Source organism: Capricornis sumatraensis, chromosome 13 (assembly GCF_032405125.1).
Source record: "Capricornis sumatraensis isolate serow.1 chromosome 13, serow.2, whole genome shotgun sequence".
Taxonomy (NCBI): domain Eukaryota; kingdom Metazoa; phylum Chordata; class Mammalia; order Artiodactyla; family Bovidae; genus Capricornis; species Capricornis sumatraensis.
The window spans coordinates 65,827,124-65,899,212 of record NC_091081.1 but is presented as its reverse complement, the minus strand read 5'-3'; positions in this window follow the sequence as shown (position 1 = coordinate 65,899,212).

Sequence of the window (72,089 nt, the reverse complement as noted above, 5' to 3'; positions counted from 1 at the left end):
TTCACACAAATTCTTTTAAGAAATAAACAAGAAGAAACACTTTTCAACTCATTATATAGGACAAGAAGACTATTGAAAATAATATTAGTTAAGACAGTAAAAGAAAATTATTGGCCAAATAATTTATGAGTATAGATGCAATATCATAAAAATTAATGAAGTAATTCATCAATGCTTTGAAAATTAGTGCATTATAATAGTCAAGTTAGAGTCATACAAGGAATTTCAGATTGAGTTAACATTAATAAATAATCAGTAGGTGAAATTACTCTATTAAAAAATAAAGGAAAAAATAATATTACCTCAAAATATGCATGAAATGAATTTGGCAAAATGTATTACGATTTAAAAAGGAAAACTTCTCTTAGATAACTAATTAAATTCTACTATGAGAGTGCATTTACCTAGTTCTTTCACATTTCCATGTATTTTACTTTATAAATTTTAGTGGAATGTAAATAGGTCTGTAATATTTTAAATCTGAAGGCTTGAGTGGTTGATACTTTTTAAATGTCTCATATACTGACTGAACATTTCAGCTTTATTTTGGATAACATTTTTGTCCATTTCTTTTCATTTTTTTTACCTTTCTGTGTCGAGTTGGGTTTTGACTTTCTTTTATTCCAGTATGGTGATATTTGTGTTTTAATTAAAGTTTCGGAATACACTAAACTTTATTTTATTTTTTTATAGCGGAAAGAGAATGTTATTCTAATTTTTTTACTTCAATTTTACTTTCACTGTAATATTTGTATCTGAGTTTATAACTCACATTCTCTCAATTTTTTTCTCTCTGATCTGTTTTTCTACTTGATCAGCTTTTTCTGTAATAACCAAGTATTATTATTTATTTTGTTTTTATTATTACTGTCATCGTCATCATTGTCATCATTTAGTGTTTCTTCTGCAATATTGTCTTATTTATACCTTTAGTTATACTATTGTTTCAGGGTTTATCTTCTGTAATATAATATGCCTCTACTTATTAAATTATCATATAAAGTAGGACTCTCTTCCTGGAAAATGCCAGCATTGGAGAATCACTTAAATGCATTAATCCTCCTTCCACCTTTTGCGCTATCATTGCCATGTATTTTATTGCATCACATATTAGAACCTTCACAAGACAATGGAATGCAGTCAGTATGCAATATATTTACCCTTCTCATTGTTTCTCCTTCCGTTCTTGGTTCCTGTGCTTCCTTATGGGACCATTTATATCTGCCTGAGGAAATCCTTTAGTATTTGTCAGGCTGCAGTTAGGAAACAGAAAGCATACTAGTAACTGAAGCAGGGAGAATTTAATATAAATATTTGTTAATTACTAAAAGAGGTTAAAAAAAAGAATGTTAAGTAATTCTGAACTAGAAAACACAGAAAACAGCTATTACCTCTTGGGCTGAGGGGGAGATTGAACAAAAAAATAATTAAAAACCCAAATGAAGCCTTCGTTGCTAACACAGAGATTCAAGCATTTTTGGCAAGGAAATGGTTACCATAAAAACATGCAGATTGATAGTGGTAAAGAAGGTTGCTGGAGGTCATAAGCAAATCCACATGGTAGTGAAAAATCTTTCAAAAGGGCATGGCCACAGTTGTTCTGCAGGAGTGACTTGCTTGGTGACAAAAAAGAAGTGTCTTAGATACTTAGACCACTGCTTTTCTTGTGGACAGCTGAAGTGAGCACTACCAGGCTTCCCAGATGCCACTGTCTTGGCGCTCAGGTTGAAAAACAGCACTGTACATACAGGAAGGAAGTGCCTTTCCACCTCTCTGGTTTACAGGGTCTTTCAAGAACCATTTCTTAAAAGACCCTGACAAAGGTGAAATATCCATGAGGTCTAGTTCTAGTATCATATAGAAGAATGATGAATTATGAGATGAAAAGCATTTTTGTTAATGAGCATGGTCAGCCCTTTTGGCTCTCCAGTTTCCAAATGCAGCCATCATACAGTGGAAATTTCCATAAAGCAAATAAGCAGCTCTGTGATTGCATCTAATAAAAAAGTGTTATCCATTATACGGTGTGAAATCCTGTCCCTCTCACTAAAATAATGACCCACACAGTTCAGTTCCAATATTCATTAACGGATATATTAATTACTAATCAAATTCAGTTACAATTCCACAAATTTTCTGTTATCTGAAGACTAAATTTTAAAATAACCACTAATATATTATCTATAGAAATATAAGAAATGAAAGGGAAAGTATAAGTAATATACACTAACAAGTATACACATAATCTGCAAAAGCAAACTGTACAAAATAACCATAGTCCATATTTCAGTAAGTGATGCTAGAGGTAAAGATACCACCTGCCAATGCAGGAGACATAAAATACTCAGGTTTGATCCCTGGTTCAAGAAAATCCCCTGGAGGAGGGTATGGCAACCCACTCCAGTACTCTTGCCTGGAAAATCTCATGTACAGAGGAGCCTGGCAGGCTACAATCCATACGGTCACGAAAAGTTGAACACGACTGAAAGTGACTTAACACATGTATTTCAGTAAATGGCCATGTCCATTGTTAATATTTTTGACTCTTTTTTTCTATAAACTTTCTCTATGCCACAAAGCTCTGGAAAAAGAAAATCAGCTTGTATAGATTTTAGTAGATAGTGTGACTAAACTGTCATTCTGGAGGAAGTGAGTCCTCAAAAGGCCTACCTTTTTTATTTTTATTTTTGCTTATCCTATCATTAATCTTTACTACTTAGTAGAAAGTACTAAAAGGTACTGCAGATTCCTCCATGTGTCCCATACTTATTTCTCTTTGCCCCCGTAAGTAAAATGAAAATCTATTTCATAATCACTATCAAGCAGCCAAAACAGAAGAGTAAACCCCTTTTTTGCTGTGCTGGGTTGGTTCCTTAAGTAAAACAAAATGACAAGGTGGATATCTTATCTTTCAGTTCAATAAAACCACTCTTGTCTAGCAAGGGGGTAGCCTTTCTCCACTAGGAAAAAAGAATTCCACACTAGCATAACTCACATAATACAGTCTCCTCACCCCATTTTACATGACTGCATGACAAGATGAAAGGTCTTGTAGGGGCAGGAATTTTTTCTTCAAGTTTGTGTGGAAGTCCTATGCATGCACTTAGTGCAAATGTGAATGTTTCCAGATCACTGGATCACTATTGTCCTACTGATCCTTTCTCTATGCAGGTTACCCACAAAACACTTTAAAATTGTACTGTATGAAGTCTTTAAATTTCCCTCTCAGAGGATACTATTCAATATCTCCACCTCCAGAAAGATGTATTGTGGTGATAACAGATAAGATGCAGGCAGCAGGTTAAATATATGAAACATAGGTTAGTGGAGATAAATAACATTGTTACATGCTTGGCTGTAAATTCTGAGAAAAGAAGCGTAATGGATTAAAGAAATTTGTTTCTCTGTGGGTATTGGCGGCAGGGGGAGGGGGAATGTTTATGTGGTTAATTTTAGACAAACTTGAGAGCACTTATTTTCTAGAGAAATGATTAGTGTAGGAAAGATTACAAATGGGGAAGGGGATAGTAATCTATAACAAACAAGTTCTTGCAAACTTAGAAAGATGGAAAATCTAAATTACAGGGGAAGGAATATGTTTACACATGTGGAAAGAAGACTTTTTACTGAGGTTACACATGCATAAGCCAAAATGGTTGTTGTTCAGTCACTCTGTCATGCCCTGTTCTTTGCAAACCCATGAACTGCAGCATGCCAGGCTTCCCTGTCCTTCACTATCTCCTGGAGTTTACTCAAACTCATGTCCATTGAGTTGATGATGCCATCCAAGCATCTCCTCCTCTGTTGCACCCTTTCTGGGTTTGTTTTTCTACAAATGAATTATTAGTAGCAAATTAGTATTACTAAACACTCATACCAATTATTCTATTATTGGTCAATATATATATTTATTTATTCTTTACATATTTAGTGAATCATTTATCATTCATTAGTCCATTTATTTAACAAACATTTCTTACTTACTGTATGTACAACACATTAGCAAATGGAGACTTAAAAACCTTGATGGCTACGATCTCCAAATTTATGGAGAAATCAAACTTGCTGTAAAGAAACAGAGTAAAATCTGAAATATAATGAGAGAGGATGGATCAAATGAATTGGGAAGCTGGTGAGGGGCAAAAGTGGAAAACAATGCTTCTTTTCTTGGTGAATAAGCTAGGAATCCAATTACCAAGCTTGACAACAGAGTCTGATTTTCCAACAGTGTTTTGTGCAACCGTGGGTTAATTTTGGGCGTTTAGAAGCTGCTACAGAGAAAAGTAAATTATTTAGCAGGATACAACATTTCCATTCATCCAAAGCAAGTAGACTTTGATCTTTTTTATAAATGGAGTCTTGTATAAGATTTGATATAATAGGTATTTCTGCCATTTAAATAAAAAAAATTAATATATTTTCCTTAAGAATTTTTTAAGAAGAAAAATGGGATGCCAAGGCATTAGTACACTTTTCAGATAATTTTTAAACAGATTAGATTATTTCTGGTTTCAAATAATCCATATGGTTACTTCATATGGCAGAGTTAATCAAAAATTGCATTTCTTAACATACAAGGCTTCCTAGGTGGCACTAGTAATAAAGAACCCACCTGCCAATTCAGGAGATACTGGCGACTCAGATTCGATCCCTGGGTTGGGAATATCCCATGGAGAAGGAAATGGCAACCCACTCCAGTATTCTTGCCTGGAGAATTCCATGGACAGAGGAGGCTGGCAGGCTACAGTTCATGGAGTCACATAGTTTCAGACATGACTGATCAACTAACACTAACATACAAGGTACAAACTTGAGAAAAACAGACTGGAAAGAAAAAATAAGCCCTTTAATATGTTTACTTGCTTTGATTTTGTTGCCCATTTAAAGTAAATTGTAAATGCAAATGAATAAAGGTAAAGAAATATAATTCTCTAATTTACACAATTTAAATTCTTTAATTTTTAAAATATGAAATGTCAGAGTTTTAACATTATTTCTGAAAGCAATTTTTTGAGTGAAGAATGTAAAATGCAGCTGGAAAATTATTACAATAAAATGTTTGAATATCTTTGAGAGACAAAAATAAAGTAAATGTGCTAATGAGGAAATAGTGCTAGCTACAATTCCAAGAACAAGGAATGTGATATTCAGAAACGCGTGATAATTAGGAATGTGAGTCATTTTAATGTTAAAATTGAAAATTGAATCATATTACAGTTATTAAAGTGAAAAGTTACGGTTCCTTAGTAACACTTTCCAATTCACATTGCCCATATGTACTATTTCCTCTTCCTGTTTGGCTTATTTTGGCTCCTATTTGGTTTATTTTGGCTGTGGTCTTCAGCCTTTAAGGCAATATGAATCAACATTGTATTGTTCTGGTTTTCAAAGATTGCTTTTTGTTTATTCATTAAAAATGAAATTATAAAAATGTTTGTCAGACAGTTTATCTTTGTTTCATAAATACATGTGTTCTGGAAATACTGTGCAGATGAACTTCATTCTGAAAGCAATTTTTTTTCAATAGGTACTTCAATTTTTTATTTGTATTTAGAAAGTGCAAAATTCCAGGAATCATGGGCAAGAGATAAAAGTGGCTGAACTAAAATGGGCTTGATCATCTTTTCTACATGGGGAAAGATACCGAAATTGCTTCATTTGGGCATTTTAACTGACAAAAAAATAGTAAACAAAAAAAGAAAAAAAAACCACCAACATTTTTTCATTGTTCTCCCTGGGCAAATTCCAATCTTAGTACAATACTTTACCCTCTTCTTTAATGTTTTCTGAGGAGGAGAATAATTTTAATCTAAACAGCTCAATGGCTCCCCAGGTGGCATAGTGGTAAAGAACCTGCCTGCCAACACAGGAGACCCAAGAGACAAGGGTTCGACCCTTGGGTTACACTGAGCCTCTGGAGTAGGAAATGGCCACCCTCTCCAATATTCTTGCCTAAAGAATTCCATGGACAGAAGAGCCTGGTGGGCTACAGTTCGTTGGGTCGCAGAGTCAAATAAGACTGAGCACACGTGGACACACACACACACACACACACACACACACACACACAAATATCTCAGTAAATCTCAATATTTCAAAAGTTTACTTCCTCAGATACTGGAATCTTATGAAGATGAACAGGGATTTTTTTTCAATGTTCGTAAATGAAATATATCTGGTTCTACTTAAGTGTAGCTGAGTTACTTTATGAATAATAAAACAGTCGCCCTTATACACAATCCTCCACTATACTGCAAATACTGTTTCAAATGTGAAACAGCATCAATTCTTAAAAAAAAGTACACATCTTAATTAAAATTATCTTATTTCTAAAAAATGCTAACCATCATCTAACAAGGCAGAATTGTCAAAAACCTTCAATTTGTAAAATATGCTATATCTGTGAAGTTCAATAAAGCAAAGCACAATAAATTCAGGTTTGCCTGTAAATGTATCAAGGTTTTTTAAAAAATGAAAATATGAATTGTATCTTTCTACTCTTCTAGTCAGGAATGTTTCCTGAAAGTGGTTTCTGAAAACACCTACTATGTTTTAAGCATTTATAATATTAGATAGAAAATTCCTGACTCAGGCTGTAAACAATCTGCCTCTAATGTGGGAGACCTGGGTTCTATCCCTGGCTTGGGAAGATCCTCTGGAGAAGGGAACATTATCTAACATTAGATAATGATCATACTACTTATCTTTGTATGTAGTGGCAATGCATGCAAGGTTTAGATTTAAAGCTATGGGAAGAAAGATTCAGATAAAGGGAATGAGAATTAGATACTATACTAGTTATGAAACTGGAATTGGCCAATGTAGTTTTCAGTTTAGAGCTTTGTTGTTAACCCATTAGGATCATCGATCCCTTTGGGTTCATAAATAAAAAGCTATACCTGGCTTAAATTAGCTTTCTCTTTTATTTGAGAATAACAAGTAGAAGAATGCAGTGCTCAAATAAAATTGACCCCATGCAACTCTCAAAAGGTTTCCTCAGGAAACATTTTTAGCCACTTTCAACAGGATTCAACTGCCCCTCTTAAGGGCCTTTTATATAATGATCAATATATGCATAGAGAATTGATACCAATTCACTTATTTCAAGCCAGCCAGAAAAACAGATCAATAAATCATGAACTTTTCTTTGCTTCTTCTCTCAACTTTAACAAAACAATTATTCCAGCAAGTAAGTCAGCAGCAGTATTGACTGTGATAAAGCTGTTTCTGAGGTCAGAATGTTCTGAAGTTGAAAGAAACCCCAGAGTACATGTATTTATGTTCAAGTACTAAGGGAGAAAAATATTAAAACTGATATTTTTGTACTCTCTTCTAACACTGAGCATCAGGAGATGATGCATTTTTCCATCAAGAAATATTATGGTAATTAGCAGGGGAGAATAAGATATTTGTATTACTCACTTCCTCTTTAGAAAAGACTGTGATAGCAGTACAATTCTTATTAAGCTCTGCTGCTTATAATCTAGGTGAGTTAATATAATTTAATAAGTAATCATAATTTTATATAAATCTGATATAAAATTATGGCAATTTCCCCCTGAAATAGGGTAATACAAATAAAGTGATACAGTGTGCTTTTAACAAATATTTAGTCATGTATAGAGAGCCATATCATTGCCTGAGATAAACTTAAAAGGTGATGATGTTTGATCAAAACTTCTAGATTAAATGAGTTGATATTTGTTCTGGTTTTTGGAGGAAGATTTGCAAAGAATAAGTATAAAATTGGCAAGAGAGAAAAAACTTTGACAGATGATTAACCTAAAACACATTAGAAACAAGATTCTATGTGAACTGTATCAAAATCATACTTGAAAAATTCCATGAATTATCAACGGTGTATTTCTAAGTATGGAAAAGAAAGATCAAGATCACAGAAACTAATTTGAAGACTGGCTAGAGATTTTAGTAGACAAGTTCAATACTCATTAATAGTGTGGTGAGTTTAAAAAGAGCAAGTACTGGCTTAAGGTGAACTTGCGAATGTAATATCTGGGATAATGTAAACAATAGAGCCTTTATTCTCCTTACTTAATAGGCGATTTCTAAAAAATGTTTATCTTAGAATGTCAGATGTACAAGGGAAATTAAAAGAGCTGGAGCGGTGGATGGTAAATGTTACACAAAATGTAGAAATTGTGATGGACTTTAGCTTAACACCAAGCCAGACTTCCTTGTGAAATAGTTGATAACAAGAGTCAAGATGAAATATTATAACAATGTAGGAGTCAAGATGAAATGTTATAACAATGTTAGCAAGCAGTGATGAAAAAAATGTTAAGTAAAAAAAAATTATGGACTAGAAGACCCATGAAATTCTTCCAAATCTGATTCTATGCAAGTTGGGTCTGAAGATGAATGCTTATAAAATCTAAGATAATAGAAATAAAATTGCCCTTCCTATGACTATTGTGTGGTGCAAAACATTCTTTTTTTTATTTTGTATCCAGGACACTTGGGGATATGGACTGAAATAAAACACAACACACTGAACCCCTGCTAATAAGTGGCCTCGTTTTTCGAGTCCTCTCTAACATGTTTTCGTGGAACACATTTAGCTGAAGTGGGAGTAGCTATACTTGTCCGACTTGTTTTTCAAGAATATTATTCTTTTGCTGATCCAGTGTAGTTAAGTGATGTCATTAGAGAAGAAAAAAAAGGAAGGTTCTAATATTCTCCAGGTCTAGATATCATCCCAGGATTTTCCTTGACTCAAAGTAATTTAATGACAACAAGCACCTAGTGGGCGGTATTGAGAAGATTTTACTTATATACTTATAGAAAACTTACTGGGTGGTTTTTCCATTTTAGGATTGGAATTCTAGAGGATATTTATTTCCCTCTGCTTCTACTTGAATATTTCCCTTGTGATAAAAATATGCCAACTTATTTGCTTATGTTCCCAATTGTGAGGAAAAGTTTATGTATATGAATATGTGACCTATTTATAGCTGGAAGTAGTCTCTTATGGTTTAGTCTCTCCTGCAATCACTTTCAAAAATAATCTATCAAATAACAGCCCTGATTTTCTTTATATGGCGATCATGTTGATAAACATGTATTTTAGTCAAAACATGCAAGTCAGTTTTTGTGTGCCTATGTGCATTTATTTTCTGTTGATGTTTTACATATGAAAATGGACCTGGCATTTTTTACTTCTCTGATTTTAGTTTTCTTGCTAACTTCACATTAGGCAAATAGATTAGTTAAGTGCAAAGTAATATTATTAGAGGAGCTGTTCTAAGAATGTCTGTGAAATTACATTTCAATACCCATTAGACATGGTTCTTTTCGCTATAAACCTCTCACTGTCACTGAAAATGCAATTCTGTAGTGTTAAACAAAAGGCATATTCAAAATAAAGCTTGGCTTTTCAATCACTGAGTTACAGCTACCTCAAATGAACATCAGAACCAATTAAAAAGAATTGAATTCTTCAGCTTGACCCACTGCTGGGTTCAGTTCTTTTCTTCGTATTTCAAAAGTTTCATTAGGGAACACAGACTTAAATTTGATTTGGAAAATCTGGATGGAAGTGGCTGACAAGAAAATGTGAAGGAGATGAGGAGGAATGGTCTCTGGGAGTTAGAAAGGGTGGTCAGAATGGCTTCTAGGGAAATCCTTTCCTAATGTCCACACTTGAGGAACATAAGTAAAAATGGGGAAGTCTATGAAAGGTAGTCTGGTACAGTCATAGCCCTAGCAGCCGAGTACAGAGGTATCTTCTCTCTGGACCTTGGCAGGGGCCGAGATTCTAGAGGATCTACTAGTAACAAAAAGAACTCTGATGCTGATAAGGAAGTATAATTTTTCAGGAAGCAGGTGGCTCTAAAGAAGGTCCAGGAAGGTAGTGCCTTTTAACAGTTTTGTTTGCTTGTGTATACTCAGAAGCAGGTGGTGCGACCCCTCTGGGGTCCAGACCCCAGAAGAGATGAGCTGTTATGTCCAGAAAGTAATAAGTTTTCATTATCTACTATGGTTGTCTATGCAGGCTGTGCATATATGCAGTCAGAGCAGAGAAGAAAATGCCTATATTCTATAAATTGCAAACATTCATGTTTATTAGTATGGTCTTCCCATGGTTCAGTTCTCTCTACTCCAAAGAAGGACCCTTTCTATGATGGCTAATTTGCCAGGTGAATTGAGTGAAATAAAGTCAGATAAAATTTAACAAAAATATATTCCTAGTGGCATTGAGGTTTTGGAGGGGAGATGTATTCCATACAGCACCTAAGAGTTGAGACTTACCCAATTTTATATGATTTGTTAACAACTAGATAAGCTGTAATTTCTTCAGAAAATGTTCTTTGGCTTTAAAGATGGAGTTAGCATCTACTTACAGAAGCCAGTTGAAAAATAAATAAATGACTAAAATTTAAAAAAAAAAAAGAAAGAAAAACTTTAAGGCTGAAGAGGTCTTTCTCATACTTGCAGGGACACCTATGACAGATTTGGTTGGGTCGTTAAAGTGTTTTATCCATTTGCCCAGATCTCTACATGAAATACCCAAAAGTAACAATAAATTCTTCCAGAGAGACAATTGTATAATTTCTAAATCTCATGCTACACGTGATGTAGTATCAAATCTTACAAATATTTTCAGAAGTTTAGACACCTGTATAAGGACTTTAACATGGGATTGAACAAAAGTATAGGATTCTTTTAAGAATGGTCTAACACCACAAGAAAGCTTCAGGAGAACATTATGAAAACACTGCTTGTAAGGTTATGAAAGGCTTGTATCAGTGTCTCAGTGGACAGCAAATGGGCAAACATTTGGTAAGATAGATCTGCACATTAAATTACTGAGTGTCCACCAGAAACCTGGAGAAATATTCAAGATGTGTCTGTTGCTGTCAGACATGTTACTGAGTCCAAGCCCGTGCTTGCAACAAGACAGGCCAATAAATTGAAAGACAAGTTGTTGGGACAAGTGATAACAACTTTTTAGAAAGCTAGAGACTAAGAAGATGGTGGAATAGTGTCCCAAAGAACCGTATTCTCTGAGTTATAATTCAGACTTCTTTTATACTAAAAGGGGAGAGGGGAAAGTCCTGGCTTCAGTCAGACTCTGAAGGGATATGTTAATTTCTTCCTTCTGCTGTTCACAGGTGTGTTTGGTCATGATGTTTCCTGTGAGATGAGGAAAGGTATTTTGCATGTTAGTGCTCATTACTTGGGAGGCAGGGTTCCCAGAGGTGGGCTGTTATCCACAGTTTAAGCGTATGGGCAACATCCCTTTAGTTCTGCATGCCTTTAGGTGTGTAAATGTGCATAAATGTAGATTCACACATGTTTAGTCTGTTAGTCAGTCTTTTAACCAAAATCTCATCTGATAGCCATCAAGCCAACTCAAATAGATATTGTTGCTGTACAGTCACTCAGTAGTGTCTGACTCTTTACAACTGAGTGGACTGCAGCATGAAAGATTTCCCTGTCCTTCACCATTTCCCAGAACTTGCTCAAAATCATGTCCTTTGAGTCAGTGATGCCATTCAACTGTCTTGTCCTCTGTTCATCCCCTACTCCTCCTATCTTCAATCTTTCCCAGAATCAGGGTTTTTTATAATGAATCAACTCTTTCCATCAGGTGGCCAAAGTATGGGAGCTTCAGCTTCAGCATCAGTCCTTCTAATGAGTATTCAGGATTGGTTTCCTTTAGGATTGGCTTGTTTAATCTCCCTGCAGTCCAAGGGCCTCACAAAAGTCTTCGCCAATACCACAGTTCAAAAGCATCCATTTTTTGGTGGTCAGCCTTCTTTATGGTCCAAATTGGAAATCCTGACGGCCACAGGAGCCTGGCGGGCTACAGTCTATGAAGTCATATGGGTCGGACACCACTTAACAACTAAATCCTTCTTTATGGTACAAATCTCACAACCATCATGACTACCAGAAAAACCATAGTTTGACTACATGGACCTTTGTCACCAAAGTGGTATCTCGGCTTTTTAATATACTTTCTAGGTTGGTCATAGCTTTTCTTCAAAGGAGCGAGTGTCTTTTAATTTCACAGCTGCAGTCACCATCTGTAGTGACTTTGGAGCCCAAGAAAACAAAGTCTCACACTGCTTTCATTTCTCCCCATCTATTTGCCAGGAAGTGATGGAACCAGATGCCATGATTGTGAATTTTTTTAATATTGAGGTTTAAGCCAGCGTTTTCACTCTCCTCTTTCATTTTCATCAAGAGGCTCTTTAGTTCTTCACTTTCTGCCATAAGGGTGGCATCATCTACATATCTGAGGTTATTGATACTTCTCCTGGCAATCTTGATTCTAGCTTCTGCTTCTTCCAGCCTGGCATTTCGCATGATATACTCTGCATAGAAGTTAAATAAGCAGGGTGACAATATACAGCCTTGACATATTTCTTTCCCAACTTGAAACCAGTCTGTTGTTCCATGTCTGGTTCTAACTGTTGTTTTTTGACCTGCATACAGGTTTCTCAGGAGGCAGGTAAGGTGGTATATTATTCCCACCCCTTGAAGAATCTTCCACAGTTTGTTGTGATCCACACAGTCAAAGGCCTTAACATATCCAATGAAGCAAAAGTAGATGTTCTGGAATCTCTTCTTTTTTCAACATACAAAAGATGTTGGCAATTTGATCTCTGTTTCTTCTGCCTTTTCTAAATCCAGTTTAAACATCTGGAAGTTCTCTGTTCATGTCCTGTTACAGCCTTAGAGAATGTTGAGCATCACTTTGCTAGCATGTGAAATAAATGCAACTGTGCAGTAATTTGAACATTTTTTGCCAGTGTCCTTCTTTGGGACTGGAATGAAAACTGACCTTTTCCAGTCCTGTGGCCACTGCTGAGTTTTCCAAATTTGCTGGAATATCGAGTACAGCACTTTAACAACATCATCTTTTAGGATTAGAAATAGCTCAGCTGAAGTTCCATCACCTCCACTAGCTTTTTTCATGGTGATGATTCCAAACGCCCACTTGACTTCACACTCCAAGACATTCAGCTCTAAGTGAGTGATCATACCATCATGGTTATCTGGGTCATGAAGATCTTTTTGTATAGTTCTTCTGTGTATTCTTGCCACGTTTTCTTCTTCTGCTTCTGTTAGGTCCATACTATTTTTGTGACCATCTTTGCAAGAAATATTCCCTTGATATCTCTAATTTTCTTGAAAAGATCCCTTAGTCTTTCCCATTCTTTTGTTTTCCGCTATTTCTTTGCATTGTTCACTTAGGAAGGCTTTCTTATCTCCCCTTGCTTTTTTTTGAAACTCTGCATTCAGATGGGTATATCTTTCCTTTTATACCTTGCTTTTCAATTCTCTTCTTTTTTCAGCTATTTGTAAGGCCTCTTAAGACAACCATTTTTCCTTTTTGCATTTCTTTTTCTTGGGGGATGGTTTTGGTCACTGCCTCCTGTACAATATCTTGAACATCTGTCCATAGTTCTTCAGGCATTCTGACCATCAGATATAATCCCCTGAATCTATTTCTTACTTCCACTGTATAATCATAAGGGATTTGATTTAGGTCATACCTGAATGGCCTAGTGGTTTTCCCTACTTTCTTCAATTTAAGTCTAAAGTTGGCAATAAGGAGTTCATGATCTGAGCCACAGTCAGGTCCTGGTCTTGCTTTTGCTGATTGTATAGAGCTTCTCCATCTTCAGCTGAAAGGAATTAAAACAGTCTGATTTTGGTATTGAACATCTGGTGATGGCCACGTCTAGAGTCTTTTCTTGTGTTGTTGGAAGAGAGTGTTTGCTTTGACAAGTGCATTCTCTTGACAAAACTCTGTTAGCTTTTGCCTGATTCATTTTGTACTCCAAGGCCACACTTTCCCATTACTCCATTTATGTCATGACTTTCTACTTTTGCATTCCAGTGACCTATGAAAAAGGACATCTTTTTTGGTGTTAATTCTAGAAGGTCCTGTAGGTCTTCATAGAACCGTTCAACTTTAGCTTCTTCAGCATTAGTGGTTGCACATAGACTTTGATTACTGTGATATTGAATGGTTTGCCTTGGAAACGAAGAGAGATAATTCTGTTGTTTTTAAGATTGCACCCAAGAACTACATTTTGGACTCTTTTATTGACTCTGAGGGCTACTCTGTTTCTTCTATGGGATTCTTGCCCACAGTAGTAATGTAATGGTCATCTGAATTAAATTCACCCATTCCAGTCCATTTTAGTTCACTGATTCCTAAAATGTCAATGTTTACTCTTGCCAGCTCCTGTTTGACCACTTCCAATATACCTTGATTCCAGGTTCCTATGCAATTAATATTGTTCTTTACAGAATCTAGGCTTTACTTTCACCACCAGACACATCCACACATTGGCATTGTTTCTGCTTTTGTTCAGCTTCTTCATTTCCTATGGAGCTATTTCTCTGGTTTTCTCTAGTAGCATATTTGGCACCTGTCAACCTGGGGAGCTCATCTTTCAGTAATCGACAGGAGAAATTTAGGTCTCACCAAAAAAGATACTCCCTTTCCAAGGGCAAAGGAAAAGCCCCAACAAGATTGTAGGAGGGGCACAATTGCATTTAAAATCAAATCCCTGCCAGAGATTCTCGGAGGATGCAAATGAAACCCTGTGAGCACCAGGACTGAGGGGAAGGAGCAGTGACCCCCAGGAGAGACTGAGCCAGACCTGCCTTTGAGTGCTTGAGTGTCTCCTGCTGAGGCACAGGTCTGTAGTGACCTGCCACAGGGACAGGGCTCTAGCTGCAGCACAGCCAAACTACAGGGAGGAAACACAGCCCCACCCAAAAATTGGGTAAAAGATTTACTGAGCATAGCCTTGCCCATAAAAGCAGGACCCAGTTTTACTCACAGCTAGTCCCTCCAATCAGAAAGCTTCCACAAGCCTCTTAGGGCTTCCCTGGTGGGTCATATGGTAAAGAATCTGTCTGAAATGCGGGAGACCTGGATTTGATCCCTGGGTTGGGAAAATCCCCTGGAGGAGGGCAAGGCACCCCACTTCACTTCTTGTCTTCAGAATCCCCATGGACAGAGCAGTCTGGAGGGCTACAGTCCTTGGGGTTGCAGAGTCGAACATGACTGAGTGACTAAGCACAGCACAGCACAAGCATCTTACCCTCATCCATCAGAGGGCAGACAGAATGAAAACCAAATAGACAGAGCATGGCATTAATGCTAAAGAATTGGAGTCTAGAGAGATAAAGTGATTAGCAAAAAATCAAAGTTTATCTAACAGAAACGGAAGTGCCTTGATTGTGTTTAAAAATGTATTTGACTGAAGTGTTACCTATGGGGCATTGGTTTACACCTGTCTCCCTCCTCACCTAAGGATGTTGGAGTAATCTTAGCCTATGACTATATTGCTCTAGTAGTTCAGATGGTAAAGAGTTGACCTGCAATGTAAGAGACCTGGGTTGCATCCCTGGGTTGGGAAGATCCCCTGGAGAAGGAAATGGTAACCCACTCCAGTATTCTTGCCTAGAAAATCCCATGGACGGAGGAGCCTGGTGGGCTACAGTTCACGGGATCACAAAGAGTCAGACATGACTGAGCAACTAACACTTCAGCCTGTGCCTAGAGTTCAACAGCTATGCTAGAATAACGGCCATTCTGTATTGTCCCAGGCTAAAATTCTTCAAGCTGGCCCTGGATTCTTCAAAACCTTTCTCCTAGCAGGACAAGCTCTTAGTACCCTAGGTAGTGTGGGGAGAAATCAGTAGGGAAGAACAATACACGTGGAGCCCTTCTTCCAATTCATAACATTAAAAAGCTTTGAAAATGATTATCCTATCCTAATCTGTATTTTACACAAAGCCATTATAGCCCTTTACCTGTCCCTTATAATATCAGTTCTAAAACCTTTACTTTCCTCAATACCTTCTGAAAATGTGCTATTTAGTTGGTAATTTCCCAAGCTTGCTCTGAACAATAGATTCACAATGCTCTGAATGCTCCCCATCCTAGGATATGCAAGCTCCTTTATATCTTTTTCTTTCATTGTGGTTGCCCATGAAAAACCATTGCTCTTTTTCTCCATGTGATTATTGTTACTATTTCAATATTAAACCTCCTTTCCCATTATCTATTTTGCTGCTAAAATTGCTTCCTTCTTAATACTATCTCTGCACCATCATTCACAGTAATGAGTCATTTTCTAACTCTTAGTTAAATCAGCTTCTGCTGTCTCTAGGTTTGTATTTGAATCACTGATTCTCTCTCATAAGTATTTCAAGTAAGTAGTCCTAGTTGCCCACAGAAATGAATATGCATTTAGTATTTTATTAGTTTTTATCACTCTTAGTTAGCTCTAAATTTAACTAACCAGCACCCCTTTACCTAGAAAGAGTAAAAAAAAATTTCTCTAGTAATATCAACATAAGCATATTTGATAATGAATAACAATATATGAAAAGATAGTGATGACTTCCTGATTTAATCCTTGATTCAATTTCCTCTCTAGACCCAGGAGGGAGTTATTTAAGAGATCCCAATTAGGAATGATTTGAATTAATTGAAGCAACATAATGTACACAGTGCACTGCATTCCCAATTAAGTTGGAAAGAGATAGAAGATACTCTGCTGACAGAATGTCTTTATTGAGCTAATAGTCATTATTTATGTATCATCAATTTTTTATCTAACATCAAGTGTTTTGCTTTTTCTGAACACACTATGCATTAAGAAACAAAATACCAGTGAATAGTAGGTTGGTTTAGTAAATAGGAATAAGCTTTGAACATATAGCATGAACTGATGAATTTCAAATACCCAGATTTCACCTTTTGTATATGTGTATGAATTGAAGGTCAATAGTATGTATGAATTGGATGCCCCTCTGAACCCACTCGAGGAGAAGGAAATGGCAACCCACTCCAATACTCTTGCCTGGAAAATCCCATGGACGGAGGAGCCTGGTAGATTGCAATCCATGGGGTCGCTAAGAGGCAGACAGGACTGAACGACTTCACTTGCATGTTTCACTTTCATGCATTGGAGAAGGAAATGGAAACTCACTCCAGTGTTCTTACATGGAGAATCCCAGGGATAGGGGAGCCTGGTGGGCTGCCGTCTATGCGGTTGCACAGAGTTGGACACGACTGAAGTGACTTAGCAGCAGCAGCAGCAGCTGAACCCACTCTGACTTAATATAAAGCCCAAATCTATTGGATCTTGATAGCTCTCTATTTGATACTGAAGCTAAAATGTGTCATAGAGAAGACAGAGATTCTTATTGTGTTTAGGACATTCATGATATAAAATTATTCTCAGGTTTTAAAAGCTTTAATACTGACATTTTAGAATAAAGAGTATTCTTTTCGCAATATAAACATTTATTTTTATTTACTTCAAACTTGTAGTATTTTAACAAGATCTTTTATTGTTTTTAGGATTGCATTTGCTTTATAATAACTTTTTCCTCTGATATTTTATGTCTCACAAATAAATAAATGTATAATTTGAATTCACAACACCCAGACCTAATTGTTTTGAAACCCAGGCCTGCTAATTATACCTGTGTGGCATTGCATCATAAGTCATTTAGCATAGGTCAATGAGATTCTCATTTTATTCATGTAAAGTTAATAACTCTCTCTCTCTTCAAGTGATAGTTGAGTGAGAGAGACAGAGGCAGAAAGAGACAAAGAGAGAAAGGTTATCGTTTTTAGATCAAAATAAATGCAACCATGGAATGTTCTTTGTGAAAGTCACTCAGTTGGGTCCGACTCTTTGCAACCCCATGGCTACACAGTCCATGGAATTCTCCAGGCCAGAAGACTGGAGTAGGTAGCCATTTCGGATAAAAGCAAATCCCCATATGTAAGTCGTAGAACACTTTAATAAGATGCTGTGGTTTTATAGAGCAATTTTAATCAAATAATTTTTGTAATATATCTATAGAATTAGACTAATTCTTCTTCCACATAATCTCTGATTGAAGTCAATTACAACTTCTAGCTGATGCCTACAAAATGTTAACTCAATGAACTGAAAAACTTATTTTAAAAGAAATCAATATTTTCCCAAAAAATACATCTCGACAGCCCAATTATTGGTTTCACTGAATACCCCACATCAGTTTACCAGTTGACTAGTTGTGGTTGTCAATTATGCAGACCTAGACTTAACTGAAGCTGAGTACAAAGTCTTATTTCTAAGAGCAGATGAAGCCTTCCTGTCTCCCCAAAGCTATTATAGTTTCATTATAAGTAGTTTTCTGAGGCAAGTACCCAGACTAATGAAGTCTAATTTCCTATGGATTAAAAAAAAAAGGCAAAAAGATATCACTGATGTTAGGTAAAGAAATTCTGAATATAACACATTTATTCTGTTAAATTACTCATGAACACAAGAGGACATGGCCGTGGGCCTTAAGAGCCAACGGTGTTTTCCTCCAGTGGGAGCTGAGAGGTATAGGGAATTCAAGAGCCCTTAAAGCCTTTTTAGTAAAAACCCTGTGGATGATCTCATTTCTAGATAAAGCTGAACTAATATCACAGGTCAAAACTTGCCAGCTAAGACATCTAAGAAAAATATATAAGTATCGCTTCATATCTTATTATATAATAGGAATCCTCACAATATCTTATAACCAAGAAAACCATGAAAGGAGAATATTATTTATAGCTCAGCTAACCTCACATCTATTTTGAATAAATGAACGATATATGTATATAATATAATTGGATATATTCTAAACCCAAAATCACATCAGCAAATTTATAGTTTCAGGACGTATCAGAAGAAAATCAATTGTCAATTTGCTAGAAATATCAGTTGTTTCAAAGACTATCCTATGTTATAATCAGTTTTAAAAGGCACATTACTGCTACCATAAACCATTAAAGGTGGTTTATAACCAGGGGAAAAAATCCTTTAAAATCCCTCACTGCTACAATTCACAAGCCATTGCTACAATTCACAACTCATTTGTTAGTCTTAACCGCCCTCAGCTTTGCCTTGGGCCATTAACTAACAAACCAATCATTAACTGTTAGTAATGACCATTTTTCCCAGGGATTATTGCTTAATTGAACTCTTGTACAGGACCCATTATTTTCTGAGATGTCAAAATAACTATGCTTTACTACATTTTTCTATAATATTAACACCTCCCAAAATAAGCAATAGCAGTGTCAGAGAATTAAATTGTTCAATGTACACACTATTTAAAAAACATTACTTTAATGAACAATTCTGATGTTTCAGAGGAACTTTCTTAGTTTCTCAATCTCCTGAGCATATCCATCATGTAACTTAGATGCACAATTAATGTGTATTTCTCTTCAGTAATATACACAATGTCGAGACATTTATATTAGTAAACTGTATTATATATTCATCTGGGTAAAGCACATTTGGTTATTAGCATTCTGCTCCCGAGAAACAAGACACGATTGCTTGTCTGTTGCCATGGAAATAAATTAGGAAGGATAACCTGCCTACTTATCAATTTTTATTAATGCAATCAGCCTACCTGCTTAACCCATAAGTAACAATAGCACATATAAACTAAGCTAATAAAGCACTGTAACTCTAGGGGTGCCAGTTAAAGTAAATAGAATAGAAAATTGCTGAAATAAAAAGTCTGAGTTATGTGTCATAGTTCTGGATGTGCCCCATTAATATTACAGGATAAAGAGTGTTGCCATTTGAGAGGTCTTTAATGGTGACATTACCATCAACTAATATTTACTGAGAGGAATGTAAGACAAGAAGCCAAGAGTGATGTAATAAAACACAATTGCCCTCCTACTGTGTTGAAACACTTTATAGACGTGTGTTAAAATTTGAACTAAGGAATCCCAATTCAATGCTAGCCAAGCAAAGATGAACAATGCAGAATATATTTAATTGAGGATTAAAACATAAATTATAGAAACCTGTACTGGAATGTTCACCTTTCTATAATCTAAGAAGAAAAATAAAATTACTAATCAATCAATAGCAATTTATAAGGTCAAAAAGACAGTTAACCTAAAAAATAGAGTGTACTCATTTTTAAGGACTCTAGACCCATGTCTACTCATTATAGAAGTTCCAATGAGGCTTAGATAAAATTGGTATTTTCTCTTTCTAAATCAGACTGACTTAATCCTCAATGCCTATACATTAATAATATTAACAAAAAGTGTTGTTATCAAGGAAATCAACAGCAAATATACTGTTTCTATAAGAAAAAATTCACGTGAGTATATGTATCTAGTGTCTTTGGAGGCTAAGGATACATTTTTCTCATTACAGAAACAAAATTGTTATATTTTGAAAAATAATTCTTAAGCTTTAGGTAATAAGTTTATAATTAAAAAAAACTAGGCTTAATTGTCTTTTAATTTTATTTTATTGTAGTAAGAACAACTAACATGAGATCAACCTTCATAAGTTTTGAAGTGTACCAAACATTATGGTTGACTATGGATACCATGTGATACAATGGATTTCTCCAGATTTCTCATCGTGCTTATCTGGAATTTTATGCACATTGATTTGTACCTCCTAACTTTCTCCTCCCCTCAGCTCTTAATAATCACCACATTTAAAAGCATTTTTAATCTTCAAATGTATTTACTTGATCAGAGTTTAGTATTCAGAAAAAGCTAAATTTAATGACTAATCATTACAAAGTTCTTTCATGGTATCTACAGTTTAAAACTAACAAAGTTATTTGTTCTAACTTTCCAAAAAAAAAAACAAAACAGCCAAACAAACAAACAATAAAAACTCAAGTTTCTGTTATAATTCAGTTACTTAATATATAATGGATGATTCATACAAAGTAAAAAGAAAAAAAATCATGTCTTTATACTGGAAAGAAGGAAATTATCAAATAAAGGATCATCTCCTATATCTGTCCAGGTCTACTTAATCACATCTGTTCATAAAGATCACTGCAACATCCCTGATATTGAAAGGATAACATGGGTAGACAGTTACTAAGAGTTTATAATGTGCCAGGGCAAAGATGAAGCCTAACATATATTATTTCATTCATCAACAACATGAAACAATGAAGACAGATATTAATGTTACTTTTGTAGATAGGAAAATGAATGTTAGAAAAGATAAATTTTGTGTCCAAATCAACAAATAATAAATGCCAGAACTAGAACCAGAATCAAAACTTGTATTATTATATTGCATATTTGAAGATGTATGTCCCTTTTCTTAACTGCTTTCCTAAAACTATGCAATAACACTGATTCCAGATAATTGTTGAAGAAGAAGAAATTTATGCACAGATAGTGCTGGGGATAAAAAATATATCATAAACAGGGTTTATGCTGTAAGAAAAGTAATAAAGGTGTAATGCAAATAAATACAAGTGTAACTTTAGTTATAGGCCTGTAAATGAATTTACTAAGAAAGATAATATAGTTTTCTTTCATTTTAAAAAAATAATACTGAGATGCAAGGCACATTCATGTTAATGGAATCATGTAATACAGAATGATATATGATATGATTCAAATATATCCTTTGTAATGAGGAATCATACAAATGGAATCTTTTGATATTGGCTTCTTTCATTTGGTATAATAATTTTATCATGTACCATGTATCAATATATTCTTTTTTATGACTGAATATTAATTCCATCATGTGAGTATACCACTTTTTGTTTAAACTTCAAGGATATTTCAGTTATTTCCTTCTTTGATTAGAGATCCCTTCAAGAAAATTAGAGATACCAAGGGAACATTTCATGCAAGTTCAGTTCAGTTCAGTCACTCAGTCGTGTCCGACTCTTTGCGACCCCATGAATCGCAGCACGCCAGGCCTCCCTGTCCATCACCAACTCCCGGAGTTCACTCAGACTCACGTCCATCGAGTCCGTGATGCCATCCAGCCATCTCATCCTCTGTTGTCCCCTTCTCCTCCTGCCTCCAATCCCTCCCAGCATCAGAGTCTTTTCCAATGGGTCAACTCTACGCATGAGGTGGCCAAAGTACTGGAGTTTCAGCTTTAGCATTATTTCTTCCAAAGAAATCCCAGGGCTGATCTCTTTTATTTTTTATTTTTGTTATTTCTGATGCTATTGTGAACGGAACTGTTTTCTTAAATTTCATTTTCAGATTGTCTGTTGCAAGTATTTATAAATATATTGAATTTTGCATATTAAATATCCTGCAACCTTGCTGAATTCATTTACTAGTGCTCATGGGTTTCTTGGTGAATTCCTCAGAATTTTTTATGTAAAATGTCATGTTAGTAAAGAAAGAATAGTTTTTCACCAATCTGAATGCATTTTTTTCTTTCCTAATATCCTGGCTAGAACCTCTATTACAAAATTAAACAGAAATGGTGAGAACAAACATCCTTTTCTTTTTCATGGTTTTGTGGGGAAAGTTTCCAGTCTTTCACTGTTAACTGTAATGTTAACTATGGGGTTTTCATAGATGCCTTTTATCAGGTTGTTTTCTTCAGTTCATCCTAGTTTGCTCAGTATTTTTATTATGAAAGTGTGTTGGGTTTTGTCAAATGCCTTTTATATATTGATATAATCTTGTTTAAAAAGTGATTGATATATTACATTAACTATTATTTGATATTAAACTGATCTTGTGTACCTGGGGTAAATCTAATTTGGTCATAAAGTATAGTTCTTTTTTTTTTGCATTGCTGGTTTCACTTTGCTAGTATGTCCTTGAGATTTTTTGTGCCCATATTTTAAAAAAGATATTGGTCTGTAGCTTTCTTACGATGTTTATCTCCTCTGGGCTTGAGGGTAATACTAGACTCAGAGAATGAGTCGGGAAATGCTACCCATTCTTCTACTTTTTAGAAGAGTATATGAATATTTGGTATTATTTGTATTTTAAAATGTTTGGTCAAATTCAGTTGCGCAACCATCTGGACCTGACTTTCTTGTGGATTTGTCCAGAAGATCCCCTGGAGAAGGTGATATCCACCCATTCCAGGATTCTTGCCTGGAGAATTCCATGGACAAAGAAACCTGACAGGACAGTCCATGGGGTCACAAAGAGTCAGACATGACTGAGCAACTAACGCATTCACTTTCAGTGTTTTGATAATTAATTAAATGCTTTTACTTAATATACTTTAATTGGATTGTCTATTTCCTAAGTCAGTTTTGGTAGTTTGTATCTTTAAAAGATATTTTTTATTTCAACTAAGCTAATTCATTAATATGCAGTTTAATAAGTTTTTTGTAATAAACTTTATTTCTCTAAGGTGAATAATAATATCATGTCTTTTACTTCTAATATGATTCTAGTGATGTGATTTCTGTATCTTTGCCTCTATGATTCTGGTCAGCTGAGCTAAAGATTTGTCTGTTTGTTGCTTTTTGAAGAATCAGCTTTTACTTTCATTGATCTTCTCTATTGTTTTTCTACTCTCTATTTCATTAATTTGTTCTAATCTTTATCATTTCCTTTCTCTTCTTGCTTTTTCCTTTGCCTGAAGATAGAATATTAAATCATTGGTTTGATAACTTTCTTCTTTTTTAGGATAGGCATTACTGCCTTAAATTTAATCGTAAGCTCCGCTTTTTCTGCATTTCATGAATTCTGCTATATTGCCTCTCATTTTCATTCATTTCAAAGTAATTTATGATTTCCTATCTGTTTCCTTCTTTGACTCATTGGTTATTTATCAGTGTGTTTAATTTGCACATATTTGTAAGTATCCTAAATATCTTTCTGGAATTGATTTCTAATTTAATTCCATTGTGTTTGAAGAACATATACCTTTTACACTCCCTGGTGGCTCAGACAGTAAAGAATCCACCTGCAATGTGGAAGTATGGGGTTCTATCCCTGGATTGGGAAGATGCCCTAGAGGAGGATAGGCATCCCACTTCAGTATTCTTGCCTGGAGAATCCCCATGGACAGTGGAGCCTAGTGGGCTATTGTCCATGGGGTTGCAGAGAGTTGGACAAGACTGAGTCTTGACTCAGTTGACTTGACTCAGTCAAGACTGTTCTTGACTAAGAACAGCACACATTTATTGAAGATTTTCTATGGTCTCATATATGGTCTATAATGGAGAATGTTCTATGTGCTCTTGAAAAGAGATAGATTTTGCTGTTGTTTAGTGAGTGCTACTTATAGATACCTGCTATCTAATTTGTTTGTAGTGTAGTTCAAGTCCTTGCTTATCTTCCTTGCTCTATTACTGAAAATTAGATTATTGAACTTTCCAATGATTATGTTTGAATTTCTATATGTGTTCATTTTTAGAAATTTCTTCTATGTTCAGGTGCTCTGTTATTAGGTGCACATACATTTATAGGGACTTCCCTGGTAGCTCAGAGGGAAAGAATTTGCCTGTAATGCAGGAGACCCAGGTTTGATCCCTGGAGCAGGGCATAGCAACCCACTCTAGTACTCTTGCCTAGAGAATTCCATGGACAGAGGCACCTAGCAGGCTGTTGTCCTTAGGGTCACACAGAGTCAGACATGACTGAAGCGACTGAGCAGAAGCAGTGTATGTTTATAACTATTCTACCTTATGAAGGACTGGCACTATTATCATGATAAAATGTTCTTCATATCATTAGTAACATTTTTTGTTTTAAAATGTATTTTGTCTTATAGTGCTATAGTCACTCCAGCTTTCTTATAGTTGTTGTCTGTCTCTCTTTGCCTTTGAATCAAAATGATTTTTAAGAGCAAATAGGGACTTCTTTGTCCCATCACCTCTCTGCCTTTAAAAACATCCCATTTTGTACAGTTCTTTGGCACTCCCCTCTACTGACTAGATGGGGTGCAGTTTGATTTATAATTGTTGAATGAAGCCAATTAGATTATCAATAAAAAAGGCAAATAGTTGGATCTTGTATTTTTTTCATCCAGTCTGACTTGAATAGATGGTTAAATTGATTCACATTTAACACTATATTAATGTAATCAGATTTGTGACTGCCATTGTACTGTTTATTTCCTATACGTCTTTTACCTCTCCCTCCATTTCTTTCTTACTTTTTCACATTGCATTAAGTAAACACTTTGTAATGTATCATATATGCTTCTCTAATAATTTTTCATAGATATCTTCAGATATTTTTTAGTGGATCTTCTAGGGCTTTCCATATACTCTTTACTATATCCATATCAATTCTAGATGTATACTAGCTTAATTCCTGTTTGATAGAGAAATGTTATACCTCTATTCTCTTTTGTTATAATTATTACAGAATATAATTTCATATCTTTTAAAGAAGCTGAGTGGAGAGAAGCCAGCAAGTAAATATTTACAGCTTTTGTTATATTAATCTGAGTTACCATTTCTTTTTCTTTCCATTTGTTATTATGGATTTGAGTACCATCTGGAATCATTTCCTTAGCCCAATACAGATTTTCTCCTACCTGTCTCTTTTGTATTGTTTTTGAAAAAAATATTACATTTTTTATGTTATCAACAATCTGTATATATATATGTATACAATATATATATGAATGTATGTCTGAAACTCCAGTACTTTGGCCACCTCATGCAAAGAGTTGACTCATTGGAAAAGACTCTGATGCTCGGAGGGATTGGGGGCAGGAGGAGAAGGGGATGACAGAGGATGAGATGGCTGGATGGCATCACTGATGCGATGGATGTGAGTCTGAGTGAACTCCGGGAGTTGGTGATGGACAGGGAGGCCTGGTGTGCTGCGATTCACGGGGTTACAAAGAGTTGGACACGACTGAGCAACTGAACTGAACTGAACTGATGTATGTATATATATACAGAGAGAGAGAGAGAGTTTTGTATAACCATCTTTTAAATCAATTAAGAGAAGATAGGAAAAGAAATATGCATTTATATTATCTTCTATGATTGCCGGGAGAAATATCAATAACCTTAGATATGCATATGACACCACCCTTATGGCAGAAAGTGAAGAACTAAAAAGACTCTTGATGAAAAGGAAAGAAGAGAGTGAAAAAGTTGGCTTAAAGCTCAACATTCAGAAAACTGAATCATGGCATCCTGTCCCATCACTTCATGGCAAATAGATGGGGAAACAGTGGAAACAGTGTTAGACTTTATTTTGGGGGGCTCCAAAATCACTGCAGATGGTGACTGCAGCCATGAAATTAAAAGACACTTACTCCTTGGAAGGAAAGTTATGACCAACCTAGACAGCATATTCAAAAGCAGAGAGATTACTTTGTCAACAAACGTCCATCTAGTCAAGGCTATGGTTTTTCCGGTAGTCATGTATGAATGTGAGAGTTGGACTATAAAGAAAGCTGAGCACTGACGAATTGATGCTTTTGAACTGTGGTGTTGGAGAAGACTCTTGAGAGTCCCTTGGACTGCCAGGAGATCCAACCAGTCCCTCCTAAAGGAAATAAGTCCTGGGTGTTCATTGGAAGGACTGATGTTGAAGTTGAAACTCCAATATTTTGGCCACTTGATGCAAAGAGCTGAGTCATTTGAAAAGACCCTGATGCTGGGAAAGATTGAAGGCAGGAGGAGAAGGGAACAACAGAGGATGAGATGGTTGAATGGCATCACCGACTCAATGAATATGATTTTGAGTAAATTCTGGGAGTTGGTGATGGACAGGGAAGCCTGGCATGCTGTGGTTCATGGGGTCGCAAACAGTTGGACGTGACTGAGCAACTGAATTGAACTGAACTGAACTGAATTATTTTTACTATGCTAATTTTTTGCTTTTTGTGTGTGGATTTAATTTTCTATCTGGATTAACTTGATTTCAGCCTGAAGAACTTCCTTTAGAATTTATTGTAAGGTAGGTCTCCTAGCAACAAATTTGTTCAGTTTTTGATTATCTGGTAATGTTTTTATTTCACTTTAAATTTGAAAGATAGCTTTGTTGTAAATAGGACTCTTGGTTTACTGTTTCTATGAGCACTTTGAATGTGATATGTTATTATTACATTGCCTTCAAGCCTTCATTGTTTCTAACAAGAAGCTGATCATCTTTTTGGAGCTTAAGTGTAAGCGATGCATTATTTTTCTCTTTACTTTTAGGATTTTTTCCTTCTTTTCAATTTTGGCATTTTTACTGTGATATGTTTGCAGATCTCTTTGCTTTTATGCTGTTTGAAGTTTATTGAACTTCATAAATGTGCAGACTATTGTTTTTCAATGAATTTGGAGAGGTGTGAACTAGCAAGTCTTTTAATATTTTTCTGCTCCTTTCTCTTCTCTTCTTGTAATATTCTCATTATTCTTACACTGGTATACTTAATAATGCCCACTTTTTTGGAGATTTTATTTTTTTTTTAATTCTTTCTTTTTCTCTCTGTTCTTCAATTTGCATAACCTCTATCACTCTAGCTTTACATGTCCTAATTTTTTCCTTATGACCAACCTAGATAGTATATTCAAAAGCAGAGACATTACTTTGCCAACTAAGGTCCGTCTAGTCAAGGCTATGGTTTTTCCTGTGATCATGTATGGATGTGAGAGTTGGACTGTGAAGAAGGATGAGCACCGAAGAATTGATGATTTTGAACTGTGGTGTTGGAGAAGATTCTTGAGAGTCCCTTGGACTGCAAGGAGATCCAACCAGTCCATTCTGAAGATCAGCCCTGGGATTTCTTTGGAAGGAATGATGCTAAAGCTGAAACTCCAGTACTTTGGCCACCTCATGCGAAGAGTTGACTCGTTGGAAAAGACTTTGATGCTGGGAGGGATTGGGGCAGGAGGAGAAAGGGACGACTGAGGATGAGATGGCTGGATGGCATCACGGACTCGATGGATGTGAGTCTGAGTGAACTCCGGGAGACAGTGATGAACAGGGAGGCCTGGCGTGCTGCGATTCATGGGGTCTCAAAGAGTCGACACAACTGAGCGACTGAACTGAACTGAACTGAACTGAACTGAATTTTTTCCTTTAGCCAGTTCAACTCTATTGTTTAATCCCTCTACTGAACTTTCTAATTATACTTTTATATTCCAAAATTTCCACTTAGTTGTTTACATTATATCTATCTCTCCATTTATATTTTATGTTTAATAAGATATTGTCATCATATTTCTTTTATTTCTTTAATTGTAGTTTATTCTTTGAACATATTTACAATAACATTGTGAAGTCTTTTTCTATTAAATTCTAAACATATTCACTATTACAGGCAGGTTCTGTTGCCTATTTTTTCTTTCATATCTCATTTTTTGCTGATGAAAAGGATAAATTTTACATAATGTTTTATAACACCTCTGGGTACATTCCCTCTTAAACTTGTTATTTGTATCTGTTTCTTATTTGTTTAGTGATTAGCTGAATTGTTTTAGTGGAAACTCTTCATCTCCTAAGAAAGTTTTAAACCTTTGATGTTGCTCTTCACAGGGGCTGTTAGCAATTACATTTTTTCCTCTGAAATTCATATGTTGGAGTACTAATCCCCAGTACCACAGAATGTGATTTTATTAGACAATAAGATCATTGCAGATGTAATTAGTTGTTAGGATGAGGTAGTATGAAATGAATGTTCAGTCACTCAATCATGTAGAAGTCTTTGCAATCCCATGGACTGTAGCCAACAGGCATCTCTGTCCATGGAATTTTCCAGGCAGGAATACTGGAGTGGATTACCATTTCCTTCTCCAAGTATGGAGTAGAGTGGACCTTTAAGCCAGTATGGCTGGTGTCCTTAGAAAAAGAAGATATCTGAGCACTGACTAACATACAAGAGGAGCACTGTGAGAAGATAAAGGATGTTTCTACGAGACAGGGAGCACCAAAGATTGCCAGCAAACCAACAGAAACTAGTTGAGAGGCATGGGAAAGATTGTCTGTCATAAATAACCCTCAGAAAGAATCAACACTGTCAACACTTTATTCTGGGCTTCTAGCCTATGAGTTCAGTTCAGTTGCTCAGTCGTGTCTGACTCTGCTACCCTATGAACTGCGTCTAGCCTCTGGAACTGTAAAATAATGTGTTTCTATTGTTTAAGCCCCTTAGTTTCAGTCACTCTGATATGACAGTGCTTTTGACAGGGCTATCTTAGTTTCTTTCCATGACCTTATCCAGCTGTTATGTTCCAAAAATTGCCAAGTTATTGCTTTATAATGTTTATCAGTGTGCTGGGGCATAAATTGATCCATAGATGAAGCCATTCAAGTTTGTGTTCCTTTGAAGGGATAATTCTGGAGATTAAAGTTTGGGATTGTTTTTTCCTGACTCTAGGTGAATCCTCACAATTGTCTCTTTCTCTGATTCTCTCAAGACAAAGTAATTAGCACACAATTTAGCCTGTGTGCCCGATGAACCTATCAATCTCCTCAGAAATTCCCTTTATTTTTGTGCTATTTCTGGCTCAAAATTTTCCACACTTTATTTCAAGTTCAGTTTCTTTGAGAAGAGACTCAGAGCTATCATTTGTATGACTTGCTTCCCTCTCTCCCCTCACCCCAAACAAAATCTCTGAGCCCCATCTCTGGAATTGGATATGAAGACAATGGTGTGCTTTTCTCTGAGTGACACAGTTGCTTTAGGAATTGAGTGTTCCAGGGTTGGAGAAAGGAGGGGGAATTTGGCTAAAATCTTCTTTCCTGACACTTCCAGTGTGGAATCAATACCTTAAGATCTAGGCACTATCAGGGCCTTAATATCATTAATGGCACCATATCCAAAGTAGAGTTTCCAACCCACAGTGTGGTCCTGAGTGAAAGAAGGGAGCTCCTACTTCCCAGCAATATATACACATATCTTAACCTCAACAACATGTAGCTGGTTCAGAATGAAGAATGCTCATGTCCTGTCCCTCTTGGGAAAATATCCTCCTGGTTGGAGCTGGAAGAAGAAGTAGCCCAGTGCTCTTGGTTGCACTTATCTAGAGCAGAATTTCTATCTTCCAGGTGTGAAGGGGCAATTAAGGCAGCAAATCTCAGTTCAAATGCAACAGATTCTCAGTCTTCTTACAGTAATTATGTTTCCTTGAATAATTGTTTCTTTATCTTCTCTATGTTGCTGACACCATTTCCTGAGACTTTTAGTGGTGTTTTTTTTTTTTTTTTTTTTTTTAATTTCTTGCCAGTTTTGCTGGACAGGTTCAGCCAGTGCCTCATTATATCAGTCTGTAATTTATTTAATACCATTTTGAATACCATTTTAAAATGTCTGTTTAAAAACAGAGATTATCATGAGATTTTATAATATTGTCCTTTATCTTAAAAAAAAATTTAGCCAGAAATACTCAAGGAAAAAGTTACACTGGAAAGAAAATATAGTCTTTAAGTCTGACAACTGCTCTGACCTATTTCTCTTATATTTTGTTTCAAGATCAACCCAAGATTTCTTAATTCATAATTTAAAAAAAAATACCTTCAAGTTCAAAACTGTACACTTGGTTTTCTAACTTCCTATTTCCAAAATGTAATATGTTTTGGTAAATAAATAAAATAATTAAGTTTTGAGTAATTGAATGGTCCATTTATGATACAATTAATTTTCATTGTCTTATTTTTTTATATGCTTGCTTTTTTTTAATTCAGAGAAAGTGAAAGAAAAGCAAGTATGACATATTATTTCCTTGTGAACAGAATTTAATTGGAAAAAAGCTAATAGTGTTATAAAATTTGAGGTTGGAGGAATGTGTTATATTTACTAACATATGTAGTAAATTAGAAGACTGATAGTTACATATTTTTTTTAATCTTTTGCACCACTGCTTTTAATAAGTGAATCACTGGGTTTGTTTCATACAGCTTATAATTTAAAAGTATTTGAACTAATTTGAGAATATCAATTGCCTTTCTCCAATTTCTAGAAACCTGGAAAATTTATTTCTACTTAAAGAATGTAGGAGTCTAGGCTCAACTATTCTTATGATGTTAAATTTCCTGAAAAAAAATTGCAATTGTTACTTTTTTAGGTTCACAGTGAGAATCAAAGGAAATAAGGAAGAAAATAAAATAAAGAGCAGTATCATAGATATCTTAATATCTAGACTTAATCAAGCTTTGAAAAGTGCTAGATGAGGAGCAGGTAGCATATCATTGGCAGAAAGTAAATCAGTTAATGACTTATACCAATGTCATTGATTTTAGGCTCTTACCATATCTATAAGTATGACTTTTCCTGCAATCATTGTATACAATGACATTACAATTATTTTTGGAATAGACATTGGCTCAAGAAAGATTTTCAGCCATTTATGACTACTATTTGATGGTAAGCGAGCAGAATGCCTTTTGAAAAATTTAAGTCTGTACAATGACATAAAATAATTTATCACAAATGTTAATACTACATTGTAAAGTAATTAGCTTCCAATTTAAAGAACTAAATAAAAAATTTAAAAGATTATATTATTATAGTTAACATGTTGATATATACTAAACATTTTATATACTTGATACAAATTAATTGCCAACAATTTTTTCATCTAGACATTTTTCAAATTATATATAAGAAAACTGAAGTCTAGCAAGATTAAGGAAGTAATTCAAAGTCACATAGAGAACGACTCAAAGGCACATAGTGATATCGAGGATCTGAGTGTGCATACAACTATTTACACAGTATTTTAATATGTCATGAAGACACAATTATAGTATATCAGAAAAAGAAAACAACCCATGTAGCATTCTTTAGCCTATATAGAGATAGTAGAATACGTGTGTATATAATTAATACTCAATTACATAATTAACATTATAATTGATAAAACATCAAACTATGTGTCACCTCATTTTTTATGTCTGGTTATTTTAAAAGTCTTATTATAATATATTTGACCTCTCTTCATGAGCTTGAGGGAAATTTTAATTGCCTCACAATAGTATGAAATTTGTCATGGAACATAATTAATTTTATATAATAATTAATTTTCAGTTTATTTCAAAATTAATTATTATTTATTCTTAAATAGATTCAAATTTTTAAATTAGATACAAATTTTATTAATATATGTTGTATTAATAGGTAACATATATTAAAATAGATAGCTTAGTTTATCATACATGAGTACATTTTAATAAGTATAGTATTCTGAATACACACAAGAAGAGATTTTTTATAATTATAAAACAAGTTAACACATGAAAAAAGTGAACAGCAGAAGCCCTGTAAGCCAAACTGTTTTATTATTAGTAATTGCATAATATGAGAAAGCAAGGATGGTAATGAATAATACCATAAAATAAAACACAATAATATTCCTTCTTTATTATCTAAAGATGTTGCAGTGTTAAATAATAATTATGCAATCCATAATTATTTAATGAAGTTCAATAAGAAAACTTGTCAATCAACTAAATTAAAGAATTTCACATGCCCTAGAAATTTTAGATATTTTAGCTTTAAGCTTACCAACTGAAATACTGGATTCTAGATGATCTTAGAAGTTATACTTTTCATGTAATACACACACTTGTAAATTCTATAAAGAACAGTAGATTTTGTATATAATATATATTATATATATAACAAATTCTTTTATCAAATACTGGCAACTAAATACATGTCTTGCTAATGGACATAGGAGCCTGGTGGTCTGCAGTCCATGGGGTCACAAAGAGTTCGACGTAACAGAGTGACTAAACACACAGCACAGTACTCACTAATTAACAATATGTTATGATAATGTATCCTAATTGAAAATCGGTTATCTTTATTTCATAAAATGGTAACCAGAGCAAAGAAACAAATTGACATGTACAAGATACCAGGTACAAAAAAATATTCATATTCATCAAAAGTAGCATTCTAGTTATCACTATATAACTTAGAGTCACCAATTCAGACACACTAATGAAAATATATCTATTTTTTATTTTTTGGCTTTCATAGAAAGCCTTTGGATATGTTGAGAGAAATGTTTTATCTATTCTAAATGTATTTGCTTTAGCAGTTCTTTCTTATTACAGAATATCTCTGAGGTTCTTGAACTTGAGCACATGAAATGCTCATATTCTTCTGCAGACACTGATTGTTTTACAGAGATCCTCTCCAGGAAGGAGCACAATGTTTGTATTTATTTTGCCATCCTTCCTTTGTCACTTGCCATTTGATTTGCATATATGTATAACAAATGACACAAAAATGCTTTAAAAATTTAACTGCATAAATAACTATATTCATAGATTTGGGTTCCTGTTTTTAATTGTCTGATCAAAAATATATTCAGAGTAAAGCCTTGTAGGAACTGAGTTGAATGTATATGTCATCAGAGTGATTTCTGATTCTCTTTGTACAGTTTTTACTCTGCTGCTCCATGAAAGGCTATTTTTCCTTTCAAAGTTTCTTAGCGATTCTAATGAATTAGAGTATGGCAATATGTTTAAAAATATGTAAAAATTGAGCGAGAAGTCAAGAATATAGACCTCTGAAACACACTCCATTACTTTGTCAATGACCACCAAGAGGAGAATGAAGGAACCGCCTTTCCAGTTCCTGTAGTGAACATAAAACTAGATATCAGTGGATGAAATGATTGCCAGAAAACAAATTTCAAGTCACAACACTTACTTTAGGCTTGACTGATCCACAAATAATCAGTATTTTAAAGTAGGAGATTGTGTCATACTTTAGCTTGATTTGTTGTTACTAAATATAATCTATACCAAGTATAACAATCACTAATATTCTGTTTCTTATGATATGGTAAAAATTTTATTAACTTATTTGAAATATAGAAGTACTTTTAAACTATAAAGAATTATTATAAGATCTTTATAAAATTATCATGTGAGAATTGATATTAAGTCAAATTTATCACTTATTATCTTCCCATGTTTCTAATAATTCTTTTGGTGACATGTTTTTAAGAAATTCCCAATATATAATAACTTTTGGAAATCTCTGTAAATGTAACCTATCATTTAATATCTTGTTATCTTTGAAGTTTAAATATATATTTGCTATAGTTGCTTGTGTTCTCTCACATAATGTATGAATATAACAGCTGTACTATGGTACTCAATTTTATTACATTCACTTATTAATGAAATACATTTGTGCTTGGGAAGGTATTTTTAGAAATGTGTTCACTGAAAATGATCTCTCATCTATAATTTCTACCATAAGGCAGCTAAGATTCCCTCTTGAGTAAGATACATGTGCAAATTTAGTATTTTAATGAGAAAGTCTAAATTTATTTTCAAAAACACTTCACTTATCCCATGTTATTTTGAATGTGTATAAATACAGGCACTCAGTGTTTCAAAGGGAGACCACTAGTTGATTATAGTTCTAGGATACAGGTACTCAGTTTGGGTACAATTTAACCTTCCCTGAAGATCCCTTTATTATGATTTCTTCCAGAGCATATTCTATTTATTTACATTTTCATGAACTTGTACTCACCTCTGAATGACCTCTATTTAGCTTGTGTAGAATACCTTTCTGTCCCTGGGGTTGATCAGCAGATAACAAAGGAAGAGCATTCAATCCCCCAAACCCTCTCCCGAGGGTCTCTCTAGAGAGCTGCCTCAATCCCAGGAGCAGGATTACGAGTCTTGAACTAAGCCTTGTACAGGTGGTAGAGTAACTTAAGTAAGACATAAAAGTTGGGCTCACCACTCACTGAGAGAATCCACATGAAATAGCAATGGGGAGATTTCTTTCTCTCCCATTTATCCTAATGTTTGAATATAGTTTTCTATATCCAGCAATTACATGTTTATAGAGGGTACATAAGATGAAGATTAAAAGATGTATGTAAAAAAAATTTTTAAATGCATCTTTTATTGGGAAAAGTATTATAAATCTTATTTTTCTAAAGTCTGAGTTATTGTCACAGACCAAAAAGAGACATATAGAAGTAAATAGATGATTATACTTTAGTTGCAAAGAAAAACTATTTCCAGTTTGGAATGAAAATGATGGTTGCTATATGGCAACTGTCTACTTGGATCAAAACAACATTGAATAGACTAATTAATAAAAGAGAAAAGACATAAAGTGTTGAAACTAGAAGAATATATTTCCATATAGAATATAGTGCTGGGTTATAAAGAGATATTTCTTTAATGTATATTCCCATACAGACATAGAATTGTGTATGTATATATGTATTATGTATATGTCAATAATAAATTTCATATATTGAATTATTTCCTTCTTCCAAAAAGTTTATGTTCTGAATTTGAGATATTGATTCCCTATAGACATTGAATCCTAAATGACAAAAACACAGGAGATATTTATCATAAAAACTGCCTTCCAGGAACAGATGAACTCCCCTTCCAATTAGCACCAGATTAAAACTATGTTTTTTCATGTAGAGTTTCTTGTTTGTTTGCATTCATTTTCTGTCTCTAATCAAAAGGGAAAACAGATCCAAGTAAGACCAGATTTCTTTCATGGTATTAACATATCTTTACAACAATGAATGTATATGTAATATTTGTAACAATGAAAGGTAATCTTTCCTCTGAGGAAAAATTTCAGAGTTACCCATCATTATTTTTATTATGAAAATTTTCAAATATACTTAAAAAATGGGGCGGCTAACATGGTAAAGCACTGTCATGCACTGTCAGTTGAGTGAGTGAAAGTTGCTCAATCATGTCCGACTCTGTGCAACCCCATAGACTGTAGCCTGCCAGGCTCCTTTGTCCATGGAATTCTCCAGGTAAGAATATTGGAGTGGGTTGCCATTTTCTTATGTCACTTATCTTTACCAAATATCAACTGTGGCTAATTTATTTCTACTCTCCCATTTCTCCTTCAAAACTTCTGGGGAAAAACCTGGGTGTAATATTACTTACTCCATAAGTATTCCAGTATACATCTGTTAAAACATACAAAAACTTTAAAAAAAATAGAACATAATACATATGAGTTACAAACTCAGTATATTGCCAAATACATGTTCAATGTGAATATTTTCATAATCAGCCCAAAACATTTTTATTTTCATATGTGAATCAGATACTCAGGTAAGGTTCATATGTTCAAACTAGTTGATGTACCCAAGATATATACTTTTATCTATAGATTTTCTCTGTTTTCTTTGCTTGTTATTTAGTAAAGAAAGGAGTTGATTGTCCTTATAGAGTTTCCCACAATTATCATCATCCTATATCTACTACAGTCTCTGTAAATTAGAGTCATGTCTAGAGGATTTATCATATCAAAGTTTTGCTTTTTTATTGTAATAATTCTTCATAGACACTTTTTCATTATTTCCTCAAGAGATAGATAACATATAGTTACTTGGTTATCAACAATTGATAGGTATTGCCTCAATGCATTAGTACACTGAGCTTTTAAAACACTTTAATAAACTTGGACTACTTCTTCAATCGCTAGCAGAATATTCTTCTGACATAAAAATTTCACCATTAACTATTTGGTTACACTGAAGTATATTTTGTATAGAAAATGCCGGATGTATCCTTATTTGCTGTTTTAAAATCTATTTTCTTCTTTTGAATGTCGATTCCCTACCATCTTCTTAATGTGATTGTTCTAGATACCCACTGTCATGCAACTATACACTGCAAATCTTGGTGGCTTAAAACAATGGCAATCATTTGTTTACTGGCCATGTTTCTGTGGGTCACTAGTTAGGGAGGAGTTCAGCTAGGCAATTCTGGTTCTTCAGAACTCTAATGTTATTGGAGTCAAAGAGCATCCATAACTGGAATAGTAGGAGATTAGGTAACGGCTTGGCCAGGCACGTGCTTTTGTGTGTGAATGTTATGCTTCCATGCTGAGTAGTTTAAATTTCATGTCAGAAGCAGAAGAAATTAAGAGGAGGTGGCAAGAATACACAGAACTGTCCAAAAAACATCTTCACAACCAAGATAATCATGATGGTGTGATTACTCACCTAGAGCCAGACATCCTGGAATGTGAAGTCAAGTGGACCTTAGGAAGCTTCACTATGAACAAAGCTAGTGGAGGTGATGGAATTCCAGTTGAACTATTTCAAATCCTGGAAGATGATGCTGTGAAAGTGCTGCACTCAATATGCCAGCAAATTTGGAAAACTCAGCAGTGGCCACAGAACTGGAAAAGGTCACTTTTCATGCCAATCCCAAAGAAAAGCAATGCCAAAGAATGCTCAAACTACCACACAATGGCACTCATCTCACTCGCTAGTAGAGTAATGCTCAAAATTCTCCAAGCTAGACTTCAGCAATATGTGAACCGTGATCTTCCAGATGTGAAAGCTGGTTTTAGAAAAGGAGGAGGAACCAGAGATCAAATTGCCAACACCTGCTGGATCATGGAAAAAGCAAGAGAGTTCCAGAAAAACATCTATTTCTGCTTTTTAGACTATGCTTTTGACTGTGTGGATCACAATAAACTGTGGAAAATTCTGAAAGAGATGGGAATACTGGAACACCTGACCTGCCTCTTGAGAAACCTATATGCAGGTCAGGAAGCAACAGTTAGAACTGGACATGGAAAAGCAGTCTGCTTCCAAATAGGAAAGGAGTATGTCAAGGCTGTATATTGTCACCCTGCATATTTAACTTATATGCAGAGTACATCATGAGAAACACTGGGCTGGAGGAAGCACAAGCTGGAATCAAGATTGCTGGGAGAAATGTCAATAACCTAGATACGCAGATAACGCCACCTTTATGGCAAAAAGTGAAGAAGAACTAAAGAGCCTCTTGATGAAAGTGAAAGTGGAGAGTGAAAAAGTTGGCTTAAAGCTCACCATTCAGAAAACTAAGATCATGGCATCTGGTCCTGTCACTTCATGGCAAATAGATGGGGAAACAGTGGCTGACTTTATCTTTTGGGGCTCCAAAATCACTGCAGATGGTGATTGCAGCCATGAAATTAAAAGGCACTTACTCCTTGGAAGGAAGTTATGACCAAACTAGACACCATATTAAAAAACAGGGACATTACTTTGCCAAAAAATGTCCATCTAGTCAAGGCTATATTTTTTCCAGTAGTCATGTATGGATGTGAGAGTTGGACTATAAAGAAAGCTGAGCACTGAAGAATTGATGCTTTTGAACTATGGTGTTGGAGAAGACTCTTGAGAGTCCCTTGGACTGCAAGGAGATCCAACCAGTCCATGCTAAAAGAGATCAGTCCTGGGTGTTCATTTGAAGGACTGATGCTGAAGCTGAAACTCCAATACTCTGGCCACCTGATGTGAAGAACTGACTCATTGGAAAAGACCCTGAAGCTGGGAAAGGGTGACGGCAGGAGGAGAAGGGGATGACAGAGGATGAGATGGTGGGATGGTCCACTGACTCGATGGACACCAATTTGGTAGGACTCCAGGAGTTTGCGATGGACAGGGAGGCCTGTCGTGCTACGGTTCATGGGGATGCAAAGAGTCGGACACGACTGAGCCACTGAACTGAATTTATTATCTTAAGGTCCCCTGAACAAAAATAGATTTAACATTCACATCATAAGACTCCTGATTAAAATTCTGAAAACTAAAGACAAAATAAGCAACCACAGAGCAGTTTCATGTAGCGAAACACTGATTTGAATGACAGTGGATTTCTCATATAAACAACTGAGTCCAGAAGAAGTGATACATTTTTCAAGTGCTGAAGGAAAAGACCTATCATCTATGAATTCTATATCTAGCAAAAATATCCCTCAGGAATTAAAGTGAAATTTCAGAAATTTTCTGAACATCTTCTCTGGGAAAAGAAAAAAAGTCTAAAACTGGTCTCCAAGTTCAGTTCAGTTCAGTTCAGTCACTGTCGTGTCTGACTCCTTGCGACCCCATGAATCGCAGCATGCCAGGCCTCCCTGTCCATCACCAACTCTCGGAATTCACTCAGACTCATGTCCATCGAGTTAATGATGCCATCCAGCCATCTCATCCTCTGTCGTCCCCTTCTCCTCCTGCCCCCAATCCCTCCCAGCATCAAAGTCTTTTCCAATGAGTCAACTCTTCGTATGAGGTGGCCAAAGTACTGGAGCTTCAGCTTTAGCATCATTCCTTCCAAAGAAATCCCAGGGTTGATCTCCTTCAGAATGGACTTGTTGGATCTCCTTGCAGTCCAAGGGACTCTCAAGAGTCTTCTCCAACATCACAGTTCAAAAGCATCAATTCTTTGGTGCTCAGCCTTCTTCACAGTCCAACTCTCACATCCATACATGACCACAGGAAAAGCCATAGCCTTGACTAGATGGACCTTAGTCGTCAAAGTAATGTCTCTGCTTTTCAATATACTATCTAGGTTGGTCATAACTTTTCTTCCAAGGAGTAAGCGTCTTTTAATTTCATGGCTGCAGTCACCATCTGCAGTGATTTTGGAGCCCCCAAAAATAAAGTCTGACACTGTTTCTACTGTTTCCCCATCTATTTCCCATGAAGTGATGGGACCAGATGCCATGATCTTTGTTTTCTGAATGTTGAGCTTTAAGCCAACTTTTTCACTCTCCTCTTTCACTTTCATCAAGAGGCTTTTTAGCTCCTCTTCACTTTCTTCCATAAGGGTGGTGTCATCTGCATATCTGAGGTTATTGATATTTCTCCCGGCAATCTTGATTCCAGCTTGTGTTTTTTCCAGTCCAGCATTTCTCATGATGTACTCTGCATAGAAGTTAAATAAGCAGGGTGACAATATACAGCCTTGACATACTCCTTTTCCTATGTGGAACCAGTCTGTTGTTTCATGTCCAGTTCTAACTGTTGCTTCCTGACCTGCATACAGATTTCTCAAGAGGCAGGTCGAGGGGTCTGGTATTCCCATCTCTTTCAGAATTTTCCACAGCTTATTGTGATCCACACAGTCGAAGGCTTTGGCATAGTGAATAAAGCAGAAATAGATGTTTTTCTGGAACTCTCTTGCTTTTTCCATGATCCAGTGGATGTTGGCAATTTGATCTCTGGTTCCTCTGCCTTTTCTAAAACCAGCTTGAACATCAGGGAGTTCATGGTTCACATATTGCTGAAGCCTGGCTTGGAGAATTTTGAGCATTACTTTACTAGCATGTGAGATGAGTGCCATTGTGCGGTAGTTTGAGCATTCTTTGGCATTGCTTTTCTTTGGAATTGGAATGAAAATGGACCTTTTCCAGTCCTGTGGCCACTGCTGAGTTTTCCAAACTTGCTGGCATAGTGAGTACAGCACTTTCACAGCATCATCTTTCAGGATTTGAAACAGCTTAACTGGAATTCCATCACCTCCACTAGCTTTGTTCATAGTGATGCTTTCTAAGGCCCACTTGACTTCACATTCCAGGATGTCTGGCTCTAGATTAGTGATCACATCATCATGATTATCTGGGTCATGAAGATCTTTTTTGTACAGTTCTTCCGTGCATTCTTGCCACCTCTTCTTAATATCTTCTGCTTCTGTTAGGTCCAGACCATTTCTGTCCTTTATCGAGCCCATCTTTGCATGAAATGTTCCCTTGATATCTCTAATTTTCTTGAAGAAAATTAGGTCTCCAAGTAGGAAGGAAATGAAAACAGAGGAAATTTGAAACTTCAGAAGGAAGTAAATCAATGACATCAATAAGTAAGGAAGGTTGTTAATATGCTTGCTATTATGATTGATTGTGATTTTCAAGTGAAAATTGGATGACTTTTACAAAAATGGGAACCACAATAGTTTGTAACCCATGGGATACTCTACATCAAGGGATTACTACATCACTACTAACTTCAGTAATTAAATTTGGCTAAATTATCCTGACTTCTAGCAACATGGAACTATAGGCTTACCATTAGACAACGAGGCCATAGGTTTCTTCAGGGGTCAGCCCCTCCCCAGGCCCCACCCCCCATCCCCATTCTTCTTCTCAGTGTGATTCTAGCAACTAAACTTGTCTGGACTGGTTACTGATTCTGATGCTCCAGTTCCTTGTATCAGACCCATGTTTCCTCTGCTTCTCTCACCATTCCTACAATACATTCTCTGGCCCATAATGCATGCTCTAACTGAACCCTGCCTGTTACAATCCCTTTGCTCTTTGTGGAGAGCTTCCCACTTCTGGAGAGAGCATATGTACATTAATGATTGCATTAGATATAGTCGCTTTACACTTTCTGAGATTCAGTTCACTTCAGTCGCTCAGTCGTGTCTGACTCTTTGTGACTCCATGAACCGCAGCATGCTAGGCCTTCCTGACCATCACCAGCTCCAGGAGTTTACCCAAACTCATGTTCATTGAGTCGGTGATGCCATCCAATCATCTCATCCTCTGTCACCCCCTTCTCCTCCTGCCCTCAATCTTTCCCTGAATCAAGGTCTTTTAAATGAGTCAGCTTTTTGCATCAGGTGGCCAAAGTATTAGAGTTTCAGCTTCAACATCAGTTCTTCCAATGAACACCCAGGACTGATCTCCTTTAGAATGCATTGATTGGATTTCCTTGCAGTCCAAGGGACTCTTAAGAGTCTACTCCAACACCACAGTTCAAAAGCATCAATTCTTCAGTGTTCAGCTTTCTTTATAGTCCAACTCTCACATCCATACATGACTACTGGAACAACCATAGCCTTGACTAGACAGACCTTTGTTGGCAAAGTCATGTCTCTCCTTTTTAATATGCTATGTAGTTTGGTCATAACTTTTCTTCCAAGGAGTAAGCATCTTTTAATTTCATGGCTGTGGTCACCATCTGTAGTGATTTTGGAGCCCCCAAAAAATCGAGTCTGTCACTGTTTCCACTGTTTTCCCATCTATTTGCCGTGAACCTGATTCCCCCTACCCCATGGAAATTTAGAGACTTAAAGTTAATCCAAAAATTGATTATTTTTAACTATTTATATTTTACTGATTTACTTATTAGGTACAAGCACTCTGTTTTTCTGTAGTTAAAATGTTAGCATTTGTATACCAAGATACATCTTTACTTAGGCTATAAATACTTCTTATAAGCTAAATACAGCTAAATAGTTCTTAAATATGTATATGTATATAAATACATATGTATGTATATAGGTGAATGTTATGTTTCACTAAAACTTTCTTCGAGGTGAGAGAATTTTTCTATGAAAAATTACTGTAATATTTGTACACTCTGTGAAAAAAATCATTGAATTATTTCATGCTAAGTAAGGTTTGAAACAAATTTATTGGTACAGTTGCTTTTCTCTTTGCTGAATTAATTTTATTTAACTAAACATTGGACTATGGACTTTATATGTCATATTTGTTACATTTAAATTATATTATATACATATTGTCATGTTTAATTGGAGAAGGGAATGGCAACCCACTCCAGTATGCTTGCCTGGAGAATCTTGTGGACAGAGGAGCCTGGCAGGCTACAGTCCACAGAGTCTCAAAGAGTCAGACAAAACTGAAGCAACTGAACATGTACACTTGTCATGTTTAATATATACTTGTCATGCTTAACATACTGCAGTTGGTTAAATATAAAAAGGTATTTTTCATGAGTAATAAAGCAAAACATTAATATCACACTATTTTCATTTTTTAGAATATTAAAAACTAGAAAGTTACATAAAGTTGCTACCTTATAGTGGGGATGTGGGGATAAAGGGATGCAGTCATTCTTTTCCATTCCTTGAAGGAGTATGGGGTCGTTGAGGCATTCAATAGGTTAGTTCTGTTCCCATTTACTTGAAATATATTTCAAATATGTTTACTTCTGCTTATATTCTTTTGAACTGTTATTTGAACTGCGGTGTTGGAGAAGACTCTTGAGAGTCCCTTGGACTGCAAGGAGATCCAACCAGTCCATCCTAAAGGAAATCAGTCCTGGGTGTTCATTGAAAGGACTGATGTTGAAGCTGTAACTCCAATATTTTGGCCACTTGATGCAAAGAACTGACTCATTAGAAAAGACCCCTTCCCTGGAAGGTGGGGAGGAGAAGGGAACGACAGAGGATGAGATGGTTGGATGGCATCACTGACTCAATGAACATGATTTTGAGTAAACTCTGGGAGTTGGTGATGGACAGAGAGGCCTGGCATACAGCAGTCCATGGGGTTGCAAAGAGTCGGACACAGCTGAGCAACCAAACTGAGTTGAACTGAATTGATACTGTATGTTAAGCATATGTCTCTTTATATAATATTTTCATAAAACACTTTATAGAATTCCAAATATCAAAGCCATACTAAAAAAAATTTACTCTGTATTTGTCTTCTTAAGTCCTTGACCTCCTTTCCCAACTAATCTCCTAAATTTTCAATTGAGGTTTCCTATGCATTTCTTGGCAAAACAGGCAGTTACATGAATATTTTTAGAGCTTTCCCTTATTCTTACACAAAAGCTAAAAAACAGAAGTGTCTTGCATTTTTCTTTTTCTTTTGAAATCATAGCATAAGTTCATAAAAATCACTCTTAATTTTTGAAAGTATCTTCATAGTACACCATTGAGTAGGTGAACAACCGTTCTTCAAGGAATCTTCCATGTATGAGCATTTAGGGCTTTTATTTTTCAGTATGTTTTAATTGCAAATAATCCCTGACTGAATAAATGTGTGCATGTGTGTTCTTCTATCAGCTAGATTCCTAGAAGCAAGTTGCTAAGTAAAAAAATAAAGTGTGATTTTCTTATATACTGCCAAATTTTTCTCCATGTGGTTATATCAATTTGCATTCTAATCAAAATGTGAGTACCTGTTTTTTCATAGCCTTACCAACAAAACATTTGTGAAATTTGTAACTTTGCCAATATGATAGGGGAGAAATGGTATCTCCATGCAATTATGTTTAACATTTCTCTAATAATGACTGAGGCTGAACATCATTTTTTTTAATTTAGCAATTTTATTATTTTTATCACTAATTTCTTATAACTAACAACTTTTCAATCATGTATTTAAAATGTTTTCCTCACTTTTAAAGAGTTCCTTATAAATTATATATGCCATTCCTTTTTCGGCGGTTTATGTTGCAAACAGTCTCCAACATTTTTTTTTTTTTAATATCTCCATAAAGGCTAGTTGGTATTTTTATTGAGATTATGTTGAATATGTAAATCTACTTAGAGTTAACAAATAACTATGATATTAAGTCATCCCACCCTGAAACAAGAGAGTCTTTTAATCTCTTCCAGTCTATTTTGTATTTTTCAGGAGTGTTTATATCCATATTTATTTGTGTTTTGATTTCTTCATGGTATTTTGTTTTGTATGCAATCTTAATTGGATATTTAACTGTATCGGTCTTTCCACTTATTACATTTAATTTTAAGTTACACTGAAGCTTTTCTTTTTTAATATCCTATTTATAGAGGAATTAATCCTGTTTTCTTCTAAAGCTTATATAGTTACATTCAAAACTCTGATCAGTTTGGGGCTTCTTTTGTATATGGTGTGATGTATGTACAAATTTTATCTTTGTTTTTGCCAAATGGCCTTCCAGTTTTCCCAGCACTATTTATTTAAAAATTCTACTTTAAATTCAGTGAGTAAGATTGCTTTTTAAGTTTTTTTAATGAACTTTCATTATCTTCTACTGACCAGCAGGCCAATATCAATTTATTTTAATTGTAGAAGTTATATGTAATAATTTAGCCTCCAGCAGAACCTCAGATATGCAGATGATACCATGGCAGAAAGCAAAGAGGAATTGAAGAACCTCTTGATGAGGGTGAAAGAAAAGAGTGAGAAAGCTGGCTTAAAACATAGCATTCAAAAAACTAAGATCATGGCATCTGGTTCCATCACTTCATGGCAAATAGCTGGGGAAAAAATGGAAACAGTGACAGATTTTATTTAGGCTCCAAAATTGTGATGGCACTCATGAAATTAAAAGACACTTGCTGCTTGGAAGAAAAGTGATGAGAAACCTAGACAGTGTATTAAAAAGCAGAGACATCACTTTGCCAACAAAGGTGTGCATAGTCAAAGCTACGGTTTTTCCAGTAGTCATATATGGATATGAGTGTTGGACCATAAAGAAGGCTGAGAGCCGAAGAATTAATGCTTTCGAATTTTGATGCTGGAGAAGACCCTTGAGAGTCCCTTGGACTGGAAGGAGATTGAACGAGTCAATCCTAAAGGAACTCAACCCTGAGTATTCATTGGAAGGACTGATGATGAAGCTGAAACTCCAATACTTTGGCCACTTTATGCAAAGAACCAACTCATTGTAGAGACCCTGATGTTGGGAAAGATTGAGGGAAGTAGAAGGGGAAGACAGAGGATGAGATGGTTAGATGGCATCACAAACTCAATGGACATGACTTTGAGCAAACTCAGGGATATAGAGAAGGACAGGGAAGCCTGCTGTGCTGCAGTTCTTGGGGTCACAAAAAGTAGAACACAACTTAGCAACTGAACAACAATAAATGTTCCTAGCTTGTCTTCTTTAAAGTTCTCCTTGCTATTTTTGAGAATTGGATTTTCTAAGCCCTTTTTATTTTTATATCCCCATAAAGATTTGTTAGTATTTTTATTGAAATTATGTTGAATGTGTAAATCTACTTAGAGTTAACAAATAACTGTGATATTGAGTAATCCCACCCAGAAACAAGAGAGTCTTTTAATTTCTTCCAGTCTATTTTGTATCTTTCAAGAGTGTTTATATCCATATTTAAATAGATTTTGAACATTCCTTGTTAGATTTATTTCTAAATGTTATCATTATTTTGTACTACTTCATACAAGGAATTCTCTACATTATATCCTCTACCTCATTTTTATGTATATGAAGGGCTATTGATTTTAATGTGTTTATATTCTTCCACCTAACTAAAAATTGTAATTTTAGAATTATGTGAAGCTATTCATTTCCTGGGACTTTCTAGGTATACTATTACACTGTTTTTGTAGTAGGCACTGAGTAGCATGTCTCCCGGATTTCTACCTTCTGGATCCAGTGCTCCACTTGCTGGAGTACTGGCACTTGTGGGCTCCATGAATTCGTTTCACCTAAAGGGAGAAACCTTATCATAAGTCACACTCTTTTGATGATATCATGTATCCAAAGATTACTGTGTTTTGGTGCATGAGGCCCTGGGACCCTCTGGAGATAGGTCATGCATATTTCTAAAGATAGGTCTACCGGTCCTACATGTCTGGCTCCCTGGCAGTTGTTGGTTGCAAAGACATTCCCTCCAAAATATCCTAAATGCGAATCTCCCCATCTGTGTTTACTTCCTGGAAAACGTAATGTAAAAAAACCTTTAAAGAGAGGTCTTTTCAGATCTTCTTTTCCTATTCTTGAGATTCTAGTTGACTTGATGCATTGGCTAATATTTGTAATACAATGTTGAAAAAAAAATAAAATAAAATAAAATAAAATATTGTCTATCTACCCTAAAAAAAAAAAAAAAGAAAAAAAGAAAAGTAATGTAAGAGTGGACATCTTTCCCTTTTCTTAATTTTTGTGGCCATGTCCCTAAAATTCCCTATAAGTGAGGGAATTTATGGTTATTATATATATATATATATATATATATAGAGAGAGAGAGAGAGAGAGAGGGATGCGTAAGAATAGAATATCATTAATTCTTACTTTATTGAGCATATTAAAAAGTTTTCAATGAATGTTGAATTTTGCTAAATATTTTTCAGTATCTATGGACATTTATTTTCAGCCCCTAGGTCTATGGAAGCAGTGTATGATATTACTAGATACCGTAACATTCAATCAACTTGTATTATAGGAATAAATCAATTTGGATGGCACATCTATTTAAAACATGTGTTGAATTATTTCACTTATATTTTACAGTATAATTTGTGTATACATTTTCATAAATGATACTGATTTCTGATTTTGTTTCTGTGCTGTCTTTATCTGGTTTCAGTATCACTTTTTAATGAAATTAATTTAAAATTTTTAGTGTTTTCTTTTTTTAGCAATGCTGAAGGAGTAGAATGTGTGTTGTTTCTTTTGCTCTTTCAGTTGATCTGATTCAGTTTTCAGTATAGTTTGTGGATACTGTGTGAAAAGATTTGTTTTAGGCCAATAGCTCAACTATCTGAAAGACCAAATGTTTTACTTCATGACCTATGGTGAAAATATGAAGAATTTATTTGGCTAAAATTTACAGACTTACAATATTTGCATTTTATTTGCAATATGTGTATTATATTATAGCTAAATTTTAATAGTCTACCATGTAAGGAAAGTAAAAATTAATGGGGTGTATTGTGAAAGTTAGGTCAAGAGTCTAATCAGAGAGATGAATGAAGTGACTATTGTAACAATAAAGTGAGTTGATCACACTGAATGCTATGATGTTGTAACTAGTGTTACAGAGATGTAGATGGATTAATGTTTACTTGGCCTACAGAGTATACAGAATCTTGTAATAGATTGGATCACAGCCTTGTTGTGGCGAAGGGGCTCACATAACTTAATGAAGCTATGAGCCATCCTGTGCAGGGCCACTTAAGACTAAGGAGTTATAATGAAGAGTTCTGACAAAATGTGGTCCACTGGATAAATGAGTAGCAAGCTACTCCTGCATTGTTGCCATGAGAACCCCATGAGCAATATGAAAAGGCAAAAAGACAGCATTGGAAGATGAGTCCCCTAGATCAGAATGTGTCCAATGTGCTACTGGGGAAAAGTGGAGGGAAATTACAAATAGCTTCAGAAAGATTGAAGTGGCTGGGTCTAAGCAGAAACTATTCTCAGATGTGGATGTGTGTGGTGGTGAAGGTAATGTTCAATGCTATAAAGGACAATATTGGACAGGAACCCAGAATGTTAGGTTCATGGATCAATGTAAGTTGGATGTAGTCAAGCAGGAGATGGCAAGAGTGAACATCGACATCTTCAGAATTAGTGAACTATGATGGACAGGAATGGGTGAATTTAATTCAGAGTCCCATTATATCTACTACTATGGGTAAGAATCCCTTAGAAGAACTGGAGTAGCCCTCATAGTCAACAAAAGGTTCCAAAATGCAGTACTTGGGTACAATCTCAAAAACAAGAAAATGAGATCAGTTCATTTTCAAGACAAATCATTCAACATCACATAGTAATCCAAGTGTCCACCCAACAACTGATGCTGAAGAGGCTAAACTTGAATTGTTTAAACCTACAAGACCTTCTAGAACTAATACCGAGATAAGATGTCTTTTTTTTATCATAGGGGCTGGATTGCAAAAGTAGGAAATCAAGAGATATCTGGAGTAATGGGTTAATTTATCTGTGGAATACACAATGAATTAGGGGGAAAGCTAACATAGTTTTCTCAAGAGAACACACTGGTCATGAAAAAACTTTCCAACAACACAAAAGATGTCTTTACACGTGGATATTACCAGATGGTCAATACCAAAATCAGATTGATTATTTCTTTGCAGCCAAAGACAGAAAATCCCTATACAGTCTGCAAAAATAAGAAATAGAGCTGACTGTGGCTCAGATCATAAACTCCTTATTGCAAAATTCAGACTTAAATTGAAGAAAGTAGGGAAAACCATTAGGCCATTCAGATATGACCTAAATCAAATCCCTTACAGTTATACAATGGAAGTGACAAATAGATTCAAAGGATTTGATGTGGTAGGTAGTGTGCCTGAAGAACTGTGAATGGAGGTTAGTAACATTGTACAGGAGGCAGTAACCAAAACCATCCCAAAGAAAAACAAATACAAGAACAAAAAGCGGTTGTCTGAGTAAGCTCTACAAATAGCTGAGGAAAGAAGAGAAACAAAAAGCAAAGGAGATAGGGAGAGATATACCCAATTGAATGCAGAGTTCCAGACAATAGCAAGGAGAATTAAGAAAGCCTCCTTCAATGAACAATGTAAAGAAATAGAGGAAAACATTAGAATGAGAAAGAATTAGAATGAGATCTCTTCAAGAAAATTGAGATATCAAGGAAATATTTCATGAAAAGTTGGGCATGATAAAGGACACAATTGATATGTACCTAACAAAAGCAGAAGATATTAAGAAGAGGTGGCAAAAATACACAGAAGAATTATACACAAGAAATCTTAATGACCTGGCTAACCACAATGATGTGGTCACTCAGCTAGAGCCAGATATCCTGGAATGTGAAGGCAAGTGGGCCTTAAGAAACGTTACTAAAAACAAAGCTAGTGGAGTTGATGGACTTCCAGCTGAGCTATTTAAATCCTATAAGATGTTACTGTTAAAGTGCTGCACTCAATACGTCAGCAAGTTTGGAAAACTCAGCAGTGGCCACAGAACTGATAAAGGTCAGTTTTCATTCCAGTCCCAAAGAAGGGCAATGTCAAAGAATGTTCAAAGTACCATACAGCTGTGCTCATTTCAGAGGCCAAGAAGTTTATGCTCAAAATCCTTCAAGATAGGCTTCAGCACTGCATAAAGCAAGAACTTCCAGATGTGCAGGAGGGGTTTAGAAAGGGCAGAACTAAAAATCATATTGCCAACATTCGTTGGATCATAGAGAAAGAATGAGAATTGTGGAAAAACATCTACTTCTGCTTCATTGATTATGCTTACACCTTTGATTGTGTGGATCACAACAAACTATGGAAAATTCTTAAAGAAATGGGAATACCAAACCACTTTACCTTCCTCCTGAGAAATCTTTTGCAGGTCAAGAAGCAATAATTAGAACCGGATATGGAACAACAGACTGCTTCAAAATTGGGAAAGGAGAACAACAAGGCTGTATATTGTTACTCTGCTTATTTAACTTATCAGTGAAATGCTGGGCTAGATGAAACACAAGCTGCAATCAAGTGGCTCTCATCACTGCATTCTGAGGAAGCACACAGGGATCTAGCAGGTTTGGATATCAGACACTGTATGTATTTTGATGTTTTGGTTACTAGGCTTTTAGGCTGTGTGATTAAGGAGTATCCCTCCCTTGGCATCACGGATGCTATCATCTCAAAGGCATATAATGTAGTAGAATTCCAGCTTGCAGCCTTATTCTTTCACTTCAAGGTACATGATTAAGGGATATCTGTATATTCCCTGGTATGATCAAGGTGTGATATCCAAGACTCATAACTGTAGCTTTCCAATCCTGTGTACCTTTTAGGTTAGATCCTGATCTCCCATTTCTTTAGCATTCCACGGGGCTGTTCAAGAGGCCACATGTCTAGCTGGAAGGCTATTTTACAAGGAATCAATCTTGAGCAATTAACACATTTTTGAGTAGTGTGCAAAATAGTGGTATAATTTTTGCCGTGAGATAATAATTTTATTTTTATCTCTAAAAAGGTCTGGAGAAAGTGGGTAATGTAATAGGAACATGAGAAATGACATTGGATAGTCACTCACTGATAATCAGCTCAGAAATTTAGGAGTAAACCTGAAACTGCAGGACAAAGCATGATTGTGCATAAACAGAGGCAGTAGAAATGAAGCAAGAGATGAAATTTTGACAAATGCATCAAGCTTCCACTATTTTCAAATTTAAAAATGTATACATAAGAAAGAGTCAAAGACCACAGCTCCAAATGTGGATGAAACAAAACGATTTTAACGTTCTTCTTGGTACACACAATCTATTTTCCTACCCTAATTTGTATATTGTTGTTTTCACAACATTCATTTTTATACTGTTATCATTTTGTTGGTTTCCTAACTTAATATTACTAATGTCCGTTAACTCTTTTTGTTGTCTAGATATATATTCTATTGCTTTAAATTCAAATAGACTCTTTTAATGTCTGTTTTTAATTTATATAATTTCTCTTGAGATAACATCAGGTGCACAGGCAAAGAGCCAGATGTGCAATTTCTGCAAAGCTGTGAAATCATATGAAAACAGGAGAGGGATAGATTTGTTGGACTTACTCTAAAATCATGAGAGGGCAAGGACTTTCTGCAGAGGAAATGCTGCAGAGGAATTTAAACACTGGTTTAAATAGCAGTGTTTTCAGGAAACTTTATTTCAATACTAATTTAAGAAATTAAAAAATAAAACTTTACTGTTTGATAGGAGAGATATTGTGGGAAAGATAACTGATTGAGTTTTAAATTGAGATTGTAATGTAAATTTTGCATTTTGACTAATGATATGCTGTTGTTAATATTTATGGAGAAAGGAAACATTTTGAGACTAAATAAAATCTGTTTCTTATCATGTTACAACCCTTTTAATGTATGTGCTCCTTTCATAGTCACGTATACTCTGATTTTCCTCTTCCCCTCACACGTGTCTTTTCCTGTGTTAAGGGATGCTCACCTCATGAACAGATATTCCATATCTGGACATACTCTATTTCTGCATGCATGCATGTGTGCGTGCTCAGTCGTATCGAACTCTTTGCAAACACATGGACTGTAGCCCAACAGGCTCCTCTTTCCATGGAATTTTCCAGATAAGAATACTGGAGTGGGTAGAGACTTTATTGCTTCAAAATAATCCCTCATCCATACTACTGATATGATGTGAAAGTCATTCAGTCCCATCCAACTCTTTGCCACCCTATAAACTATACAGTCCACGAGATTCTCCAGGCCAGAATACTAGAGTGGGAAGCCTTTCCCTTCTCCAGGGGATCTTCCCAATCCAGAGATGGAACCCAGGTCTCCCACATCTCAGGCTGATTCTTTACCAGCTGAGCCACCACGGAAGCCCAAGAATACTGCAGTGGGTAGCCTGTCTCTTCTCCAGCAGATCTTCCCGACCCAGGAATCACACCGGGGTCTTCTGCATTGCAGGCAGATTCTTTACCAGCTGAGTTATCAGGGAAGCCCATACTACTGATACCACTGTTAAAGGTCTCTTCTAGGAACTTCATGAGTTGCAAATCTCCCTGAGAAGAATAACATGAAAAGTTTAAATGAGTCTTTCAGAATGTAGTATAAATTAAATTGTGTTTCCCCCCCCGCCCCCACCCACCCACCCCCACCCACCCACCCCCCCCCGCCCCCACCCACCCCCCCCCGCCCCCCCCCCAGGCGTAGAAGTTACTAGGTAAAGTGGGAAAGAAAAAGCATAGAAAATCACTAGGTAACCAAGGAAGAACATTGAAGAAGCCATGGGGCCAGAGGCATCAAGTACTAAATGTGTCTATTTTCAATTTCGGAAAAGGTTAAAGAGTCTGGAAGGACTCAATCATAATTTTCCTGGAAGCTGATAATTATTAGGCACAATTTTTAGTAATGAGATCTGCTCAACTGAGAGCACAACACAATCATGTTTTAATGCCTTTGCCACAGGAATATTGCAAAATGAATACAAAGCAAGCAACCAGGGAAAAGTGGACCATTTAAATAAAGCCAGACTTTATCATTCTGGAGAGATGCAGATTTAAAGGCATTTTAACTGGGGACTGATTCTATCACCCCACTGTTACATTGCGTGCATATCAAAGTCCAGAAAGCTAGTTCCTTTTACTAGGAGAGCACCAGATCACCTTGATTTTCATGTCTGAAATGATGGACTTACATGAGATATATGAAATAGTGAAACTATGGAAGCAGATAATCCCAGTTTAAGAGTTATTGCCTCAAACTGCTATTCAAAGTTCAACTCAGCATGCAATTTCAACCGTAAAAATATCATTTTGCATAGACACTGCAGTTGTATTTTAATAATATCCCTTTCATCTTGCATTAAGTATATATGCTTTAAGTATTGCTTTAAAAAAAGTGAATGAAGGGATTGTTTTCTTGAAGTTGAAGGCATATGGACAAGACTTCCAAAAGCATTATAAACCTTTTTGGAAATGCATGGACTTCTCAAATGTGCAGAGATTTGGGGCTATGAGTGGGAGCCACCAAACTCAGCTTGCCAATCAGAGGGTAGTTAAGGGGAAACTAGACAGTCTGGGCTTTGTGATTGCATGAGTCGTGTCCAGACTCTTTGCAATGCTATGGCCTGTAGCCTGCCAGGGTCCTCTGTCCATGAGATTCTCCAGGCAAGAATACTGGAGTGGATTGCCAGTTCCTTCTCCAAGGGATCTTCCCCGTCCAGGGCTTAAACCTGCCTCTCGCATTGACAGGTGGGTTCTTTACCGCTAGTGCCACCTAGGAAGTCCCGGGCTTGATGATTAGAGGCAACCAAATCCTTGCCAGTGTTACTGAAGATTTTGCATTATTCTCGGGTTTTCTCTTCACATCACAGTTCTCTAAGGTACCTCCAGTTCATCTTAGTTCCCGGCTGTTATCCTCCATTTTAATCTTTTCCATGTGGACCATTCCCTTTAGCTCACATCTCTTCATATGCATGGCAGCTTTTTTATCACCAAATTTTTACTTAAGGACCTACATCATGGATTCTAACTAGGTTGTTTATGTTCATTCTAAGTCCTACTTGATGAACATGAGATGACAATTAACAGTAAGGATGGTTTATGGCAAAGAAAGCCAAATACCGCATATTAAAAATCTTTTGTTATTTTAGAGGTAAGTTACCTTTCTAAAACTGGTGTAATATAATTTACTTACTTGACTCTGCTGGGATTATTGCTTTGGGGCCAAACATCTACATAAATTACAAAAGCTTGATGATTTTTCTAAGCCAATTATAATTTTATCTTTTTTTCAATGCTTATAAATAAATATGAAATGGTTAAGTAGATGAAAGTAACATAACTTACAAGTTGTAAATAGTTACTGTTTTATTATTTATACACCACTCAAATTGAGTGCAATTTTCAATATTTAATGTAGAATTATAGCATGCAGTTGTCAAGTAACTCTAATCATTTCAGGACTTAACAGATAAAACATTATTAGAGTAAATACTAAAAAATATATTTTCATAAAATATATGCATACTTTAGTTAATGAATTGCTCTTAAATAAAAAAGTTACTTAAAATAGTATTGTGAGTATAAATTAAAAATGATAGTGCCTAGAGTAACATACCAATAAGCTTTAGTAAATATATTTCATTGTGGTCAAAATCAGCAGTCTAGTGACAGAGATCCCACACTCCTATTTACTTGAATATTGAGAGAATATTATAATGGAATATGAGCAGGCTAAAAAGGTATAACCTACAGATCAATACAAATTTCAATCAAATATCTAAAGAATGAAAAATATCTAGACTATATATTGCTTATCATTTTTAAATACAAGATATACATGTGATAGTTGTATTTCTTAACATTATGATGGTTTATCTCACATATTTCTGAATAAATTAAAATTTGGTAACTGTTTTCTTTAATAATTTTTGTTTCATGCTGTATAGCTACATATTCTTCCATATCTACCTATTTCAGTAATTTGTTGAAATGAAAACTATTTGAAATAAGTATTTAGAAGATAGTATAAAAATGTACCCATCTCACCACTGAGATATATGAAATATAAACATTTTGCCACTTTTACCTTTAACTTTGTTTTGAGAAATTTTTCTTTAAGTCCACTTTGTACCCTTTCTAGATTTCATTCACTGTCACACCTTACTATTTAAGATTTAGTATGCTTTCTCCCCATTCATGCTTTTGTTTACCAGCTGGCAAGAGCTTCAGGTGCAGAGGCAGCTTGTCCTCAGTCTCTGAAATGCAATCATGCCTGGTGCCCTAAGATAACCTTCAGAATACAATGAACTCTGCTTCAGTTTTATCTTCCAGATATAGTGCAATCTCTCTTTTTCTTAACTATAAACTAGAACTACATTAAGAGATTCTAGGAATTGTAGTTCTAACTATAAACTAAAACTATATTAAAAGATTCTAGGAATTGTAGTTCTAACCTGACTGTTCAATACCACCCGAGTAGGACAAGTCATCTTCCTCTTTTATTCTCTTCCTGCTTCCCTTTTCCACTTTATTTGTCCCTGGGAATTTTGGTGAAAAAAAAAATGTGTTTCCAGGAGAGTCTTTATCCATATTGCATTGGAAATAGGCTTCAAGTTTTAAATACATCTCAGTTTATTTGTACCCTTCATTAAAATTTTAATAGGTTTTTTTCTTGACTCTTGGTTGCATTAATCAAAACATTTTAGTACTATGTATTGTGCTAGTTGGAGAAGGAAATAACACCTTTCTCCTGTATTCCTGCCTGGGCAATCTCATGGACGGAGGAGCCTGGCGGGCTGCAGTCCACGGAGGTTGCAAAAGAGTTGGACTTGACTTAGCGACTAAACAAAAACAACAACAAAATTAAAAGCACTGGGCAGACAACTCAGTTACTGCTCTGAAAGCATTATGCTGCTGCTGCTGCTAAGTCGCTTCAGTCGTGTCTGACTCTTTGCGACCCCGTAGACGGCAGCCCACCAGGCTCCGCTGTCCCTGGGATTCTCCAGGCAAGAACACTGGAGTGGGTTGCCATTTCCTTCTCCACTGAAAGCATTATAGATAATACTTAATGCATAAAAGGTCCATGATTCTCCACTACCTCCCACTTTTTCATCTTGTTTTCAACAAGGTTAATTTCAGCATGTTAATTATAATGATGGCATTCTATCATTTCAGATTAAAAAATTTCTTATACCTATAAGCTTAAATTCAATGTTATCATCTCTAAATAATCTATCTCTGAATGTATATCACAGGCAGATGAGGATTTAAACTACTCTGTCTCATTTGGGGGGAGTTGATACCTGTATTTGTATGGCTGCATTCCTTCGCTATTCACCTGGAAGTATCACAATATTGTTAATCGGCTATTCACAGGTCAAGAAGCAACAGTTAGAACTGGATATGGAACAGCAGACTGGTTGCAGATTGAGAAAGCAGTACCTCAAAATTGTATATTATCATATGCCTTATTTAACTTACATGGAGAGTACATCATGTGAAATGCCAGACTGAATGAAGCACAAGCTGGAATCAAGATTGCCGGGAGAAATATCAGTAACCTCAGATATGCAGATAATACCACCCTGATGGCAGATAGCAAAGAAGCAAAGAGCCTCTTGATGAAGGTGAAAGATGAGAGTGAAAAATCTGGCTTAAAACTCAACATTCAGGAAACTAAGATCATGGCATCCAGTTTCATCACTTCATGGCAAATAAATGGGAGACAATGGAAACAGTGACCGACTTTATTTTCTTGGCCTCCAAAATCAACCCAGATGGTGACTGCAGCCATGAAATCAAAAAATTTGCTCCTTGGAAGACAGGCTATGAAAAACATAGGCAGCATATTAAAAAGCAGAGATATTACTTCACCGACAAAAGTCTGTAGAGTCAGTTCTGTGTGAGAGTTGGCTCATATAGAAAGCTGAGCACCAATGAATTGACGACCAGTCAATCCTATGGAAATCAGTCCTGAATATTCATTGGAAGGACTGATGCCTGAGGATGAAACTCTAATACTTTGCCCACCTGATGTGAAGAACTGGCTCTTAGAAAAAACCCTGATGCTGGGAAAGATTGAAAGCTGGAAGAAAAGGGGACAACAGAGGATGAGATGGTTGGATGGCATCACTGACTCCAGGTTTATGAGTTTGAGCAAGCTCTGGCAGTTGATGATGGACAAGGAAGCCTGGGGTGCTGCAGTACATGGGGTCACAAAGAGTCAGACACCATTGGGCGATTGAACTGGACTGAACTGATAGCCCAATACAAAATAAAAAGTCCAAAAATAAAACAAAAAAAGCAAAAAGCATATGTGAAATATCTGAATTCCACATGAAATTTTCAGTAATTTAGTTGATGGTACAGTGGTAAAGAATCTGCCTGCAATGCAGAAGATGTGGGTTCAATTCCTGGGTAGGGGAGATCCCTTGAAGAAGGAAATGGCAACCCAATGTAGTATTCTTGCCTGGAGAATCCCATGGACAGAGGAGCCTGGCAAGCTACAGTCCACTGGGCCACACAGAGTCGGACATGACTGAAGCGACTGATCACTTAGCATTGTGCTAATACTGTAAATAAGGCCTTTATTAGAAAAGGATATCTTAGAAATAGTCTAAGCTTGTGTACAACATTTCTAATTTTCTTCTCATTTGTTTTATCCAGATTTTCTAAGACTTTTAGAGCCATAGATACATTGGATTTTCTGTTTAGATGGTTACATTACTTAATGAGAAACTATATTTTGTTTCTTAGTTTCCCACAACTATCTTCCTTATGCCTTTATTTAGTACAATCTTTATTAGTGTCTGTAGTAGCAGTGTCTTTGTATTACTTCTGAATATAAAACCATGATCTTTATATCCTACTCTGAAGTGTATCTCTTTGATATAGTATTGATTAGAGCCCATTACTAGGAAGTAGTCCCTTTCTGTTTTTAGTTCCATAAGAGGTTTCTGCTCCCTAAATTTCAGTGTTGGTAAATGTTCAGTTCAGTTCAGTCGCTCAGTCGTGTATGACTCTTTGTGACCCCATGAATCGCAGCTAATGTTATGAGTATGTAAATGTAATAGCAAGTGAGTGTTGAAATTCAATATTTTCCTTATATATTGATATATTTTAAATGATTCGTATTTTAAGAGGTTAATGTGGCAAATATCATAACATATTTCAACTATTTTAAGAGTCAATATTTTTTAAAGCATTCTTGCATTCTTAAGATGCACTATACATATTTATCGTTTGCTTGTTTCACGTCAGTTGCTAGTTTTGATTGCTGGTATTTTATTTTGGATACTTGTATCTGTGTTGATAGTTTTCCTTTCTAATTATATCTTTATTTTTTCTTATAATAAGAAAAATTATTGTTTTTGTAATAAGAGTTTATGAAGATCATTAAGGGTTGGGAAAATGCTCTAACTTCTAAATCTCTTAAGCATTATATGTAAGGGAACAGCTTTTTGATTCTTGATGGTTTAGTAAAATGAATTATAAAGCCATGTGTATTTGGTATTGTTGAGATTTCAGATGCATTTATTTGTTCTGTGGCTAATTTTTTGTTTTTTGGAATTAAAAAAAATATTTTAATTGTTTTAATTATAGGCTTTGTTGGGTGTTCTCTTGAAGCAGAGTATTAAGTAGTTTTTCCAATACCGTGATTGAATTAAATTTTTTTGCATGTATCGATAGAAGGCTATTTATCCTATCCTTAATATAATGTTTAAATGTTTTCATTTCCATATTCTACTTTATTTTCTTAAAATCATGTGTATATATATGCCTTTTCTCTTTCTTTCATGATCACTATTACCATTTTTGACTAACTCTTAGTATTCTTGGAGTATACTTTTGGTTTTGTTATTCCATTCTGCTTTTGCTTTGCTTTCTGTTTCATTTGTAAAATTTATAGATACTTCTTTTTTTATATATAAATTTATTTAATTGGAGGTTAATTACTTTACAATATTGTATTGGTTTTGCCATACATCAACATGAATCTGCCACAGGTATACGTGTGTTCCCCATCCTGAATCCCCCCTTCCTCCCTCCCACTACCATCCCTCTGGGTCGTCCCAGTGCACCAGCCCCAAGCATCCAGTATCATGCATCAAACCTGGACTGTTGATTCATTTCATATATGATATTATACATGTTTCATGCCATTCTCCAAAATCATCCCACTCTCACCCTCTCCCGCAGAGTCCAAAAGACTGCTCTATACATCTGTGTCTCTTTTGCTGTCTCACATACATATCGTTACCATCTTTCTAAATTACATATATATGTGTTAGTATACTATATTGGTGTTTTTCTTTCTGGCTTACTTCACTCTGTATAATAGAATCCAGTTTCATCCACCTCATTAGAACTGATTCAAATGTATTCTTTTGAATGGCTGAGTAATACTCCATTGTGTATATGTACCACAGCTTTCTAATCCATTCATCTGCTGATGGACATCTAGGTTGCTTCCATGTCCTGGCCATTATAAACAGTGCTGCGATGAACATTGGGTTACATGTGTCTCTTTCAATTCTGGTTTCCTTGGTGTGTATGCCCAGCAGTGAGATTGCTGGGTCATAAGGCAGTTCTATTTCCAGTTTTTTAAGGAATCTCCACCCTGTTCTCCATAGTGGCTTTACTAGTTTGCATTCCCACCAACAGTGTAAGAGGGTTCCCTTTTCTCCACATCCTCTCCAGCATTTATTGCTTGTAGACTTTTGGATTTCAGCCTTTCTGACTGGTGTGAAATGGTACCTCATTGTGGTCTTGATTTGCGTTTCTCTGATAATGAGTGATGTTGAGTATCTTTTCATATGTTTGTTAGCCATCTGTATGTCTTCTTTGGAGAAATATCTATTTAGTTCTTTGGCCCATTTTTTGATTGGGTCGTTTATTTTTCTGGAATTGAGCTTCAGGAGTTGCTTATATATTTTTGAGATTAGTTGTTTGTCAGTTGCTTCATTTGTTATTATTTTCTCCCATTCTGAAGACTGTCCTTTCACCTTGCTTATAGTTTCCTTTGTTGTGCAGAAGCTTTTAAGTTTAATTAGGTCCCATTTGTTTATGTTCGCTTTTATTTCCAATATTCTTGGAGGTGGGTCATAGAGGATCCTGTTGTGATGTATGTCGGAGAGTGTTTTGCCTATGTTCTCCTCTAGGAGTTTTATAGTTTCTGGTCTTACATTTAGATCTTTAATCCATTTTGAGTTTATTTTTGTGCATGGTGTTAGAAAGTGTTCTAGTTTCATTCTTTTACAAATGGTTGACCAGTTTTCCCAGCACCACTTGATAAAGAGATTGTCTTCAATCCATTGTATATTCTTGCCTCCTTTGTCAAAGATAAGGTGTCCATATGTGTGTGGATTTATCTCTGGGCTTTCTGTTTTGTTTCATTGATCTATATTTCTGTCTTTGTGCCAGTATCCACAGATGACTGTGGCTTTGTAGTGGAGCCTGAAGTCAGGCAGGTTGATTCCTCCAGTTCCATTCTTCTTTCTCAAGATTGCTTTGGCTATTTGAGGTTTTTTGTATTTCCATGTGAAAATTATTTGTTCTAGCTCTGTGAAAAATATCATTGGTAGCTTGATAGGGATTTCATTGAATTGCTTTGTTTCTGTTCTGTGTCTTTTGTTAATTTATCAGTTTGAGTGATCGTGCACCATGGTTATTTTCAAGAATGAACTGACTATTTTTTAATGATATTTTCCTTTTTTTTTTTAAGGGTCTTTTTTTTTTTAAATGTAAGAAGCAGACATTTTGTAAAACAGCTTTGGAACGCATGTACACCCGTGGTGGATTCATGTCAATGTATGGCAAAACCAATACAGTATTGTAAAGTAAAATAAAGTAAAAATTAAAATTAAAAATAAATAAATAAAAATAAATCATACTAAGGATAATCAGTCTAGTAATGATATTTTCTTAATCAATTTAAGACCTTTAAAAAGGAATGAAAAACCTTGAATTTTTTAGTATTATATTTAATTCACACTTAATTCCTGGGACATTTGACATCTGACAGTTTTGAATTTTCCAAATCATGGACATTTAGCTCATATTCTATTTTTACAATATTGAAAATCTGCAAGAACTATAGTAAATAGTTTTTTTTTTTTTAATTCCTGATATTGAGTTTTTTGTGTTTTCTCTCATTACTTGATTGTTATTGGACCTGACTCTTTGAGATCCCACAGACTACAGCACACCAGGCTTTCCTGTTCTCCACCATCTCCCAGAGCTTGCTCAAACTCATGCCCATTGAGTCAGTGATAGTGTCCAAACATCTCATCCTCTGTTTTCCCATTCTCTTCCTGCCTTCAATCTTTGCCAGCATCGGGGTCTTTTCCAGGGAGTTGGCTTTTCACGTCAGGTAGCCAAAGTAGTGGAACTTCACCCTCTTGATAGCTCTCTTCAGATCAAATTTCAAAGAAGTATAATTTAACATTCTGGTTCTATTGTACTCTTGTTTCTGTTGTATTTGTGGCTCAACTGGTAAAGAATCTGCCTGCAATGCGGGAGACCTGGGTTGCTCCCTGGGTTGGGAAGATCCCCTGGAGAAGGGAAAGGCTACCCACTTCAGTATTCTGGCTTAGAGAATTCCATGGACTGTGTAGTCCATAGGGTTGCAAAGAGTCAGACATGACTAAGTGACTTTCACTTTCACTCTTATTTTCCCTTCATATTTTTGCAGGTTTAATTTTCCACATTTTTCTAGCTTCTTGAAATGCACAGTTAACTCAATGAGTTTCAACTTTTCTTCTTTTCTAAAATGTGAATTAAAGCCATAAATTTTGTTTTAAATATAGCTTATTTGTTTCTAATAATTCTAATGTATATAATTCATTATGATTAATCTGCATTATTATTCCAATTTTGATTTAAATTTGATCTTTGGTTTATTTAGTAGTAAATTTCTTAATTTCCAAATTATGATTTTGTTAGTAATCTTTTTGTTTTTGATTTATAGCTTAATTTTATTGTAGCCATAAAACATACTCTATAATTTTACTTCGTCATAATTAATTGAGATCTGCTTTGTGGTGAAGCATGCAGTCAGTGTTTTTTAAGGTTTTAAGTACAATTTAACTATTGAGTAGCTTGCTTTTAAATGTGTTCAGTGTTTCATATATATCAAATAATTCAAATTTACTAGTTGTATATTGAAATTTTCTATGTTCTTGAATTTTTTATCTTACTCTGTCACTGAAAGAAATATATTAAAATCTCTTACTATAACTGTAGATTTGCCTTTCAATTTTATAAGTATTTGTTTTATAGCTATTTCAGGATATATTAGTTGTTTTTTAAAATATATAATTTTATGATCTGTCTACAATTAGCATTTTATCATTATAATGTTTTTCTTTATATTATTTATGTCTGTGTAGCTATATTTATGTGTGTGCCTTGCTGTTTATTAGAAAAGCTGTTGTCTTTTCATCTGAACCTTAGCTGAGTTATAATTAATGCAATCATTCACATGTTTGAATTTAAAGCTACCATCTTACTTTTTGCTTTTCATATGTCCTCTATTTCCTTTTCTTTTCCTTCCCTTTTTTAAGATATGTCTCTGTGTGTGTATTTAATTATGTTTCCTCCTTTATTTGTTCAGAAATATTTACTCTTTCATTATTGTTTAAGACTTAGCCAAGAGATTACAACATACATCCTTCATGATTTATGTCCAATATTCATGTTTACTCTGGTCCTTGCCTGGCCAATATAAGCACCTTAGGAAAATTGAAATCAGGTCATTTTCTCCACAAATATCATTGCAGTCATATTTAAGTTACTCATATTCAATTTTAAATGAAACAAGATATTATTATTGCTTATGTAGTCAATATTGGAAATTCCCTGGCGTTCCAGTGATTAAGACTTCACCTTCCAATGCAAAGGGTGTGAGTTAGATCCCTGGTTGGGGAGCTAAGATCCTACATGTTGCTGCTGCTGCTGCTAAGTTGCTTTAGTCGTGTCCAGCTCTGTCTGTGCGACCACATAGATGGCAGCCCACAAGTCTCCCCCATCCTTGGGATTCTCCAGGCAAGAACACTGGAGTGGGTTGCCATTTCCTTCTCCAGTGCATTAGAGTGAAAAGTGAAAGTGTGTGTCCGACTCTTAGTGACCCCATGGACTGCAGCCTACCAGGCTCCTCCATCCATGGGATTTTCCAGGCAAGACCAAAGTGGGGTGCCATTTCTCTGGATCTTACATGCCTCATGGCTAAAAAAACAAAACATAAAAGAGAGGTAATATTTTAGCAAATTCAAAAAAGACTTTAAGAAAAAGGTCCACGTCAAAAAAATCTTTAAAAAATAATTATTTAGATTTACTCTCTTTACTTCTCTATGTTTTCAATGGAGATTTTATTTTAATGTTTGAATAATAACTTTTAGTATGTCTTTTAGTAGAGATCTGTTTGAGCTGTGTTCTTATAACTCTTATTTATCTAAAATATCTTTACTGACTTTGGTTTTTCTCATCAATCTGCTGAGGAATAATTTATGTACAATGAATTATATGCATTTAAACCAATACAGTATTGTAAAGTAAAATAAAGTAAAATTAAAAAAAAAATAAAGTACATGCCTTTTTGAATTTTGACATATGTAGAAACCCATGACAATACCACAAAAATCAAGGCACAAAACGATTACATCACCCACAAAAGACTCAACGTGCGTCTCTGTCCCTCTCTGTGCCCCTGTTGTTTTTCAATTGTTAAGTCATGTCCAACTCTGTGACCATCTCCTCCTGTCATCCTCCTCTCCACCTCTGCCTCTGGGCCTAACCAAATTACTAAGCTTTCCAACAGTTTGGGTTCTTTTGCATATTACACAAATTATAACTTGTGCTTTGAATGGTCTGGCTCTCAGTCCTTCTTCTGCCTCTTACCTAGTGGATGCAGTAAGTAAATTTTGTTGTTGCTGTTCAGTCACTCAGTCATGGCTGACTCTTTGCGACCTCATGGACCTTAAGCACACCAAGCTCCTCGGTCCTCTACCATCTCCGCTGCTGCTGTTGCTGCTGCTAAGTCTCTTCAGTGGGGTCTGACTCTGTGCAACCCCATGGACGGCAGCCCACCAGGCTCCCCGATCCCTGGGATTCTCCAGGCAAGAACACTGGAGTGGGTTGCCATTTCCTTCTCCAATGCATGAAAGTGAAAAGTGACAGTGAAGCTGCTCAGTCGTGTCCAACTGTTAGCAACCCCATCTCTAAGCTTGTTCAAATTCATGTCCACTGAGTCAATGATGCTATCTAACCATCTCATCTCCTGCCATCCCCTTCTCCTTTTACTTTCAGTCTTTCCCAGCATCAGGGTCTTTTCCAATGAGTCAGTTCTTCACATTAGGTGGCCAAAGAATTGGGGCTTCAGCTTCAGTCAAACCAGTCAATCCTAAGGAAATGAACCCTTAATATTCATTGGAAGGACCACTGCTGAAGATAAAGCTCCAATACGCAAATGACTTATTTTTAATTTTATATTTACTTATCCTTTAAGAGAAAAGTTCTTTTAGATTTTATACCCATCCATTATATTATCCTTAAACAGTTCTCCATAGTTTCAACTTTTGTTATCTTATTTAATATTATCGACATGGAACAACAGACTGGTTCCAAATAGGAACAGGAGTACGTCAAGGCTGTATATTGTCACCCTGCTTATTTAACTTCTATGCAGAGTACATCATGAGAAACGCTGGACTGGAAGAAGCACAAGCTGGAATCAAAATTGCTGGGAGAAATATCAATTACCTCAGATATGCAGATGACACCACCCTTATGGAAGAAAGTGAAGAGGAACTAAGAAGCCTCATGATGAAAGTGAAAGAGGAGAGTGAAAAAGTTGACTTAAAGCTCAACATTCAGAAAACAAAGATCATGGCATCCGGTCCCATCACTTCATGGGAAATAGATGGGGAAACAGTGGAAACAGTGTTAGACTTTATTTTGGGGGGCTCCAAAATCACTGCAGATGATGACTGCGACCATGAAATTAAAACACGCTTACTCCTTGGAAGAAAAGTTATGACCAACCTAGATAGCATATTCAAAAGCAAACACATTACTTTGCTGACTAAGGTCCGTCTAGTCAAGGCTATGATTTTTAATGTGGTGATGTATGGATGTGAGAGTTGGACTGTGATGAAAGCTGAGTGCTGAAGAATTGATGCTTTTGAACTGTGATGTTGGAGAAGACTCTTGAGAGTCCCTTGGACTGCAAGGAGATCCAACCAGTCTATTCTGAAAGAGATTAGCCCTGAGATTTCTTTGGAAGGAATGATGCTAAAGCTGAAACTCCAGTACTTTGGCCACCTCATGTGAAGAGTTGACTCATTGGAAAAGACTCTGATGCTGAGAGGGATTGGGGGCAGGAGGAGAAGGGGACGACAGAGGACGAGTTGGCTGGATGGCATCACTGACTCAATGGACGTGAGTCTGAGTAAACTCCGGGAGTTGGTGATGGACAGGGAGGCCTGGTGTGCTGTGATTCATGGGGTTGCAAAGAGTCGGACACGACTGGGTGACTGAACTTAACTGAACTCTGATGTTCTCCAATTTATCTCACAATTATTTACACACATTCAGAGTACAACAAATTTGATGTGAGATCTATTAATTATTTAAGGACATAGAAAGATCTAAAAGAAAATCTGTATTTTAAAAACAGAACAAATTTATATTTTGCTCATTTCAAGATCTGTGTGCATAGATGCTAAGTAGCTCAGTCATGTCCCACTCTTTGGGATCCCATAGGCTATATCTTCCCAGGTTCCTCTGTCCACGGAATTTCCCAGAGAAGATACTGAAGTTGGTTGCCATTTCCTTTTCCAAAGGATCTTCCCAACCCAGGGATCTAACCTACATCTCTGTCTCATGCATTGGCAGGCAGTTTCTTTACACCTGGGTCACCTAGGAAGCCCAAAGACAGATAGCATAAGAATTTATATACCAACATTTATATAAAAATTTTAATCTCAGAACCTCAGTAAGTATTCTTTTATTCATTCAACAAATATTTTCAAACACCTTCTTTGTCCTAGGTGTTATATATAGTTTAGTGAACAAAACCAGGTGAAAGTTCTTGTCTTTGTGAAGCTTACATTCTCATGAGTGGAAATAGATCACACACAAAATGATAAAAAATTTTTATAATATTTATGATTTATGGAGGAATAAGTCTGGGCAAAAAGGATAAATGAGGAAAATAAGAGATCTGACAGGAGAATTGCAACTTAATTAGAATACTGTGTCATCATTGAAAAAGTAACATTTTTGAAGGAAAGGATTTATTTGCATTGTAAAGTTGTAATAGCCAAGAAATCAGGCTAGAAGCACATCTGTTAGAGTCATTCCACTTGAATGGAAACTGGTTGTGTGGATGTTACAGCCATGGCTCAGACTCCTTTGAAATTTTTCACATTAAGAAATAAGTACTTAATTAATAAAAGCAGCAAACAACACAATTTAAAATGTTTACAATCTGTTTTACTGTTTTCAAATAACCAGTGATTTTACAAAAAAACATAAATAAATACATAAAATGGAAAAAAGTGAAACAAAAGAAAATGTCTTTGATTATGAATGAAACAGGCCACAGAAACAAATAACAAAATGAATGCACTTAGACTTGAGTAAGACCACAACTGATCTTTCTACTTTAACATGCAGCTAATAAAATCCTCGATTTTGATCATTGGATGAGAGCAAAAAGTGGGAATGGTTTGATCAATATCTTGCCTTATGGTAACTTTACACTTTCTTGTCAGATTTTCTAACCGTTTGTGGGAATTATATATATGACCACTGAATTAAAAAAAAATATGTTTTTTTGGTAAAATGTGAATAAGACAAACTTGTTTCTACATCATCATGCTAAGGACTAATATTTTATTTAAAACATTCTATGAATATTTAATTTCCAGTATTGCCATGTGTTCATTTCTTAAGTTTGAAGGCAAAATAATATATTTTCTTTTAAAGGAAAAGAGAATTACCCTCATTTTACCTCATTGCAGACTCTGAACATTTCTGTGGCAAGCTCCTGCATATATAACCACTTTAGCTGACACCTTTTCCATAAGAAATATTCATTGTTATGTTCAAATACCATATATCAAGTGAACATGTAAGTGTCCTCATTATTCATGAATCAGACAGCACCCCAAGTGTACCCAGCATTAAATTGCTTTTGAACCATCTATAATCTCTTGAAATGTCTCCTTCCAAAATACATTTTGCAGAGCAGCTCAATTTGAATTCTGCATTTACTGTAGCAACATACAAAAGTCTAAAGATAGGTTTGAAGGTCATTTTGACATTGCTCCTTTAAGTAAAACTTTGCTCTATTTGTGGAACAAAACCCAGGAATGTTCTGCATGTCACAGCATAAGATTATAAGATGCTTGAATGGTCCTTTTCTGAATAATAATGTAGTAAACTCACCCTTTTGTTAAAAATAGACATTTGTTCTTTCTAAAACAGAAACAACACACAGCTTTGAAGGAGACAAGCAGAAAGCCATGAAATGAGTCATCAGCTGTGTTTGGTTACAGTGGGTTTATCTGTAACTGTGTGTGAAAAACCACTCACGAGAAGTCAGCAGAAGTGCAGCCAATTGCTGAGAGCTAATCATGCTGGGTTATTCTTGGAGGAGGCTGGTGTTTGTAGGGAGCACTGACAGTTACCAATTATTGCCTCCACTTGGCAAAATGAATGGGTCTGAACGGTTATCTTGAAGGTGTTCTCAGCAAGAACTATATTTAAACTGCTGACACCAGTAATTGTGTCTCTCTCACCCAATCCTGAGTTTGATCTTAACTATTTTATGGTAGGCAGTCAAACGTGCTTACCTTGGGCTTTCATTGCCCACAGAGTGGGTCTGATAAACAGCTTGCAATGAAGTACATGTTTTACAATGATCTCTTATCTAATTTATGGTAAGTATCATAGAAATGAAAGGAATATTTTTACTATGGTTGCTACTGAAATACTCTGGTATAAATTTCTATCATCAAATCATTTCTAATCCTCATAAAAAAGCGCCTGAGGGCATAATAATATCTATATGTAGTTTTAAATTAATAATTTATATCTGTTGAGATGCTATAATAAACTTGCCTTGGGAAATATAGTCAATGAAAGGGATGTATTATTTCTGTTGGTTACCTTGAAGGTATGCAACCTAAAAGGAAGCATCATTGCTGTCTTTGTCATTATAAGAAAAAAATCTCCTTTCTTGTTTGGGTTTGTTATAGTGATGATCGTTATCAATGATATGTCAAAAGAGCTTATTACTTTTTGTTGAAACTTTCTATTTTCAATAGTCCCAAAAATACAGGTAAAATTTAAATAAAAAAATAAGTTATATGCACAATATGACTGCAAAAGAGACATTCTTTGTTTAAAATGAAGTAGGAAGATAAAAGGACTTCCCTGGTAGCTCAGATGATAAAGAATCTGCCTGCAATGCAGAAGACCAGGGTTTGATCCCTAGGTTTGGAAGATCCCCTGGAGCAGGGCATAGCAAACCACTTCATTGTTATTGCCTGGAGAATCCCCATGAACAGAGGAGCCTGGTGGGCTATAGTCCATGGGGTTGCAAAGAATTGGACTTGACTGAGCTGACCAAGCACAGCACAGGAAGATATAATGAATTAGGAGAAAAAGTCACAGAAGTGAAGAGCAACCACCCTCATTCTCACCTGAAGGAAAAGCAGATCAAGGCCCATCTACAAGTCAGGGGTGCTAGCCCATCTCTATCCATGCCTTGCCTCTGTTATCAGTGAGATCATCTCTCATTTTCTTCATTTTTTCCCTCCTTCTTAATGGCTATTTTAAATTTGCTATATTTTGCAATGACTCTCAAAGTCTCAGTGATCATTTCTTAGGAGAAAATCCACAAGTATGGATAGTTGTTTGAGAAAAAGCACTTTCATTTTCTGTTCATTTTGTTTTTAGCTGGCAAAGGAAGGTAAATTTAGGAAAATGAGGAACTATAAAGAGGAAGTTTAAAAACAATAATTTCCATTCCCCTTGCTTGGAATATTTTAAGTACACAAACAAGTAAATAATCACACTCTCTGATTCCATTAATTATCATAAATGATGCTCAGCTAAAAGAACAATACTGACTAGTTTAACATTATTTGGTTGGATATCTCATTCTTCTTCAATTCTTTTTGTCTATGGTTTCATAATTAACTAAGTAGAAGTGAAAATTACATTAACATGTTTACTGTTTTGATTTTGGCATTGATTTAGGAATAAATTAGTTTTGTACCTTAAAATAACACCATTGAAAATGAATGCATCAGACTGTTGCTTCCATGAAGATGTTCCCAGGGATTGTCTTTATTCACTGTTAAGATAACACAAGATATGTTACTCTTGGGTTCTTTAAATAAGACCTATTTAAAGCAACTCCTAATTCTCTGCTGAGATTGTGTGACATTACAAATCTTGCTAATGCTTCTTTTACCAGATTGCATCTCCCTTCCCTCATATAGTTAATTAATGACTTTAAGAACCTCTGAAAACAGTAAGAATTTTGGTTTATTTAGGGTAAATTTACACAATCAAATGTTGTTTATTTTGAACAGAAACAAGAATATGATCTAATTAATACAAAAAGTGATGTATAAATTTCCAAGCAGCCGAATCTCAAGTCAACTTAGCCACTCAATCATTTGAGGAAACAGAATTTTGCCTAAGTGTGAATCATATGCTTTCTTCTTTCTCAGTATTAGCATTCAGTTGAGCAATCTTTCCCCAGAAAGATGACCAATTCTCCTTTGACCAAGGAGTCGGAAGAGAAATTATTTTATATTTTACATTTCTTAAAATACTACCCATCTGCAACAGCATCTGCAATTCATTTCTCATTCATTTCTGCTAGGAATGTAAAATGGTAAAGACCCTCTAGAAAACAGTTTGGCAGCTTTGTAAATTATTAAACATACTATTAATCTAAAACCCAACAATCACACTCCTGAGTATCTGTCATAGAAAAATAAATGGATATGAAAATCTTTTTATGATGTTCACAGTTGCTTCATTTGCAATATTGCAAATTGGAAATTCCCCCAAATATCCTTCAATGGGTGGATGTGGATGGGCTAAAAAAGCCACAATACATCCACACAATGGAAAACTACTCAGCAATAAAAGGAACAAATTATTCATATAAAAAATAACTTAAATCAACTCAAGGACATTGTGCTTAGAGAAAAAAGCCTATTTCAAAAAATTACATATTGTAGTATGATTTCATTTCTATCACATTCTCAAAATGACAAAAGTGTAATGAAGAGAATAGATCAGATTGCTAAGGTTTCCCTGGTGACTCCGACGGTAAAGCATCAGCCTGCAGTGCAGGAGACCTAGGTTTGATCCCTGGGTGGAGAAGATACTCTGGAGAAGGAAATGGCAATTCACTCCAGTACTCTTGCCTGGAAAATTCCATGGATGGAGGAGCCTGGTAGGCTACAGTCCATGGAGTGGCAAAGAGTCAGACATGACAGAGCAACTTCACTGGCTGGTTGGTTAGGATTAAGATAAGGCTGTGACTTGGGTTGGTAAAAAGAAGTTTCTTTGTAGTGATTGGATAGTCAGTATCCTAATTGTGGTGGTGGTTATTGAGTCTATGCACATAATAAAATTTCACATTACACAATCAAACATGCATGTACACATATTCTAGTGCAGATAACAACTGGTAGGAAGTCTGAAAAGATCCATAATTTACTTAACACTTTTGTACCAATGTCAATTTCCTGGTTTAAATGTATACTGTCATTAAAAAGTTATCAGTGTGAAAAACTGAGTGCCAGGTCTCAGGGGAGTCTCTGTGTACAATTATTGCCACTTCTTTTTATTCTTAAATATTTTAAAAGTACTCTATCTATTTAATCTATGTATAGCCACAATAAAGTGAAAGTTTGCAGTTGCCTACTAAGTCACAGGCATTATAAATATTTTATATCGCTGAAAAAAGGACAGTTTCCTTACATTTTATGACTGAAGAACCTAAAACTCACCAATTATATTTCCCCGAAGTCACACCTATAAATTGGGCCAACCATCCAAGCCTGTTTTGTTTTTTTTTTTTTCCAAAATTCATTCTTTTTTGGGCCTTTTCATTCTATTCTCTTATCTTTTTTGTCACTAAATATTTCCATGATCCTTGAAACTTATTTTCCCACTCCATACCTCCTCAACTTTTTTTTTTTTTTTTTTAATGCTTTCTTTCTTTAATGCTTTGGGTTCTTAAGGAGAACCAAATATAGTATGCTCTGAGTTCTTTCTCAAATTTGGGATGGGTTCAAGCACTCTTGGAGGTACTTTCCTGTAAGTTATTGCCCAAAAGATTTGTAAAATCAAGAACCAGTCTGAGTTCCAGAATTGTATCACCAAGATAGATTTAAATTGTGCCTTGGTCTCCAGAGAACAATTCAGGACACTCGCTATGTAATCAGAGAGGTTTTCTAAAGCACATTGAATTTGAAAGGCATAATCTCATCCACATTTTCTATGTATAATTTTATAACTTAAAAAATGAAATTTCCCATTGCTCAAAATTTTTAAAAAGTAGTCAGTTCTATTAATAATTCTGACAAAATTATTTTGAGAAAAATAGAGGTGAAGCAACCTAAGAGCTGTAAGCTTGAAAAATTATCCTTTTTGAAATATTGATTGAATTTTCAAACCTTGAAGAGAGTTTTTAGAGTATACATTTTACTCTAAAGGCCATTGTATATGTTTTTCTTATAATATATATTTGATATGGATTTAAAGGAAATTCAAATTTTGTGGAATTGAGAGCAAGTAAAAAATTATATTACAAACTCAGTGTTAGTTGTTCAGTCATGTCTGACTCTTTGCAACCCATGGACTGTAGCCCATCAGGGTCCTCTGTCCATGGAATTCTCCAGGCAAGAATACAAGAGTGGGTTGCCATTTCCTAATCCAGGGGATCTTCTCCCAGGGATTGAACCTGGGTCTTCTGCATTACAGGCAGTTTCTTTACCATCTGAATCACCAGGAAAGTCCATTACAAACAAACCCAGGAGAGTAGCATATTGGATAAGAACGCATTTTTATCCAGGCTAATGCAGGTTCAGAGACTTATTCTACCACTTACTGGTGTTGTTTTCTTTGACAAATCTTTGAAATCTCTTTTATTTTTAATTACATTAAGACCCTAAAGTACTACAAGAATACATATTTTATAAGTATTGCATGTTAATCAAATTGTGATCAATAAAATCAGTATCAAAGAGAATTATCACAAATTGGTGAGAAAAAAAAATGATCGTACAAAAAAAAAGTCATTTTTCAAAAGATTTGATGAGTCATAGTCTTCTATATTAGAAATTCAAACAGAAGGCATTGAAAAATATTAACATATGTAAGATGAATGAAAGAGATAAACCATTTTGTCCCATAAAATTGGAGAATGTAAAAATTATAATACTGTGAAGTATTTAGTATATTTTACACATTGTATTTAATCTAAATGCTAATGTTGAAGAGAAAAAATTGAATTATTTAAAAAAATTAAGCTTTTAGAGGAATGTTTCTAAAAAGGTGTGGGAATCTTAAATGTGGAAACTTTAGTCTTTGATCAAACTTTATATTTATCTTTCAATAGAAATGTTAAAAATAAATATTACCATAAAAGTCAGCTAGATTCAAGTTAAAAACAAACAAAAAAATATAGGTGTATGAGATCAGAATCTACTAAACACAAGTTGGACTTAGTGGTACAACATTTTCTTAAAATGGTATTTAACTTTAAAAACAATTTACTGATGAATGAAATGTTAAGCATGCTCACTATTTGGTTTTTAATTAAGTCAAATGTTTGTCCAAACTTATTTTAATAAAGATTATTAAATGTAATTAATCATCAATAGTTTCAATTAAACCTCTGTTGCTTTAGAGAAATGTTTGATTGGCAAACAGTATAATTCTCTTGCTTAAATTGCATTACATGTGAGCTAATCTAACTTTTGTCTGTGATATTATATTTCCAGAGTTTATCAGGCATAAGTAGGTATTCTTAGAGCCTGGTTTGATTCACCCATGCCAGAGAATTAATTAACAAAAGACAAGAGAGTAAAATAGTTTTAGCAAATTAAGAAAACAGTACGTCTAAATTTAGCTTAAATGTAGAACATGAAACCCTTA